Source organism: Papio anubis, chromosome 14 (genome assembly GCF_008728515.1).
Source record: "Papio anubis isolate 15944 chromosome 14, Panubis1.0, whole genome shotgun sequence".
Taxonomy (NCBI): domain Eukaryota; kingdom Metazoa; phylum Chordata; class Mammalia; order Primates; family Cercopithecidae; genus Papio; species Papio anubis.
Window position 1 is genome coordinate 22,274,223 of NC_044989.1, and position 72,089 is coordinate 22,346,311.

Consider the following 72,089-nt stretch of genomic DNA (forward strand, 5'->3'; position numbering starts at 1 on the left):
ACTAGTCATTAGAAGAAATAACAGTCTTAGATGATAGCCCTGAATCCCCCAAAGAATCAGATAAAGCAACTTGTGAGGTCAAGTACATGACCTTGATGCAGGTGCAGCTTAGAATAATTCAGTAACTGAAAAATGGAAAAGGTTGTGTGCACACACGGGCCTACTTATAAGTAGTAGAGATGTGAGTAGGAAAACCAGGAAAGTATGGAATTCTTCTATAATGAACAATCTTCAGTGTAATATAAACCACAAAAGTTCAAATAAATTTGGATGATAATATACAGCTCTTTTGGAGATGTTTCTTAGCCTCACTGTGATTAAAATCAATGAATATGCTTGTTGTTTTTATTTATTAGATTTTCTTTGTGATTTCTGTGAAAGATCAATTCAGAACATTTTCTCCCTCTTTGTTTTTGCATACGTTACAACTTGTGACTGTCAAATTTAACTCTCACCTAAACCATTAACAAAAGTTCTTCCCTGGTCTCTGTTTCCATACTTGCCCCTTAAAATATTTTAAATATTGCTTTCAGAGTCAAGGCCAACTTATCTATTAGGCCATAGGTGGGGCACTTAGGGTTCACAATACCTTTAGGGGCCCATGGAATGGTTTAATTTTCTTTGAAATCAGAATTTTTAAAAATGAACTCTTAGGTTAAAGAAAATATTTTAAGATATAATATTAATATATTCATATTTATACTAATGCAGTCATAAAATATAAATTTAAGTATATATTTTTTATGGAAGAAGAGGCCTATGAAAGCAAGAGTGCCTACGGCTGAAGAAAGTCATAATGTGCTCCTGTTAAGAATGGAATCTTTCTGAAATCAAGATCTTATCTGTGTTACTCCTCTATTCTGAGGACTTAGAATTTTATTTCCTGGTAGTGAATAAAGAAGAAAAATGCAACATCTCCTACAACACAGCCCCCACCTGGACTTCATCTCACTTCATCAGGATATCAGTTGTATTGATCGACTCCCCATTCTACTATCCTGAGTCACATACCCTTTTCTCTCTTCTAGATGTCCCTCTCAACAAATGCCACATCTCTCTTTCTGGATGTAATTATCACCATCCCCTCTCCATATTTACCAGCCAAAGTCCTGTCTCTCTGCATATTCCACCTGAAAATGCCATTTCCTCTGAGAAGCCTCCCCAGATTCCCTTCCAAAGCCTGCTCTTTATATCCATAGCACCCTTTTCACCACCTTCTTCACTTAGAGATTGTGGTGCCTAATCATTCCCTTACAGAATTTAAACATGAGTACATGTCATTGACCCCTGGTATGAGTCAAAGGTACATGTCCCCATCTGCTCTGGAGATGTTAGGGGAAAGGGGCATATTCCTTCACATATTTGCTCCCTTACTTAACTCAATACACTGCCTTATTACATTTGCTCATTATAAATGCTCAGTGTGCTTCTTGTAGTTAGGTACAACATAGGCAATATCTACAGTAGTTTTGTTATCATTACCCACTTACCACCGTTTTACTAAATGGAGAGGGAGGCAATACGCTGTGACGAGCACAATTTCCTCTCGTCTCTGATAGTTCCTATACTGCTCAGTGTTTGTTGTGGCAGCGCATTTTAGTAGGTGGAGCACTGGACTGAGAGTCCGGAGCCCATGTTTCTACCTTGGGTTCAGCCTGAAATTAGCAAAGCCATCCTGCCTATCACCTCATCCTTCTGGGTTTCTTTCCTGCTCTGTGGCAATAGGGGAAAGACAAGAACTAGTGTCATGACTTCCCAGCTTTGGCTTGCTCTGGTTTTATGACCCACTGATGCTAGTCCTAAATTTGATCAAATATAAATTGCAAAACCTGCTAATGGCCTCTGGGAGAAATAAGAAGAGAATACATTCCATATGCCTGCTGAGGACTTTCTCCATAGACAAGGTGGTAGTGATCTGAGCCTTCAGGATTACAGTCCATGAAACACCGTCGGGCTGCTTCATTTGACAAAGCTCTTCTTAGCTCTCTGTGTGCCTAAATGTTAAGTCATTTTTACTTTCAAGCAAAAGGAACAGGGGTCCCTAAGCTCCTAGGGTTCTCAGAGCAGTCTAAGAGGACATTGAATGAGATTTTGCCTATCAGACTTGCCTCCCAAAAGAAGGTGTCAAGCAAAAGAAATAGTTTTTTTATTTCTCACAAAAGAAAGACACAGGTTTTATCAAAATTCATGCACAATTCACAGAATGACTCCATAGCCCAGTGAGAGAAGCTGTGTGAGAGCTTCCTTTTGCTTGTTTTAAATCTGTATTTCAATTTGGATTTTTTAGATTTTCTTTGTTCAGTAACACCAAAAAAGAGACAGCTGAGGACCACAGGGAATAAGATATTTTGGAAAAATAGTCTCTACTAAGTTCCCCAGAGTAGAAATTTGTATAGTTAATCTTTCAGAGAACTCTCTAGTTCTTTGAGCCTGCATTGTTTTTGTTCACATTTTCTAGATATTCACTGCCAACCCAACCTCAACAACCTGACGTAAATCAGACCCCATGGGTTTGCTGTCCTCATGTTTCTAACAACAACAACAAAAATCCCAGCTGCCATCCATAGTCATGGGTTTCCAAGACTAAGGTTGAAGATGCCCTAATCCATTCATAATGTTCATTCCCACCCCGTTGAGAATAATAAACATTGGGTGACAAGTGAGGCCAACCCAAATTTGCTGACAGTCCTAAATTGTAACGAACGTGTAATTAGAGTCTCTTTAACCATTTTCAGCCTGAATACCAACTAGAAAATGGTTATTTCGCATCCACTATAGGTCAGACCTTTACCATGAACTTTACATTCATTATCCCATTTAACATATTAAGCCACCGTATAAAATAATTGTTAATTTCATCGTTTTAAGGATGGAAAAGATGAGGATCACAGAAATGACCTGTCTGTAAACATAGAAGTAGGAAGAGAAGGCACAGGGCCCGTCAATATCTCTGTCTTGATCCTATAGCATCCTAATCACAGGTATCTCTCTGCTGCCTCCTACACTAGACTATATATATACTCATATGTTATTCTCCTTTGTACTCATGCAGGGAGCACAGTCCCTGTAATGGAGCTGCTATTTTTTTTTTTTTTTTCAGTCTTTGCATGGTATAGAACTATCAGAGAGAGAGACAGATGAGAGCTGTGGTAGTCAAAGAGGGCTTTTTGACTGTGTAAGGAGAAGCGGTGATATGCCTAGGAGTATGGGTGGGTTTGGATTGGTGAATGAAGCTGCCCAGCATTATTGGCATTATGAATGGATTAGGGCATCTTCAACCTTAGTCTTGGAAACCCATGACTATGGATGGCAGCTAGGATTTTTGTTGTTGTTAGAAACATAAGGACAGCAGACTTATGGGGTCTGAGACAATATTCCCTGTCATAAGGGAATATTGTTTGGGCAGGGGAACTTGGGCACCAGGGAACTGAAGGTATGTAACATACTGTGCATGAATTGGGATAGTACTGTTAGTCAGTGTTGGATATAAGAAATGAGAAATTACTGACTGATGAGATTAACCTGGGCTCAGAAGTAACTACCTCTTTGAATGCCTAGGTTCTGGTCTTGCAATTTCTCAAGCTCGCCCAAGGGCAATAATTGGTCTCACCCACACACCTCCTCCCATTTTCTATTTCCATTACAGAGAGAAAGCTTAACTTTAAGGTGAGCTCTTTGTGGTTGACGTTCTGACAAGCAATGCACATTGCTGTTTACCAAACTTACCCCCACCGACCTGCCCTTATTCTTAGAAGGAAATAAGAAGGAAGCAGAGGCAGTTAGGAGGGGGCTGATTTCAGGCACAGTCGCTCATTTAGAAAAGTCATTTCAAATTGCACAAGGTGCTTCAGTTGCCCTATTTTCCTGAAATTAATTCTAAATTTTATGGGTACAATTTGTTTCCCTTAAGTCTCTAATTATGCTTTTAACATTCAATCTTTCAAACTCTAGCCATTAGTGACTTAATATGGTGTTATCAGGAGATAGAGTGGAGTTAGGAGTGTGGGTGGGAATTATAAGAGCAGAAGTTGCACCTGTACTTGTGGTGGTTGGAAATTGATGTCCCCTGGAGGAAAGCTAAAAGAAAAATCTAATAAGTCACCAAAATAGACTGAAGTCAAGTCTGAGGATTAGTATTTAAGGTATTAGGACAAGGGGCTAAAAAGGGCAGGAGAGGTAATCACAAAGTTCCATTTCATTGTACTGAACATGGGCTGATGGTATGAGATTCCAGGCCAAACAAGAAGAATGATAGGAAGTAAAAATATCATCATGCAAGGTATAAAATGCTAAGGTTGAAACATGACTTTCAGGACATAGAAAACTAAAGAAGGAGACAGGTAAGAAGTGGCTCAGAGTCATTCGCCAAAAAAAATTAAAAGTTGAATTATTGAATAGCTGGGAACAACCTGCAGGAAGAAGGAGATAGAAGATAGTCAGTAAAGCAGAATTATTGCGTATTGAGTCATCCATAAGCATTGACAGGGCAGCTGCAGTCCTTCTACTTCTTAATAGAGGAGGTTTACCAGATGGCATCTGTACCTCAACAACATCCCCTATCCCCCATAAAAACACACACATACCTACCATTTGTGCTGACACAATCTGCTCCATGGTTGTATGTGATTTAAACTCAAATGCTACAGGGTTTTAGGAACAGGGACCAAGGAGACCTAATGTAGTCATGGATGGCTTCATGAGGTGAACACACAGAAGAGCAAAAGGCCTAAATTGGACTATAGAAAATTCAAAGTGAGAGAAACTGAAGAGGAAGAAACACAGGCCATGACTTCTGGAGACTCACAGACTAAAGGCACTAGAATTGGGGAAGGCCAAAGTCCTTTCAAGAGGACCTTGGAATAGTGCCGCAATAAACATACGTGTGCATGTGTCTTTATAGCAGCATGATTTATAATCCTTTGGGTATATACCCAGTAATGGGATGGCTGGGTCATATGGTACATCTAGTTTGTGTATCCTGAGGAATCGCCATACTGTTTTCTATAATGGTTGAACTAGTTTAGACTTGGAATCAACCCAAATGTCCATCAGTGACAGACTGGATTAAGAAAATGTGGCACATATACACCATGGAATACTATGCAGCCATAAAAGGATGAGTTTGTGTCCTTTGTAGGACATGGATGCAGCCAGAAACCATCAATCTTAGCAAACTATCACAAGAACAGAAAAACCAAACACCGCATGTTCTCACTCATAGGTGGGAACTGGAACAATGAGATCACTTGACTCCGGGAAGAGGAACATCACACACTGGGGCCTATCATGGGGAGGGGAGAGGGGAGGGGGAGGATTGCATTGGGAGTTATACCTGATGTAAATGACGAAGTTGATGGGTGCTGACGAAGCTGATGGCTGTAGCACACCAACATGCGCAATTGGGCATACATATAAATAAACCTGCACATTATGCACATGTACCCTAGAACTCAAAGTATAATAATAATAATAATAATAAAGAATGAATAAAAAAAAAAAGAAAAAAGACAAAAAAAAAAAGAGGACCTTGGAGAGGAGGTGCAGGAGAAGCCCAGCCAGTACTCATAGAGATCCATCTCTTAAAGTCTGGGAAAAGAAATACAGGAGCTATTGTCCCTGTCCTCAACAAAGTCACCCACCCAGGAGGCAGAACAGGAAATAAGCAGCATTTGGTAGGAGAGAAGAGAAGCATACTCATGAAGCAACAAGGATTTATTTTGAACAAAATAACTCTACACTGAAATAAATTCTGACCGGGCACAGTGGCTCATGCCTGTAATCCCAACATTTTGGGAGGCCAAGGAAGGTGGATCATCTGAAGTCAGGAGTTCAAGACCAGTCTGGCCAACATGGTTAAACCCTGTCTCTACTAAAAATAAAAAATAAAAAAATTAGCTGGGCGTGGTGGTGCGTGCCTGTGATCACAGATACTGGGGAGGCTGAAGCAAGAGAATCACTTGAACCTGGAAGGCAGAGGTTGCAGTAAGCCGAGATTACGCCACTGCACTCCAGCCTGGGTGAGAAAGTGAACCTCCATCTCAAAAATAAATAAATAAATAAATAAATAAATCAAATTAAATTCTATAGAAGTTCAGAAAAGAAAAAAAAAAAATCATTGGATCTTAAGATGGCCAGTGAGAGCTCTTCACATGACAGAAGTTCCTAGCTGGAGTAGAAGGATGTATAGCTGTTGGAAATACAAGAAAATTAAAACTTTAAGTAAGGACAGCTCCCAAAAAAAGATACAAAGTCAGGGACAAGCATTGTATATATGGTTATAGTCAAGACCACACCAGGCAGAATTGCTTGGTGCCTATGGGGGTGATATGGGAGATACAACTGCAGCGAGGTGACAAAGTCAGATTGTGGTGGGCCTCAATTTCCACATGAAGAATTTTAGAAATCATGCAACCAAACCAGTAGATAAAATTAAAGATTTCTGCGCAGAAATTTGACATTAAGATGGTTTGTTTTGTTCTTTCAGCTTTCTGCATATGATTTTGATTACGACTTCTCCCCTTAAGATTCTGACTATTTGCATGATTGGGAGAGGTAACAGAAAAAGAAAGCTTTTTGAAAGTTTGGGACTTCTAAATGGAGTAAATTTTAGGGAATGTACATGTTATACATTTTAGGAAATCATGGAAAAACTGGTCAACCAGAACTCAGACACGAATATTCCCATCTTCTTAGGTTTGCCATGAAAAAGAGTTGTCTCTTTGCACAGGTGTGCTGCCTACAAAGCTGCATTATCCACAGAGGTGTATAAAAAATGGCGAACTCACCTGTGGTATAAGTTGAGCACATGTAGTTCCACTTTTTCCAGCATCTCTGGACATAGATTTCCCTCCAACAAGAGCAAGCACATAAAATTGCCATCCATAGCACTGTTAGGCACTAAAGGTGAGCAGCCATACATCCCCTTCTTAGTTTGGCACCTAACCACACTTCCTTCTTGACTCATCTTTCAAGTCTCAAAGGAGAAAAAACTTCCTTCTAAGAATGCCACAAATATGTATTCTAAATAAAACTTGAGAAGTTTATAACATGTCCATAACAAAAACAAATGAACAAAACAGTAAGCTTAACAAGTACACATTTATACACATTTTGCATCAATATCTGTGCAAATTTTAAGGAAATGGCATGAAATACCAAAATGGAAGAATAATCTTCCCATTTTGCCCCTTACTTATTCTCTCTCCCCTTGCATAGGAAATAAGTATAACTTGGGATTCACACTTCAAAAAAAAAAAAAAACTTCTTTAATTCAAAGATGAACTTGAGTATGACCTCAGAGAATTCAGAACTGATGCCACGTTAGTTCTTTAATAAACTGGACTCGGCAATAACTGATCTCAAGGAAAATTCAATCAAAACCAAAGTCTTATCTTTCTTCAGAAACAGGACAGTTGAGAATTGAATGTGATGTCCTGGAAAAATCGAAGAAGAAATAACATCAAACTAGTTTGTTCCTGAAAACAAGGCAACAAGAAATTGATGGCATTTTCACCTGTGGTTTTACTACAAAAGATCCTGGGCTTAGAAGCCATGTCACTTGACTCTCTTAAAATCCAAAACAGAGATAGAGACAGAACAAGGAATGATGCTGGTGACATTTCGGGGGTAATTCTGAAGTAGAATCCAAGAAGGTCTTGGAGCCAATAATTATTAATTATTTGAATAGGTTAATGCTTTTAACTCAAAATATTTAGTCTTTCTTAATTTCTCCTTCATTGGATGCAGTAAAGGAGAGGAAGGCATGGGAAATTAAGAAAAGAGACATACTTTGCAACTTCTTTTTAATATCCTGCTTAGTCATATCTGTTATGAAAAAGCAGAACTGGTTTGCATTGTATCTCTTTTCATGACTTTATATGTGGATAGTTAAAAAGCCAATTTCTAAGGAACTAGAAAGATCTTACACATTTGTGTGATTATATTACATTCCCAAATAAATTTTAAAAAAAACAAACAAAAAACTAGCTATAGTAATAAATCGTGATTTTTTCATAAAACAAATTAAAACAAGGCTCAATCTAGTCTAGCCCTATGATATCACTCTTTTTCAGCTTAGTGACATAATTTGTTGAGTAGGAGGAAGTATGGAATTTTGCAGAAACCGCATACATTTATCTGTGTTACAGATCATAAAATAGGTTATGCATATGAGTGACATCCATCTGTCATGTGAATCCTGGCAGAAAAAAATACTACATGCTAACAACATCAGGTTGCCAAAGGAAGAAGGACTGTAAAGTAAAACAAAGGTATCTGATAAATCACAGAACAAATGATTAAACATGTTCTTTCTTATGAAATTTGCATCACTGAACTAAAAAGATGTAGGAAACACCAAACTAGTTTAACCCACAACAAAGTTTTCATCTAAAGGAATAAGTTTTCTTTTTAATTATTTTATTTTATTTAACTGTTATTTTAATTTTGGGGTGCATGCGCAGGTTTGTTACACAGGTAAACGTGTGTCATGGGGGTATCTTGTGCAGATTATTTCATCACCCAGGTATTAAGGAATCAGTCTTCTGACTTGGACTTTCACAGATCAAGTCAAAGATTGTTTTAAATTCATCAGGTGAACAAAAGAAAACTAACATTATTATTGATTACTCAATAAAACACTAAATCAGTCCACTAAATTTGGCCAGTGTAGTAAGTTGTATTATAAGAACTATGGGGATGACTATTCTTTTTTTTTTTTTTTTTGAGACGGAGTCTGGCCCTGTCGTCCAGGCTGGAGTGCAGTGGCCAGATCTCAGCTCACTGCAAGCTCCGCCTCCCGGGTTTACGCCATTCTCCTGCCTCAGCCTCCCGAGTAGCTGGGACTACAGGCGCCCGCCACCTCGCCCGGCTAGTTTTTGTATTTTTTAGTAGAGACGGGGTTTCACCGTGTTAGCCAGGATGGTCTCGATCTCCTGACTATTCTTGAAGATGTAAGAAATGTGATTTCTACCCTTGAGAAAGTCTCATTTCAATGGGAGAGACAAGTAGATATATTCATATTCTACTGTGGCAAAGACTGTGACTAGTATATGTGAATGATGTTATGTAGAGTCAAAGGAAGGAAACTGACCCCATGATAGTGATCCAAAGATGAGACTTCAAACTAAGAGTCTGAATAATGAGTGGAATGGCCAGGTGCTCCTGACAGAGAGGCAGCAAGATCAAAATGGAGAGATGAAAATGGCATGGCATCTTGGGAAATCAAGCAGCCATCTTTTCATGGGTTTTTGCCCACAAAGTTTTGTAAAATCAAATATATCCAGTTAAGGACTCAGCAGGAAATAGAACAATAAAATTACGATAACCTGAGTAAAGTGTAATGACGGGTCTATTTATAAAGATGTATGCCGGGTATTGAGAAATGACAAGTGATAATGCAAGTATCCCAGAACTGAAGGGCTACAGGGGAGGAAGAAGTAGCTGAAATCCAGAAGTAGAGGCTGTTCAGCAGAACTGGAGACCTGAGACTAAATTTGACGGTGCAGTCACCCCACTGCGGCACTGCAGGGAGGAAACCAGGAGGACAAGTATTCCTAACCTCATTCTTCTCCCTCCCTCCTGTCAACCGACAGCACCCCCATCAGTTAAAACCAACCCAGAGCCAGAGGGCAAGGGAGCCAGTTGTGGTAGCCTCTTTTGGTCAGAAGCCCTCATCACAGAGCAGACTGGAGAAGGATGGAGTGCAGGTCTGAAGGATAATCTAAAATGCCTGCGACAGAGCTTAATAGACTGAGACAAGTCCCCTGAAAGTTCATCCAAATTATTTCGCCTCTGAAGTCTCTGTTCATAGCCTCCCTCTTCCGTGAAGCCTTTCCAGATCTCCTTAGAATCAGCTCCTACCGCTTTGTGATTCTCAGGCCTTCTTTTCTTTACATTTAACATTATTTTATTGTAACGTAGATCACAGTGAGTTGGGTGTGTATTTTTCTCCCTAGGTAGAATCTGAGATCTCCTAGGAAAAATGTCATGTGTCTGAGTCAACTTTATGTTTCTGGTACCCAGAATGGATAAATGATCACCCACTTTTTGTTACAGTATGTAAATAATTGCATCCATCATCTGAATAATTCACCCCATCGGGGAGCTAGGCTTGGTGTGAAACCTACTCTATACATTCTTACCACTTTCAGTGTGTTCAGATAACTTGCTCATGCATCTGAAAAGAAGAGATTACTTTATTATCCAGATGATACACAGAAGTAAAGTGCAATGTAATTACCCAGGAACCAACAGAACTGCCAAATGCTTGCAGTAGTACAGATAAGTACTAGTGAACATCCTACTTATTAACTCAATAAATACAAGTATTCCAACTATTCAGAGTGAGTTTTAATAAATATTTTCTAAGTGGCTATTCTACATCAGATGTCTGTGCTAAGCACTTTCACACCTGTAGTCTGATGAGATAGTCACAAGAACTACAAGGGGTTAGGAATTATTATCTCATTGTGTACACAAGAAAACTGAGTCTGAGAAAGACTAAAAGATATAACTGTTAGTTCATAACAATAAACACAATTTATTGTGTTCAATTGAGGCTGGCTTCTCGCCATGCCAGACTGAATTTTTTTCTTAAGCTGAGACGATTGTAAATGGGGAAATATATATATATATTATATATATATATGTGTGTGTATATATATATATGTGTGTGTACACACACACACACATAACACATACACACATATACACAAAATACAAATACCTATATGAACAACATATATAATACACACATATACACAAAATACAAATACATATATGAACAACATATATAAGAGAATATTTAAACTGCTGTCTCTTGCAGATATGTTTATTAAGTACACAACTATAAACAAGTTAAAATGTACTACTAATTGATTTTGGTTATGTAGAGAAAGGTAGAAAGAAAATATATTATGAAAGAAAGAAAATATTTTCCTAAAAAATAAATTTAATCACTATCACTATTCATATTCTGATGAAACACCTAAAACTTTGATTAACAAACACTTTGTAACAACTGTAATAGTAAACTTTAGGTTGCTGTGTTCTTGAACATTTTCTTGTTAATTTTACTATAAATCTATGAAATTGCAAGCCACTTGCTTAGAGTTCATGGTAATAAATTTTTATAAACTAGAAAATTGTTCAGTAGCTAAAGAAAAACATTAGAAAGCAAAATAAACTGTGGCAGAGAAAAATTTTTTAAAAATGTCCTGCTTTGTGACTTTGGGTGCCAACTTCATTAATTAATACAGACTTTAAATTCCTTTCAAGAATATGAGCTAGAGAACTAGAGCCACTGCTGGTGTAGATAGTAAAGACAGATCAAATGGGTTTCATTTAAAATATGGTGGCTTCAGATAAGACTAATTAGCAGGATGACAAAAAGCAGTCAATAAAATAAAAACAAATCTTGTTCTTTAAATGCTGGCAACAATTAATGGAATTAATTCAAAATTGTTTCTCCTGTCCATTAGTATATAAAAACTTAGCACTCGTTTTTTTGATGCTGCTGTTTTGGTATTATTTTCTTGTGTTTTGATAGTATATACCTTGTTCTGTGTGACCAGAAGTGCTGATGATGTCAGGGAAAGAGGAAATAGTGCAAGTGGGGAGTTGGGGAGACAAACATAGGAGAGGATGTGGAGAGAAGGCATAAGGGGCCAGACAGGTGGAATGTGCCAGGAATCCAGTACAATGAATGACAACAGCTTTTGTTTTTAATTCTTTTTTTTTTTTTTTTCCAGCAGGTTCATCTATTCTGCTTATTTGACTGACTCTTGCTGGCTATTTGTTGCTTTGGTTATATATTGCTACACAATAAACTATCTCAAAAAACTTAGTGGATCATAAGGAACAATTTTGTTCAGTTTCTGACATTTCTGCAGTCTGGGTGGAGTTCAGCAAGGACAGTCCGTGTCTGTTTCATGGGGCATCAGCTAGAGTGTCTTGGCGGAAGATGAAGACCCCACTGCTCAGATGACCTCACACATGCGGCCAGCAAATTGATGCTAACTATCACCTGGGAACTCAGCTGGGCTGGCTGGCAGGGGCCTCAGTTCTCCACAGCTGCTCCACATGGCTAGGTGGGGCTGCTCACCACATAGTGGTTTCAGGGTACTCGAATTCCTAATATGGAAGCTGGATTTCCCCCAGAACCCCAAGGTGGCAGTTTCCAGGTCTTAAGGCTTCAGCGTGAAACAGGCATACCATCATTTTTGCCACATTTTGTTCATTAAAGCAGGTCACAGCCCAGGTTTAAGGAAATGAGCCACAGACAGGTATGTATATCTGGAAATATGCCTCACTGGAGATCGTAGCATGAAAAGTAATGAATACCACACCCATCTATCAAAGAGAAGATTGATGCTTGACAAGATTAATAAGCTTTCAGATTTTAACAATGTTAAAACAACACTCTCTAAGAGAGGTTCAAGATTACTCTGAAAAATAAACACCTTTCAACTGAGTTAATGTCACCCCAGATTAATAACCTACTGAAGAACACAGAGTAATAACATCCTCATAATGCGAAAGAGAATAGCCTTTTGCTTCAGGTTTTTGAAAGAGGTTTTTTTATGAAGGGAAATTTACTGGCCAGAATTGTATAGAACCCTGCCTCAGTACCACATTTCCCTAGTTTATCTTAATCTGAGTTATTCACTCAGCAAAAAAAGACACTGCTGATCTCATGTGTGGTTGCGTGGCACATAGGGTGCAGTGATAGATTTTAAAAGGGAATCGTACACTAAACAAAGTCTGCAAATGTTGCTCTCATATGGATCTGAACTTTCTGAGAAAAGTTGTTTAAGGGAGAATTCTCAGCTTTGCTCTCTTTTATAAGCAATAAAGCCCTCCAGGATTTGTATTACAGAATTATGGGAGTGAAAACTGCCATGGTAGGAAGAAGAACAAGCAACCTTAATTAAATTTCTGCTACAGATATTTTCTATTCATCTTAGATAGCTCAGCACCACCACAACTTGCAAGCCTCAGTTTCTTCTTATTTGATAATGGATGAAAATCTAGATATAAAGATTAAGGTAAGATAAAATAATATAAAGCAAACGAGGACAAAATAAGAAATGTGAGGTGCATTGTATACTGTAAAGTATTATACCAAAGTATTGTTTCATAATGATGATATAGAAAGGTCTATTTTAAGCAACTCAATTACTTATTTTCTGGAAAATGCTTTGCCTGATACTCTCATACACTGGGATTGTAGATTCCTACTGTTGCAACTCACTGCAGGTGTTTTTGAGTACTCTATATAAAGAAAATATTTTAGAATTTTTACGGATGTTAAAGAAGTATCCAAAATACAAGCGCTAATTGTGGGTGAGGAACACCACTTGAGAGATGCTGAGAGTGAAGTATAGTGGTCTCCAGGCCACTTGACATTTTCATTAAGAAAGCTCTTGCCAGTGGTAATTACCTTACCCTCACCTGGTCATGCCTAAACATGAGAATGTGTCCTTTTTCATAAACAATGTTGATTTCTTCCTGAAATTATCAAGTCGCCAAACATTGACTAAACCATGTGCTTCATATTTTCTTGAGCACTCTGGGGAACATAAGAGAAGTATAAGCTATGTTTGGAGTTCTTGGGGAATTTAGGATCCATTACCATTTCAAAATAGCCTGTAATGCTGCAATGGGCTGGATAAGAGAGCTCGGGGCTTGGTGGGCACTACTAGAGCTTAGGAAAGGGAGAGACAAACCCTAGCTAGGGCAAGGAGCGAAGGCTTCTTGAAGATAGGGACTGAATTTCTGTATCCAAGCATGAAGTGGCTAACAGTAGTTTATTACTTTAATAGGTTCTTGAAGATTAAGATGCTCAAGAGAGAGGTACAAAGAAAGTGTTTAAGATGGAGAAACTAGATGAGGATGGAGGGAGAAACTAGAAGATTCCTGCTAAGAATTTAAGGAGATAAGGTAAGGAAATTCCAGTGACCAGGGCTTCTGAGACCCGGTCCAGGAGTTCAGGCTTTCATCTGAGAGGCAACATAAAGCAATTATTCTGTGCTTCAAAGTATGGAATTTCACTTTGTCAAAAAATTCTAGAGTGAAAAATTTCCTGTCTTTTTTTCCCCAATATTGTGAGTTCAAACTTTTATAGAATTTTGGTGTTAAATAGTAGAGTCATTTTTCAATGATGGAATTATTTGTCTTTGATTAATCGTGAGGATATTCCCTTTCTGATTGTGTCTCCTTTCATCTGTTTCTATTTCATACGTTTCTCAGATACTGAAAATCTACTCCTTTGAAACCATAATAAAAGACTGCTTTTATGCTGATGTTTTTTTTCACTTTAGCACAAAAAGGCATCATATCTGTGAAGATGCTGTAAGAATTTCAGCTGAAACTGAGGTAAGACCACCAGAAGTTTGGGAGCTTTCTACGATGGTTATTTGTGCCTTGAAACAAAATGCCTTAAGGATGCCTTCTCTAAGAATTTCAGTACAAAGGTAAACAATTACTGAGTCAGGTGATCACCAAGTAAATGAAAAAGTGTAAAGAGAATTATGTCTCATGCCAGGGTTTGCATGGATGTGAATTATGAAAATAGGGTGTAACTTCTGATTTTTTGTGTGTATTGTGAGAATCAAATCAGCTCTGCAAGACCAGGAAGTGAATAGCGCCTCGTGAATTCACACTCACATCGTGCTTATGGATGGAGAGAGGAAGCAAAGCTAATAGGTAAACCTGCACCAACAAGGCCTGGCTAAGTATCCAGATAAATACAAAGTCAGTGAAAAAGGCTGTACACCTATGCAGCCCTCTGAGGTACAGCCACATCAAACTTGCCTACGCCTCAGTATTCTACAGGCATGCTAATTTTAATACCAGCCTGGGTCTGCACTTAGCAAATCTCTAACCATTGCACACGGATTTAGAATTGTACCTGACATATCCTAAAATGATACTTTGATTTCTTCACTCTCAAACCATGCAATTTTGCTTTCTAGAACTTCAGCTGAGAATAAATGTATTTAACATTTGGCTTTGGCAGGAAGAAAATGTTTCAATATAGAAATATGTGTCTCTACCAATGCAATTGTTAATTCAAACTCTGCTGAGGCACCTGAAGAGAATGGGCATGTAGCACATAGTAGGTATTCAATTACGTTGTTATGCTGAAGTCTATAAATGGCCAGGACTCAAAATTGTATTTGTAATTTGAACAAATTATAAATGAATTAAGTGGTGCTCAAAACAACCAGAGACAGGAGAGAAATTAGGATAAAATAGAGATTAAGGAAAGTAGAGGCCCTAGGGAATGATCCATAGCAAAGAAAGTACATGTCATCCTGTTTTTTTTCTTAAATTGAATGCCTGAGTCAGGGCGTGGTGGCTCACACCTGTAATCCCAGCACTTTGGGAGACCAAGGCAGGCAGATCACGAGGTCAGGAGTTTGAGACCAGCCTGACCAACATGGTGAAACCTCATCTCTACTAGAAATACAAAAATTAGCCAGGCATGGTACATGCATCTGTAATCCCAGCTACTCAGGAGGCTGAGGCAGGAGAATCACTCAAACCCAGGAGTCAGAGGTTGCAGTGAGCTGATATCATGCTTGAGTGACAGAGCGAGAGTCCATCTCAAAAATTTTTTTTTTAATTGAATGCCTGAGTATAGGAGAGCTGCCTCTCTCCCACCCCTGATACAAATAAACCACAGACACATGGTCCCAGGATTTGAGTCTAGGAACAGATAGCAAAGAAAAAAGGATTAGATTTGAGTTCTTCCAAACATGACTCGTGTGACAATAGAAAAATTACTTTACTTGTTTAGACCACAGCCTGATCTGCTAAAGAAAGGTTTTGAAATAATGGTGTAGGTAATGCCCTGATTATATTTAATGACATTAGAGTTATTTCTAGGTAAGTGCATACAATACTAAACACAATGGTAAAAGTACTTATGGAGCCCATAAGCCTCTCCTATACTTATGAAGTCCAATTCCAGAGAGGGGAAACAGATAATAAAGGAAAATGAACAACATGCTGGGCAAGGATTAATGCTAAGAAGGGAAACGAAGCAGGCTGAAGACAGAGACAGTATACATGTCGCGGATGTCGCCAGACACAGGCTGGTCATCACAAGTCTCTCTGAGGAGGTGATATTTAAACAGAGAAGTGCAGGAAATGAGGAAGCAGACATGTAGATAATTCAGAGCAAATGATCCCAGCCTGGAGGAACAGAAAGTGCAAATTAAGCCCTAAGGCTGGAATGTGCCTGGAAGTTTGAGAAATCAGAAGGAATCCCATGTGGCTGTAGGGGTGAGCTGGCAGGTAGCTGGTTTACACAGGACACTGTGGCTGGTTCTACTGCTGACAAGGATCCTGCCTTTTAATCTGACTCATTAAATCTGACTCATTTAATCCGAAACCATTAAAAGACTTCTAGTAAACAGTAACAACTTCTAACTTAAGTTTTAGGAACACCACTCTGGATGTTTTCTAGAGAAAGGATTTCAAGGAAGTAAGCACATAAGAGGAAGACCAGTTGAGGAAGCTGTTGTAATATGTCAAGCGAAAGTGATGACGGTCTGGGCACACGTGTGAGTGATACAGGTGGTCAAAGGTGGTAAAATTCTGCATCTATTTTACAGGTATAGCTAACAGGATTTGCTGATGGGTTGATATGACACCCCAAAGAGTAAAGTTCTCTCCCTGCCTGATTTTACAAGATAAATTCTTGGCAGAAAGGGTGACAAGTGCAAACAAAATCCCAGAAAATGTGATCCTTGCAGCACTTGAGTCAATGGAACATCTGAGACACTGGGTTGGGTGTAAAGGGAGAAGAGTATGCCTTAGGAATCTAACTTAGCATCCTGCAGTGCATATGAGCCTCAATGGTTGGTGAGTCACACACAAATATCTTTACAAGTGTGTGTTAGATCATTCATCAATATTCTTTGTCTCCTTTATGTTAGCAAGTCTTAAAAATAAAGCTCACTCTTGTGTAGTGTATAACAGGCCACATGGCCATTTGGTGACCAACTTATAAAGGAAAATCAGTTTTGCCTAGGATGAATTTGGGAATCAAGAAAATCTGATTGGGAACTCAACCCCCTGGAGAAAAAAAAAAAAAAAAAAAAAAAAAAACTTTGCAATCTAAGGGAAATCACAAACTTGACTTCATACTTGGTTGCTTTGACTGTCAGTTGTATTCAGATAATTGGCAGTAGCACCATCTCACCGTAATTTTCTTTTCAGAATATGCCAGAATTTAAAGTGCTGTTTTAACATGTCACAATGGATATGCAGTGAGCTTTGACTATTGCAGCCACAGATTTGTATCTATGAGTTCTACATCTCATCTAGGGAAACCTGGTACTACTCATGGTGACTGTTAGTATAAACTACCCCAGAAAACTTAGCATCCTGCAGGCACACATACACACCTTGCTCATCAAGCTATGCAACTTTAGTTTGATTTATTCAGATATTTTAATATTATATATGCTATTTTTAAAACACTTTATTTTGTCCCTATCAGTTACTTAAGAATAAATTCAGTTGTAAGTTCATTCCTTCTTGGACAATACTTAAGCCCATCCTAAGAGTTTCCTCACTTCAGAAACATCTCTATTCATGATGCTTTCTTAAATTGATAAGAGTTTACTGACCACACATTGTTTGTTGATCTCTGCTTAAGGCTTTTCAAAAAGAATTTGACATTTAGGAGAAGGAGAAGAGACCAAGAACAAAAGATCAGAAAGAAATACTGAGATATAGGTGTAAGCAATTTTTCCTGTTCTTCTCCTATCACCTCTTACGCATGTTGTTTTCTGGCTAGCCTTGAATTTCCCGTCTTATTCAATCTGAAGAAGTAAACTCAAAGTGGTGACAAATCTTTGTCCAGGTTGGTCAGAAGTGAGTGAGACTGAATTTTCATGGGGTCTGATTTAAAGAACACAGGAGAGCCTCCATGCTGAGAAATTTCTCCTGATGCCTAATTCAGAGCCTGAAATTTTAGCATTGTGATTGCATCCCCTTTGTTATAGACTCTCTCTGGACTTTACTTTGAAATTCCAACTGCCCCTGAAAATATCAATAAACTAAATCAATATAGAGAAGTGCACTGGAGATCTTCCTGTGTGACTGGCAGTTTGTAGTAAAAGCACCAGCAACAGAAGAAAGAAGAACAACTTCCAGTCAAAGGTGGGAAATGAACCCAAGTAGGGCACATGATGGGGTAGGAGAAGATACCAAAAAGAAACCTCTGTCTAACCTAAAACGTGGCCTTCCAAGATGACTGAGGGCACAGGGTTGAAATAGGAGGAGGCTGCCAATTGAACACTGGATTTGGCAAGATAAAGGTAGTCAGTGACATTGTTAAGTACAGTGGCGGGAATGAAAGCCCAGATAGAATGGATTGAAGTGAGAATGGGACATTTCATTTTCCTAGTAAAATGAAATAAATGGGAAGAAGCCAACAGCAGGCGTCCTTTCATCAGTCTTCAATCACCGTTGCTTACACATGCCTGGGATCTTTGCACTGCACGACTACCAGAATTCAAAAAGATCTAACTACTTTGATTAAATACTGTGCCCAAGGACATAAAATGAAAAATTAGGACTAGAGGGTTAAAGGAAGAACTGGGAAAGATGATGTAAAGAACCATTCAAAAAGTTTAACTGTAAAACACAAAGAACAATTGAATGATTACTTGAAAAGTTTAAATGAAGGGGTGTGTGTGTGTGTGTGTATGTGTGTGTGTGTGATTATTTTCTATTCCCAATAAAAATAATACCTGGAATGTAAGGGACATCGAGTTTATTGTCTTGTTTGTTGATCCATGCTTAAGGCTTGCATTCCATGTATAAGCCTATTTTCACGTATTAGCTCATTTAAGACTTAAAACAACCCTACAAGGAAGGCACTATTATCCCCATTTTACAGAAGGAAAATGGAAGCACAGAAAGATTATCAACTTATCTTAGTCACAAAGAAAGAATGTGGGAAGAAACTGAGATTTTATTTCAGGTGGGTGACAGTTAATTGTTATGGTTTGCTAAGAAATTAGTGGGTCCCACAACCTTTTAAAATATTGTCTGTGTTAGTACTAAAACATTATGCTGTTATTTATATACGTATATGTCTATGTTTCTATTTCTTTATCTTATGTAATTCTTAAGTGTAGGAACTCACTGTCTTTTGTCCTTTCAAGAGCGTAAACAATGCCTGATATACGACAACAGCAACAACAACAAGGACATTGAATCTTTATCCAGAATTAACAATATACCAGACACCAGGGAAGTGCTTTCTTCAGTGTATCTTTTTTTTTTGTTTTAAAGGAAAGAAAGAAGAGATGTAGGGAGGGAGGAAAGAGTTGGAAACAAATGAAAGGAAAGCAAAGGGAAGGTAGGTTGCTTCTAACTATAAAGGCAACCTGCCATAAAGAAAAACAGAGGGTAAAGAGCCAGTGGAGGAACAGATATTTTATGAGAACATGAACTACATTTTATTTTTGCTCTGCTCAATGTTTCTAAAATTCAGTCTAAGATTTAATGTAAATCTATTTGAAAGGAGTTGCTAAATTTTAACTGGAAATACTTCTTTGTGCTAAATAATCTTTATAGCATTCTAAATTATAGCCAAGTAGCAATATCATTACAGAGCTGTTTAGCCATAGCAGTTTATGTGGAAAGTCAGAAGAAGGTGATGATGCATATCAAAATATATAATAAAGAACTTTTAAAAATCATGGGTATCTTTATTTACTCAAAATACTTTTTATTTAGCCATTTTAATGCATTCAAGATTAAAAGGGAGAATGAAACTAACCACTGGGAACTGCAAAATGTCCATGAAATGATAATAATATTCTGTACTCTCAAAGTACTTTTCATGAGAGAAGGTCAAAGCACTTTACAACCATTAACACATTCAACCTCACAGAAGCCTGTGGGATATGTAGGTGGTAGGCAGCTTGAATTCACTTTGTGAGAAACCAAAATGGAGATGAAAGCGTTAAGTAGAAATACTTAAGGCTGCACGTTGTAGTTGCACTCAGGTGCACTTGTTATCCTTGGAGGGCTCAGCCCAGGATTCCCACTGTGCATTGATGGGGCTTGAGAAGACTGCGTGCAGCCCCTTCCTTCTTGCCTTCCTTCCCCCGGCAACACAGTTCTTCTCACACAACATCCAGAGAAAATGCGTGCACATTGAAGAATCACAGAATGAAAGGAGTCTGACCTAACTCAGTTCCCCACCTATAGCGCACCCCTGAGAGGTGCTTGTATAGCCTCTGCTGGCCGATTTGCACTCAGTAGAAGCTCACATTCCTGAAAGAGCCCCTTCCAAAGTTGACCTCCTCTAAGTAGAAAGATGACGGCATGGAATTCATTCAGGGCTTGTTGACTGAGGGAAGATTGGGTAGACCTCAGGAGCCAAGGCCATTTCTACAATTCATGAGCACTTCTCAATGCTCTGATGCTAAACATACAATCCAGAGAGCAGGTGTACATGGTATTGCTGTCAAAGTGTACCCTTCCTTTGGGGGTTGCATTTAGGGGAAAAAAGCACTGAGAGCAGGAATAAGACCAAGGATAGTTCATGCTTGTGGACTGATGCTAAACATACAATCCAGAGAGCAGGTGTACATGGTATTGCTGTCAAAGTGTACTCTTCCTTTGGGGGTTGCATTTAGGGGGAAAAAGCACTGAGAGCAGGAATAAGACCAAGGATAGTTCATGCTTGTGGACTGATGCTAAACATACAGTCCAGGAAACAGGGTGTACATGGTATTTGCTGTCAAAGTGTACCTTTCCTTTGGGGGTTGCATTTAGGGGAAAAAAGCACTGAGAGCAGGAATGAGACCAAGGATAGTTCATGCTTGTGGCATTTCTCCAGATGGAACAACCTTAGGCATCCAACATACTCTATTGTCAGTTTGAGTGCTCCCACTCCACTAAGGAAGCCTTACCACCTCCTCATCCTCTCCAACCCCCTACACACTAGGGCCTATCAGTGCTTCAGAGGTCCTTCAGCACACTCTCGGTTCTTTACATATGAAACACCCATGGCATCTTTATGCTAAAGTCAGACAATATTTTTTGAGTGCTAGAAATATGCCAAGCCCTGAGGTGGGTGCTGAGGCATCTTCAGGTTCAAATTAATGGACTGCTCTAAAGGGAATTACTTATAATAATCCTTATGTTTTAAGAGATGTTGGAGCTTGGCCTGAAATCCAGGGTACATCTGCACATTAGAGTCCATTACTTCCTACAATCGCTGGAGAGAAAATGTTCATTCCCTTGTCACCTTGACACCTCCTCCACACAAGTATACTATGCCAGGTATACTTAGGAATCCAACCATATATAATGTATGATCCTTTGGAGTTGCTGATGCTGCTGAGAAACTGAAACATCAACTTACAAAGAATTAGCTAATAATTGAAGCTCTTATAGGAAGAGTCACAAAGCAGGTATAAGCAAGCAGTATCTGAGGACAGTGCAGAAAGGCAGGCTTGCAGAAGATCAGAAGGGGGAAGAATTCCTGAAAGAGGTGGGAGTTAAGCCAAATCTTCAACGATGGGTAACAACATGGAAAGAGGGCAGGGAATTTTGTGCTTTTATTTCTTGATGTAGCCTCATCACCAAGAAGAGGAGATTTGTTTGAGTGAATAAGTGAGTGAGTGAATGAGTGAAGATATCCCAGGAAAAGAGCCTGTCAGGTATAAGGTGAAAGTTGAAAGATACTGTCACTTTTCACAAAGAAGATTACTGTATCTCCAAGTCTATGATAGATTAAGTGATGCTCATATCAGCGGTGATGATAGGGAATAGGAGAGAAAAGCATAAAGATTTTTAAAATATCACACTTGAAAACAGATAGGTATGCAATAGCCACTATATAAATGTTAGCTGACTTGAACGAATTATCACTCTGGAAAACCTACACTTTAGATTTAGCTCTGGGGTGCTGTGATGACAAGCTGTCTGGCTTCTTTGCAAGCCACCCAGAATCAGAAAGAATCAGAAAGGAATGGGAGCACATTCGTCTGAATCAAGGCCTGACTCTAAACAGCTTGAAATGCCAGGCTTGGAGTTGGGACCTCAGCCTTGTGGCCAGTCACATTTCCCTGCCCATGCTAGAAAACACATCCACACTCTTGCCTGGCTATTGCTGGTAAGAAGTGACAAATTTACATTACATAAGGCCTGGGTATTTAACGTCGTACTAAGTGGGATCACAATGGGGAAAACTAATATATTATAAAACTAAAATAGCTTTTACTTCACTTCTGACTATGTGAAAGGAAGGGTCCAACATAGAGAATGGTGATCTGCTAATACAGAATATTTTTTTTCCCAGCCAATCTCTCCTATCCCATAATATATATTTCTTCTAATTTCAGCCTTCACCAAGACCCTAGGAGGTGATGATTTTAAAGATAATATTGATTTGTTTATTCCTTTTTAAGTGATGTTTTTATTCCATTTTTTAAATTAAGGAATAGCAAAGTACAAAATTTTAATTGCAGATACATGCAACAATATGGATAAACCTCAAAGATATTTAGCTGAGCAAAAGAAGCCAGGCAAAAAAAAAAAAAAAAAAAAAAGCCACATAGAATAGGATGCATTTATATGAAGTTCAAGAAGCAGAAAAAGTAATTCATGATGATTTGTTTTTAACTGAGGTTATCTAAACTTCCTTCTCCTTGAAGATGCCAGTAACTGTTTATTTGGTTTAATTTGCACTAGAATCATTCCTTGTTTAAATGAATACTTGACATGACCTCCAAAATCGTTCCATAAAGTGGTAAGAGAGAGAATGCATTATACTCAGGTTGATGTTCAGTTTCCTCTACTGCTTTTCTATCTTGAAAAACACAACATTAAAGAATCCTCCTTAGGGCAAGTCCATCATAATGTCTTGTACAAAGGCCTCATTTCACAGATGGGAGCATTAAGGGTAAGCAGAAGGTCACGGTGACAAAGCTCCCACCAAAATTCACATCTTCCAACTCATAATTCACATTCTCTCTTCAAAAGCCGAAACAAGCCTGTCCCTATACACAGATGTGTGTGCCTACACAAGTTTCAGTTGTTTGCAAAGTTTAGTCAGTATCTAATTTCTCACAGAACAGTTTAGCAAGGAGTCCAGAAAGGTAGGAGAATTATCTATTTTCTTTATGTGGATTTACTTCCAATCCCACCAATGTAATCTAAGGGAATTTTAAAACATGTGGCTGAAGAACACTGGAGCAGGTAGACTCAAAACTGAACTCCCATTTAATTTGGGTATTCCTACTTATAGTGATTTGTGTCTCCTGTAACTCAGGTTTAAAGCCCAATAAAATGGGAAAGATATTTATCCAGAATACACAGCCAATTTGATAGCTATTGCATGGAAAGTTATTGACACCACAGTAAAATTCCAGCCAGCACATTCATTTTTAAAAAGATTTTATTTTAAAGTAAGCATAAACCTTCCACTTACTTGACCAAATAGACCATCCTCTTAAGTAATGTGTTCCCGCCTCTACCATAAACCTTATTCTCAGCCCCCAGCCGGGTCTTGGGCTCATGCACACTTGGCGTGCTCATGATATGGAATGTCTTATAACAGTTCCCACCCTGCCATGTGTCAGCAGACACTACTTACACTTTTCAGTAACTGTGTATATGACGTCCTTTCTCACTCTGAAATATTCAAGGGCAGAATCCAAGTCTTAATTCTAAGTTTTAGTTTTCTTCTCTGTAAAATGGAGATAACATCAATCTCTTAAGAGTTGTGGAAAAGGTTATGTGCTTGGATTGAAGAACATTTCTCATAGTTCCTAGACTACATTCCATTTCAGTAAAAGGTACCATTCACTCATTATCTTGAATGCGTTTCATCAAATCTATCATTCACTGAAATGAGAATCACTGAATAATCAACACAAATCATTATCATAATCAACAACAAGAGTATTGCTACCATTACCTTCTTAGAAGGACAGAATATCAGAGACTTGGGCCTGTGGAAGAATCATAGAACGCTGAATGCTTTGGGGGTGCCTGACTCTATTCAATGCCCCACCCACAGTGTATGCTCTGAGAAATGCTTGTCTAGTCCCTGCCTGAATACCTGTGGTGACAAGAAGTTTATAATTCTCAAGATACCTACGTCCAAAGTTGATGTCCTCTAAGCAGACCTTCCCTGTACTGACATTTGCATCCTTTAGTTTAGGAGACACTTATTAAATGAATCAATAGTTATTACTCGAAAAACAAGGGTGACTGATGCTGAAGGGTCTCAGGCTCCCTGGAGCTAGAAACACCACTGATGTCAGATAAATGCTATGTGGAATTAGCAGGGACACTGCTTCCTCCTGGGCTTTGTTCAAGTGGCCCTCTCCTCTGCTTTTTCACTGCACACAATATTTTCCCAGGCCCTGCTTGCCACAAATTCTGCAGCCCTGTTTTTGAGCCTCGGTTAATAGTCTTTGAAAGTCTGTGAGATGACCAGAAATCCTGGCTTTGCTGGCTCCTGAAGCCACAAAAGAAACAAATATTACCACTTTGAAGTGGACCTCCTGGCTGTCATGAAAGAAAGAGTGGCTCCCACTTTCCAAGTGGAATGGATATGACAGTTATTTTTATAGATGGTTCTACGCATAGATTATACCAACTTATTTTGTTTGCAATAAAACTGAAATACTACTAATAATGACTTTTATCACTAACTCTGATCTTCCCTGGCTCATGGTTTAGTGAACATATATATTTTTTTCAAAAATCAATATTTAATAAAGTTATCAGTATCTGTGGCCTAAATTGAATCCCCCCAACCCTTCCCACACACACACTCCCACCTTCTTTGAGGATCTGAAGAGACTGCAGCTTTCTTCAGGCAGCTCACAGCTCTTCACTTTAGAGAGCGAGGTTTCCTTACAATACTTGGCTCCCCAAATGCTAATTTTTTGTTCTGAAAGAGTAGCCACTTCCAGCCAGGCGCCATGGCTCAAGCTTGTAATCCTGGCACTTTGGGAGGCCAAGGTGGGCGGATCACGAGGTCAGGAGTTCGAGACCAGCCTGGCCAACAGAGTGTGAAACCCTGTCTCTACTAAAAATACAAAAATTAGCTGGGTGTGGTGGCAGGCGCCTGTAGTCCCAGCTACTTGTGAGGCTGAGGCAGGAGAATCACTTGAACCTGGGAGGCGGAGGTTGCAGTGAGCAGAGATGATGCCACTGCACTCCATCCTAGGTGACAGAGCGAGACTCCGTCTCGAAAAAATAAATAAACAAAAGCAAAAATTAGCCACTTCCACAGCAGGGATGGAAAGATGTTTTGCTTGCTTGTCTGCCCTGTGCCCTGTTGTATGAATGACACCGCGCCCACCAGTTCTCCTTTTTTCATGATTCCTCAAAACTCCTGTCTTCCCTGCTAGCTATAAAGCAAAGATCAGAAACAAGACTCATTAGAGAGTCACTGCTATTTCTCACACTCTCAGTTACTACTGTCCACTTACACCAGAAATTCTTATAAAAATCCTAACTCCTGCCTTGAGTGTCTTTCAAGAAACATTTTCAGGAAGAAATGTGCAAAGAAACGAGATATTTAAATAACCATTCCAGATAGTATTTAACAATCTGCTCCATGAAGTCATCCTTGCTTTCAATGCCTTCCTTTACCAAAGCAGCACCTGTGAAGATGACAAAAGGTAGATCACACGGCAGAGCTAACTGCAAAATATGATCAGGTCCCCAGGGAAGAGGTATGATCCCCAAATTGTTTGAAAATTTTACAAAATTGTCATAGATTTCTAAGTTACGTCTATGGCATCTATTACACAGAGGGCACTCCAAGTCAAATGAGAACAATGATGAAAATAACAATGATAATGACAGTAGTTAACATGTGTTGTGCAACCTACCAGATGCTAGAGGTTATGCTAAAAACTTTGAATTATCTTCATTGTCATAACAGTACCCATATAAGGAGATATATTGTCATCCTCACTTTGCAGATGAGGAAACAGATGCTATAAGAAATTATTTGCCAAAATCATGTCTAGCTGAGAGATGGTAGAATTAGAATAAGGAGCCCGGGTTTGGTGGCTCACACCTGTAATTCCAGCACTTTGGGAGGCCAAGGTGGGTGGATCACCTGAGGTCAGGAGTTCAAGACCAGCCTGACCAACATAGTGAAAGCCCATCTCTACTACAAAATGCAAAAATTAGGTGGGTGTGGTGGCAGGCGCCTGTAATCCCAGCTACTTGGGAGACTGAGGCAGGGAGAATTGCTTGAACCCAGGAGGCGAAGTTTGCAGAGAGCCAAGATCACGCCATTGCACTCCAGCCAGGTGACAGAGCGAGACTCTGTCTCGGAAAAAAAAAAAAAAAAATTAGAATAAGGAGACTTACAGTGTGTTTATTAGCTTCCTAACATGGAAGGACCTCACATGTGAGTCCTAAGCTTTCCTCGTCAGCATCCTCCTTGGCCCCAAACCTCTGATCACATTGTCACATTGCCACTATGATTGTGAAAATATAAATAAATACAGAAAAATAAACCCCTTATAGAGCAATCCATTCTTACTGCATAACTGAACTAAGCTACTCCTTTCAGGTTGCTTGATTCTGGACTGTATTCTGATTCTGTTATACTTTCTAAGTTTTCATGTCCATATAACCTTACTAGCCCAGATAGAATAATATAAAAGAACAAATATGGCCGAGCATGGTGGCTCACGCCTGTAATCCCAGCACTTTGGGAGGCCGAGGCAGGTGGATCACCTGAAGTCAGGAGTTTGAGACCAGTCCGTCCAACAGGGTGAAACCCCATCTCTACTAAAAGTACAAAAATTAGCAGGGCATGGTGGCACACACCTGTAATCCCAGCTACTTGGAGGCTGAGGCAGGAGAATTTCTTGAACCTGGGAGGCAGAGGTTGCAGTGAGCAGAGATCAAGCCATTGCACTCCAGCCTGAGCAACAGAGCAAGACTCCATTTCAAAAAAAAAAAAAAAAGAAGAAGAAATGTGATTCAATGAAATAAAATTTTTTAATCTCCACCAATATTTCAATACAGAGCCTTTTACAGTTAAACAACCTATGTTGTTGCTAAACCTCATCATCTACTGTGTGATTTGTAAGTTATTTAACCTTTACAAGTTTAATTTTCACCATCCCTAAGATGCAGATAATACCTATCTCACTGAGAGCTCATGAGTTTCAAATTAAATAATATATAATATAACAATCAACAGAGTGATTGGCACATAGTAATTGCTCAACAAATAATAAAATATTTATCATTGTAATATCTCATCATTATGAAAGTATAAGAATTGTTTTTGGACAATTTATTCACAGATATTTACTCGCCATAAAATTAGAAAAGTGATCTCAAGATTAAGAAACCATACCATGTACCCAGTACTGAAATTTTCTTTTTAATTTCATAGTTGACTGTGACATTTTTATTTATAAGAATTTCTGAAGGAAAATCAACATTAATTTTACCCTCAAACATTAAATTGTTTAGTTACTATCTAACTGAACATAAATATTTCCTTCTTAGTTTAGGTAACATGAAATGTCATGTTTTGATTTTGTTATTAAAATCTCACCATAGTATCCCTCAAAAATGACTGTAATTTTCAGATAAGATTATGTTAAAATATGATCAAATTTGTGGAGATCCTACAAAATTTTGACTTTTAAAAACCATTTTAAACCATTTAGGGTAAGTGTAGCTCATTTTTGCAGGAAGCATAGTCTAAAAGGTTAAGCTTTATGTTGAAATCTCTTGTATTAAAATTCTATGTCTGCCATGTGAGAGGTGGGTAAAGTAAAAGAAAATGTGTACTTAATGGTCCCCAATTCACGTGCCAATAAAAGAATATCCTATATGCTTCAAGAAGCTGTGGTTAAGATTACAGATGACAATGTATAGAACACAGGCTGTTACATGATAAGTAAGGCACATTAAATGTAAGGTGATTGTGATGCTAACAGTGGTTTGTAATATTCGAATGGCAGAAGTGTACAGCTGCCAGTGTGACCATCAGTGAACCTGGCTGATGGTATAATTTGATTCTCAAAGGATTTATTCTGAAGTTTGCTATAATAAGGGGTGACTAGGGAAATACATATGGACCATGCCTTGGCCACATGCTTCTGATTACCTACAAAAGGGAAACAGAATTAATGCTAGTTAATGAACTTACGTTCATTCAGTGATTTTCAAACTTTTGTTTCCATATACTCTACTAGAGTTTGAGAAAACATATACACTATTTTGAACAGTTTTAAGTGGACATCCAAAGTTTTACATGATAAGAATGCATAGTTGCAAAGAATATAACTTCTGTCTAGCATATATTCTGACTGTGCTTTAAATACGTGCTGCTTCTCAAAACCTTGGAGCTGAAGAATTATCTCACTCAATTTATATACACAATCTTCTACATAAGTTAATTCGCCAACCAATTTTGGCATCTACTCAATCCATCAAATAAGAATTATTATTATTTTTTGTCAGAAAATGCCTACTTCAATTTTTCAGTTCAAATAAATTTGTTAATAAATGACTTCATGACAAGTATCTCTCTCCCAAATTCTAATTCAAATATAGATTGACAGATAGAAAAAGTACAGAGCACTGTCAAGAATATATCACCTAGATGAAACAGGGCCACATATTCTCACTTTGCTTCTACGGGACTTCTCTCTGAAGCAAGACATTTTCCTTTGGCCTTTTGTTTGGTGCCTCAGAAGTGTTTACCTCCCAGGGCAATGAACCACAGTGGGAGTCATGATAGGTGAGAAATTGATCTTTCTTTATTAACTAGAAGACAGAAATTTGTGAAAAGGAGGTGGGAAAGAAAAACGGCAGTGCAAAAGAACTTTTTCAAGAATCGATTTTAGGAAAGAGGACATTTGAATCTGAAAATTGATTTTCTTAAAGGTGTATATACTCTCACATAGTCCTGGACAGTTTTTATATATGTCCAAGTAAACACGCATACCAGTTGGAAGATAGCCACCTTATACAATCCTTTTCCAGTATGTGGGAAAAGGATCTGTATTTCAAAAGTCACTTCAACATTCACAGAGACTTTAAAAATCTTAAAATGTCAGTTCTGGGCATTTGGAGAACATCTTTAAGTCTGAAGTCTCAATCATCGTCTGCTTTGTGAAGGAGAAAATTGAGTCTCAAAGAGTTGAAAAGATGTGACCTCAATTGCCAAAGTAGTTCTTGATTGAAGGTTCAAGGTATATGGATCTAGAAATACCCATGAATAAAACTCTATATTCATTCATTTTCTACCTCTCTCTTCCCAAACATAATTGAGCTCCTCCTTGGATCCTGAAATTATGAAAGAAACTAATAATTTGGACATATATCATGCTATCAAAAGATGTAATGTGTGTGCAAAAAGTCTAGATCAAGAAAGGTCATAAAAATAGAAATGTGCGTGCCAGAAACAGTGCGGTGTCTATTCGGAGAAACCTAATGGAGTCTAGTTTCACTATTATGGGTAAAGGACGCAGCAGTGAATTTATTTCCAAGGCCACCACGTTCATTTTTATTTCTTTTTTTGAGACGGAGTCTCGCTCTGTCACCCAGGTTGGAGTGCACTGGTGCAATCTCGGCTCACTGCAAGCTCCGCCTCCCAGGTTCATGTCACTCTCCTGCCTCAGCCTCCCGAGTAGCTGGGATTCCACAGGTGCCCGCCACCACACCTGGCTTTTTTTGTGTTTTTAGTAGAGACGGGGTTTCACTGTGTTAGCCAGGATGGTCTGGATCTCCTGACCTCAGCCTCCCAAAGTGCTGGGATTAGAGGCGTGAGCCACCATGCCCAGCCAGCCACCACATTTCTCATTAAACATAGGCCAACAAATGAATCTCTTTCCAATATTGCCAAAGCTCCCCTACATGGAGCATAAATCTTTGGAGAATGAAAACTGAGCCAGCTTCTGCTTTACCAGCCACTGCCTGACTATGGATTGGGAATCCAAGAGCCTGATCCCATTTTTCTTCATCTCAGTAGGGAAAAGGGCTACCCATTGCCATACAGACAGCCCTCCAGTGATCAGCAGTGGAAGGTGAACAGGGTGCTCTAGAGGCAGAAAAAGGTGAACCCAGTGCTTTTGAAGATGCTACAAAAATAGGACAAATGTTAACAAAATAGAAAACGCTCCTTTAAACTCTTTAAAAAACAACTCCTAGAAAATCTATACTTTAATATCTACAAAGAGTATGGAATACACACAATGCCGCTGAAGAGTCTGACCTTTTCTTAGCACTAAAAAGGTGACATCTCACTCTTCTAAATTCTCATAGCATTTTGTGTCTGCCTCTCAATGACACAGATCCTTGTCTCCCTGAATTAAGGTTTGTACTTTTACAATGGGCTCTTTCCCTATATCTACTCTGTAAGTCTGTGAAGAAAAAATCTGGACCCAGTTCACTTTTGGATCCTCCTAAAACATGAGCACAGAATAAATGTTCATTTGACCTGCAACAAAAGGCCAAGAAATCAGTTGGTACAATGCACATAATACAATGTTTAGGATTTCTGTCACAGACCCTAACTTGGCCTCCAGACAAAGATTGAAGTATCTTATTAATATTTATCCCCTAATTTTCTCAGCCTATGCTGGTATAAACTTAATGCAAACTATAATGTCTATTTCCAAAGTTGCTTTCCTAAGCTGGTTGTTCCGTGATATCACATGCCTGTCAGGTTGTACTAAAACCCAACATCGGCTAATGAATTTCACTTGATTGCAGTGACAGCCTCAGAGCCAATTCCCAGAGATATGGTGACCAACTAAATCAGGAACTACATGTCTCCTTGTGGTTCAGAAGGGTGCTGACCTGGATTTTACCCAAAGCGAACTTGTGGAACAAACTGGGCTCTCTGAAATATTCTGATTTACAATAGAAGAACTGGCAGCTCTTTTTCCAGGACCTCACAACCAGGTTTTACTCCACTACCAACACCTAACTTGATTCTTTGTCTCTAATTTAATAAGAAGTTTTCTCTTCCAAATCACTTTCAAATCCTCCAGCTGTGCTTTCCCCTGTTGCATGATAGGTACATTGCCTTCTGATTGAATTATCACCCTATTTATCTATTTTTCTATATTAAAGTCTGGTTAGCTGTTCTCTTTCCAATGCCCTGGGGTTCAGCTTCTTCCTTGGCAGAGCCTACCATTACTTTCCCAGTAATAGCACTAGGTAGATTCATTACGTTTCAACATTAAACAAGCTGTAGAAAACTTGAGTTTCTTCTACAAAATAGAAATGAAATCTTGATATACCTATAAATACACAGTGTTTTTCAGTTTCATTCCTGTTTGTTACATTTTAATGCACATTAATATATGCAAAATAAGCTCTCAAAAGAAAAACTGTGGCTTAGTGAGTGTTAAGAATGACAAAGAACAAGACTAATTGAACCCCATGAGGGACCTGCAGATAATGTTAAATGATAAATTATCTGCCTCCTCTCCTTACTACTTAAGGAAAAGCTGGTGCACATGATGGGGGAAAAGTGGGGAAGCAGTGAGCCTGAGATAAAAAATTTCCAAAACGTTATCTGCACAGGAAGTTCCCTTACAGCAGCATTGATTGTATTTGCTCCTCACTGGACCAGCCAATAGATCCACTTTGATATGAACATCATTGTCACTGAACATCAGAGATGCACGGCCAACCTTCCCCAAGAAAAAAAGCATGAATTCCCCTGGCTTGGAAGGAACTGTCCAAGAGTCTCTCCATCTTTGGGTCTGATGCCAACTGTAAGGGATGATTGAGCAAGGGTCTCCATCATTACAGACCCTCATTTAAGCGTCTGTGGCCTCACGGGGCATTACAAGGATCTGTGCGCATTCCTTTGGCCTCTGGTCTCTAGGACAGTCTGTATTGCCAGCTCAGACTCTGGATGGTCCAAAACTCACAGAAGAAGAGAAGTAAGGAGATAGCCAAGTAATTACAACAAAAGATGTTGAAGGGGAATTATTTTATACTAAATTACTCTATCCTTGTAAATGAATGGGATTATTTCTGGGAAAGAAATAATAAAAGAGGGAGAGAGAGAGAGAATTATGTTTACCCAAGTGGAAAGTTTTATTTTCAGTCATAAGCTGAGGCTTCATATCCCATTAAGCAGCAAGGGGAAATAACTCTTTCAGTCTGCTCTTTTTCCTGTCAGTTTTTATTTAAATGAAATAGAAAAAAAATTAAACAGAGCCACAGGTCAAAGGATTCTAATGTTCAAAATCAGAACACTACTATGGATTTTTGAGTCCCCCCTGGAGAATAAATGTAGGTTCTATAGGAACCAGTTGACACAGCAGGGGCTTAAGCTGGGCCTCAACATCCTCTCTCAAGCTGACTGCTAAGGCTCTGGCCCTGGCTAGAATCAGCGCTGCCTCTCCTCATTCTTTCCTTGTAAAGAAGGTGAGACAATTTAATTCTTGATAGAAGACTCCACAGAGTGAGGAGAGTCTTCCCAAATGAGGCTAAAAGGCTAAGTGGTGGGGATAGGAGAGCTCCACAGTAAGTTAGACTCAATCAGGCATCTACCTACGTGGATCAGGCAGCTCCACCTCCCACCACAAACCTGCATCTGTGATGGGAAACACCAGAAAGCAGGGTTGAGAGAAATTTGGAAGCAGCCGTAACAGAAGCTAGAATAGGCAGAACACAAAGATTCTCTGAAGTGAAGGGCTTCTGGCAGCCTGGCACAATAGGATTTCAGTGTAAACGCGAGTCACCTCAGAACTCACCATCTCCCTCCCACCTGGTTCAGAAAGAACACCATCAAGGTCTATGCTTGTAGCATTTTCTTTCCCTCTGAGCCCTTAAGAATGGAAATCTGCAGTGAAATATTTCAATAGCAATGATCCAGAGAATATGCACTCCCAAAATGACTATAATACCATTGGCTTTAGTTCAATTTCCTAGGGGTTCCTGATCAATATCATGGTGAAAAAAACAAAACAAACAAAAAAAAAACTTAACACTCAGAGAGAAGAAAATTATATAAGTAATTCCACCAACTTATTTCCATGATGGTAGTATCAGCCCATAGAGACAGTGTATTTTCAAATAAATTTTGTGATCTTTTCCCTTAGGTTGTTACCCAGCTGAGCATATTAAACACCTTCTCAGAAACACAATAACTCCTTCTCTTTATCTCCTGTCTTTTCTCAAGGACTGTTTCTTCCCATTCTTTGATACGTTTTTCACATTGCTCCTACCTATTTTGTCAGGCACTTCCTCTGTGCTTTCAAACATTTCATGCATCATTGCTGCCTATGTCTTTTCCTCATATTTTCTGCCTACTAGGCCTTGAATCATTTTTTTTTTTTACTGCAATATTTCATGGCCTTCACATTTCATAAAAATTTGCAATATATTTCAGTTTTCTTTACAATTACACTATGCCTCACACTTTTAGGATGCTGAGTAGAGATCCTTTTCTGGAAAAGTCTCCCGTGAAAAGAAGGCAAGGAAAAAAATAGTAGGTCATCATCATAAAACCAGTGTGTATACCAGCATGATTCTAGAAGATCTCATACTGACCAAGGATATAAAGATGTGATGTTTTGGGTCAAAGATGAAGACAAACAGGTCTGCACAGATGCAGTTAACCTGCAAAGGAAAGAGTTTATCTTTCTCCAACATGATTAGCATTTTATTCCTTAGGATCAATCTCAAAGCCTATACTACCAACCAACAGTTAAATTCTTTTTAAAAGATGGTCTTCAAGGTTAGCAGACGTTGAGATAAAAATAAATTATAACTCAAGGAGAGGTGAAAATCAAGAGATCTTTAGCACAGAAGAAGGAGATGTGTTTTTAACTGAGTTTTGAAGCCATATGGAGAGCTGATGAGGTGGAGAAATGTAAGCAGGATTTTTTTTTCCAGATGGTGGGCACTTGAGTTGAAGAGCTGAATTTTGTAGAGGCCAAAGACCCAGGGAAAAAGGATTTTGAGGCTGCAGAAAATTGATTCTCAAGGTCGAAGGAAATGAAGTATTCAGTTGTGAATGAGAGACTAAAAAATGGAAGATCTAGGCAAAAAAAAAAGTGACATGTGGAGCCAGCTGGTAGTTTCCAAAAAATTTCTCAGTAGTGTGTGTGTAAAATTAAAAGGATATAAGGAAATCTCACTGATGCAACAACAAATTCCATGTGCTCTTTTGGAACAAAGAAAGGGTGATCTACAAACAGAAAACATACTTAAGTGGAAGCAGAGAGAATTAGTACTCCTCAAAATGTGATCCCTAAACTACCTGCATTTGAATCACCTGGAATATTTCTTTAAAATTCTGAATTCTAGGCCCTGATCCATTTCCTTTTAAAACCAAAATCTTTGTTGGGGCAGAATTTTTAAAAGTCCACCAGGTGATTCTTATGGTGGTGAATGTACAGACTGCCAATGACAAATGTCCTGCAGACAGACCCATGTACAAGTGACACACAGGAGTGCTGGTGGTGCTCTTCCAACTCGCCCTGGATTGTGAAGGACATTAAAATATATTTAATGATGGGAACAAAACTAAAATTCTAAAAAACAATTACTTGAATGAATACTATCACATAAATGAACTACAATGCTTCCATTAACAAGGCTGATTATATATGATTATTATATATGATTATATATATGATATATATAATAATTTCATATTCTATTTATTTGGTGGTTAAACAGATGATACTTTCTGATATTAAGGCTTTGGTTGTTTGTTTGTGGGGAATGAAAAATTGCTTTCGTCTACATTTCTAGGTTCTTGGGCTGGTCTACAATTTAAATTAACATAAGAACAATAAATTTATGTATGTACACATACTCAGGAGTCCCACAAAAATATGAGACTCAATGAAGTGGCCTGATGATCGAGGTTTATATAGTATCCCTAACCACAGACAGACATAGGGGATTGGGGCATCTAGGGTGGTGAAGACAAATTATGGGAGGTTGAGAGGACATAAAGTATGATAATAAATGTTGCCTTGTTTATGCAGATAAAAGTCTCTCAGGTGTCAAATGTCTCAGAGTGGCCTCTTTCTCTAGTTCAGATAGCTTAACTAATTAACAGTTCCTTTGTACATGTAAATTTCTCTTTACAAAATAGGAGTTGTATATTTTAGACAGTTTAGAAGGAGATGAAGAACTTCTCCTATGTTGGCTGGCTCTAAATTTCTTTTAGCTCAAAGTAACCAATAGGCCAAAACAGCGTTTATTGTGATGGTATGTCTTGAGCCCCAACAGTTTGTTTGAAGTTGATATTCTTTCTAAGAACAAGAGTGACCATGATATATTTATGTTTGGGTCACTGTGGATCTTATAGATTTTTATGTAATCACTGGGGACAAAATGTTTTACCGTTGATTACATGGATACTGGAAAAGCACAAGATTTGGAAGACTATATACTTACTCTATGACAGACCTGAAAATTCCCTTTTAAAGATTATTTTATGTGTTTTGTTTGCTTTTTGCTATTCTTAGTTTTTAGTTTTCTTGCCTCTTACAAAAGTGAACAAAGGGGGGCATTTAAAACTGTGAAAATTTTATAGTAAAAGTCTTTTAGGGAACTGTAGATTATAGATATTGTTTTGTATATTTCCAGGAAGTTTCTTTTTATTAAGATTTCCCCTAAAGTCTATTACTGAGCTGATATGCTGTTCATAAAGGCCATTCTAAGTCAAAGGGTAATGGTTGAAAATTCTTTTCACTGATTCATTGTAAAATGGAAAATGTAAAAATACTTCCTTTTCATGAAGACAAATTGCATTTTTAAATTCTCCTAATGAAGCAGCATTCATCAATGCTTGCTCATTTGTCTTTGCAGGGGGAGTTCTGGGGCACAGATAAGAAGATTAATGTCTCTGAACTTTTCAACACATTGAGTTTAGTCATGGTCCTTCCCTAGTGAGCAAAATTAAGTCAATATCATTACTAACATTCTGAGTAACATTTTTAGACTTACATTATGTTTCTATCTATTCTTTTTTATCAGACGCAGAGGGTATATCCTGATACCACAGCTTATGTTTGTAATTCACCAAGAATATGATTTTAATTTCTTTCATCCTGATGAAAAAAAACTGTGGCAAAAGGGGATGAGATAATAATATGCAAAGCTAATAAGGCTTGAGGGCTTTAAAGAATAAGAAAGAAGGCACATTCTTTGTTACCTTAAAAAATCATTCATTTACCAAACATTGACTACCCTAAGCTATGCACTGAAGGAGGCTCTGAAGAAACAAAGATAAATAATAAACTAGTCTTTCTGCAAGACTCAAAATTATTAGAGGGGGACAGCCAAGAAAACAACTGTATTATTTGTGTGAAGGAAACAGCACTATTCAATGGAAGGAATTAGAAAAGTACTTAAAGGGGAGAGTCATTTAGTTGGGAAATGGCAAATAAGGTTTAAGTATTGTACTGGGTTTAATAGTTCCCCCTCAAAAAAAATTCATATTCATCAGTAATTTGTGAATGTGACGTTATTTGTAAATAAGTCTTTGCAGATGTAATGAAGTTAAGATAAAGTCATTCTGAATTAGGGTGGGCCCTAATGCAACGACTGGTATCCTTATAAAAAAAAGGCAAGTTTGGACACAGAGACACACAGGGAGTGCCATGTGTTGATGGAAGTAGAGATTGCAGTGATGCATCTTCAACTAGGAAACTCCTTTGGAAGCCTTCAGAAACAGTATGTCATGCCTGACACCCTGACTGAAGACTTTTTGCCTTAAGTTTCTTTTTAGCCACCCAGTTTGCAATACTTTGCTCCCAGCCTGTCTAAGAAAATGAATTCAGATATATATGATAATGCCATATATATCATGCCATATTTGGGGCAAAAAGAATTATCTAGAAACTGAAATATTGAGATTAACATGGAAGGCATTATCAGGAAATGTGACTGGAAAGTCAACTTGATGCAGAAGATTTAAAAAAATCATGTGCAGGGCTGATATTCATCTAGTACAACCAAAACGGAGCACTGACTGTGATTCTTTTTGATTTATTGGTACCCATAAATTATAAATTGTTAAATATTTTTAGGTTTTCTTCTAATATATATGTCATAGTAAACAGTGTACACTTTAAATTGGAAGCAAATGAAAGCACTGGAAATAGTTTGTAATGAGGCAGCAAAAAACCAGAACTTCTTTTGTTTTGTTTTTTTCAGAAAAATTATTATAAATGGCCTATGTAGACAGGCAGAAAGGAGTGGATTAAAAAGCTATAGGCATTTGGGTTGGTTCTATATCTTTGCTATTGTAAATAGTGCTGTAGTAAACATACATGTGCATGTGTGTTTATAGTAGAATGATTTATAGTCCTTTGTGCGTATACCCAGTAATGGGATTGCTGGGTCAAATGCTAATCACCACACTGCTCACCAATAATAGACTGGATAAACAAAATGTGGCACATATATTCCATGGAATACTATGCAGCCATAAAAAAGAATGATTTCATGTCCTTTACAGGGACATGGATGAACCTGGAAGCCATCATTGTCAGCAAACTAACAGGAACAGAAAACCAAACACTGCATGTTCTCACTCATAAGTGGGAGTTGAACAATGAGAATACATGGACACAGGGAGGGGAACATCACACAATGGGGCCTGTCTGGGTGTAGGGGACAAGGGGAGGAAGAGCATCAGGACAAATACTTAATGCATGCAGGGCTTAAAACCTAGATGATGGGTTGATAGGTGCAATAAACCACTACGGCACATGTATACCTATGTAACAAACCTGCACTTTCTGCACAAGTATCCCAGAACTAAAAGTGAAAAAAAAAAAAAAGACTATAGGCAGAGAGACAAGACAGGAGGACATTACCATGGTTCTGGTGAAAGACTAAAGTAGATAATTAAGAACTACCACTTTCAGTAACAATGCGCGAGTTCGAATGAGACTAAACGTTCCACAAAAATTTTGGTCAAAATGAAAAAGAAACCAATACTGAAGTCATTGAAGAACAATGAAAAGTGGCAGAAATTGGAGAGAATTTGATCTCTAAAAGGAAATCTTTAAACTATTTGAGATTCACATTAAACCAACTTTTCCCCTCAGGGCTTCTCCTGTTCACATTACATGGTCAATAAAGCTCAAGCCAAAAGTGATGATCTTAATCTGGTGGAGAGTAAGGAAAGCGCTTCAAAAGAGATGGAAAACTGAGGGAAGCACTGAAAAAGTAAACAGTTACAAGGGGAGCCCCAAATTCTGCATTCAAATGCCACTCAAATCTTGATTGAATCCTGTTCTAGATATGCACGAGGTAAGAGCAGAAACCAAGTTTCAAATCAGAGGAATTTGAAGATTTGGAAAGATGAAAGAGCTGAGCAGAGCTTTTCAGCAGCTCCTCAGCTGGGGAGATAAACTTCAGAGATCAAGTCTTACCAAACTAGGGGTGATAGCTAAGCAACTGAGGCTTACTCTTAAAATCTAAGAAAAGCAATGCCATAAAAGTAAAATAATGTCCCAGGACTAAGGGCTACACTCTGAGCGTAGGTACAAAATTAAAGTCACAAAGTCTATATTTAAGCCTTCTTAGCATCAAGATGCCCTACCAGTAATTTAAATTCCTATTAAAATAAAACTCAAAAATATACAAATGTTAACAGAATCCAGAGTGTCCATATTTCAGACATAGTATCTAATGTACAATAAAAATTGCTATATATGCCACGAAGCAGGAAAAGGCAAAAGGTAATCTATATTTAAGAGAAAAAATTGCCAGCAGAAGACGACGTAAAAATGACCCACAAGTTAAAATTAGCGGAAAAGACATTAGTATATTAATGTTTAATAAAATATTTTCAGAAAAAAATGGTTTAATAGATGAAGAAATGAAGAATTTTAGAAATATCTAAAGAAAAACCAAATGAAAGTCCTAGCACTAAAAAAATACATTTGACATAAAAAATTCTGTGAATGGAGTTAGAAGTAGAATAGACATAGCAGGTATAGAAACAGTAAGTTTACTGATAAATCGATGCAAATTCTCCAATAAAAACCATTGACAGAAGAAAGAATTAAAACAATAAACAAAGTCTTGATAACCTGTAGACCAATATCAACAGCTCTAACATACATGTAATGAAAGTCTCAAAAGAAAAGAAAAGAGATAACAAGGCAGAAAAAATACATTAAAAATACTGGCTGAAATTTATCCAAATTTGAATAAAATGATCAACCAATAGATCCAAGAATCTCAGAAAACCACAAGCAGATAAACATGAGAAAAAACACACATCAGCATATTATTCTCAAACTCCTAAAGACCAAAAGTGATGAAAAAACTCATAATAGCAACCAAAGGAACAAAGATAAGAAAGATGGCTGATTTCCTATTAGAAAAAAATAGAAAAAGAAGCTGATGGAATAAAATATTTAACATGCTGATTGAATAAAACTTAGAATTCTATACCCAGTGAAAACATTCTTTAACATTACTTTAAAGGAAGAAATAAAGAAGGAATAAGGGCAGGAGACAAATAGAAAAAAGCATCAATATGACAGACTTAGATCCAAACATATTAATAAGTTCATTCCACCAAATAAGCGAATCTCTTATCCAGTCAAACTGGATAAGTTCCAGATCTAGTATATCTAAATATATTAAATGTAAAGATATACATAGGTGGAATGTAAAAGAGTAGAAAATACAAAGTTCAAACATCAAGCTGAATAAAGCTTGAATACCTCTAACGGTATCAGTCTTTAAGGTAAGAAGTATCACTGGAAATACAGAAAGTCACTTCATAAGAATTAAAGTGCGATTGGTCAAGAAAACACCACAATACTTACGATGATTAGTTTTATGTGTCAATGTGACTGGGCCACTGGATGCCTAAATATCGGTTGGACAGTCTTTCTGGGTGGATCCATGAGGGTATTTCAGTAAAAAATTAGCATTTGAATTGGTGAATTTGGTAAAGCAGATGGCCCTCCCCAGTGTGGGCAGGCATCATCCCTTTAAGGGTCTGAATAAAACAAAAAAGTAGAGTAAAGCTGAATTTGAGCTGGGAGATTGATCTCCTCCCTTGGCATTTTCGATCCTCAGGCTTTCAGACACGTTTGGCTCTCTGGTTCTTTGGCCTTCTAACTACACCTCCAGCTTTCCTGAGTTTCTAGCTTGCAGATGGCACATTGTGGGACTTCTCAGCCTCCATCATGGCATGAACCAATTCTTTATAAAAATCTCTTTTCTATATACATATACATACATATACATATAGAGAGAAATAGACGTGTGTGTGTGTGTGTGTGTGTGTATTTTCTATTGCTTCTATTTTTCTGAAACACCCTAATACAATACTGAATGAATGTAAATCTAGTGATGGATCTTCAAAATACATAAAGGAAAAATTTAAAAAGAAAATAAATAAATTCGAAAGAGAGAGAGAAGTGTAGAGATTTCAACCTCTTTTTTTCAGTAATTGATAGACAAAATGTCCAGTGAGAATAAAAAAAAAAATTGAGTAGCAATAACAGTCATCTTGATTTAACTATTTAGGCAATACTATTCTAACAACTTTGGTCACAATTAACATGAATATGGAAAGTTTAACAAAATGATTATACACTGGGCTATAAAACAAGTCTCATTACTTTTACAAGATGGAAATTACTCAGAGTATGTTCTCTAACAGCAGAATTAAGTTACAGTCAGCCCTCCATATCCATGGATTCTGCATCCATGGGTTCAACCAACTGTACATAGAAAATATTTTTTAGTAAAATAAAATATCACACTACAACAATAAAAAAACACAAATAAAAAACAATGTAACCATTTATATAGCATTTACATTGTATTAAGCATTATCAGTAATCTAGATATTATTTAAAGTATATGGGAGCTTGTGCATAAATTATACGCAAATACTGTTGTTTTATATGTACCTTGAGTAACTCTGGATTTTAGTATTTGTGGGCGGTCTTGGAAACAATCTCCCATGGGTACTGAAGGACAACTGTACAATCAATAACATCATCACCAAGGATTTTACAGGTCTAAAAATTATAAAAGTTAATATTATTAACAGCTTTATACTAATAAAATCAGCAACCTGAAATAAAAATAAATTCTCAAAAATAACAATTTACTAAATGGGCCTCAGGCAGAAATAAAAACTATGAGTAGGCCTACATTCTTCTAACAAATTAAATGTGTTATTAAAATCTTTCCCACAAAGAAAATTCCAGGCCTACATGGCCGCAGCAATAAAATATACCACTACATAAATTATAAATATTACCAAGCTTACCCATACTCTATCATAAAACAGAGGTGGAGAAGAACCTTCCTGATACAGTTTGGATCTCTGTAAAATCTCATGTTCAATTGTAATTCTCAGTGTTGGGGGTGAGGCCTGGTGGGAGGAGACTGGGGGTGGTTTCTCATTAATGGTTTAGCACTATCCCCTCAGTGCTATTCTCCTGATAGTGTGTGAGTGACTTACCAGGAGATCTGGTTGTTTTGAAAGTGTGTAGCACCTCCCCCTTCTCTCTCTTCCTCCAGCTCCAGCCATGTGAAATGTCTCACTCCAGTATTGTCTTCCTCCATGACTCTAAGTTTCCTGAGGCCTCCATAGAAACAGAAGTTGCTATATTTCCTGCACAGCCTGCAGAACAGTGAGCCATTGAACCTCTTTTGTTTATAAGTTACCCAGTCTCAGGTATTTCTTTACAGCAATTTGAGAACAAACTAATACACTTCCCAACTCACTTTATGAGGCCAACTTGAAGCTACTATTAAAACCTAACAGAGACATGACAAGAAAATTACAGATAAAACAAATACAAAAATATAGAAATTCAAGATAATTTGAATACAATTAGACATTTGATGATATTAAAGAATTTATATCGTATATTGCTGGTGTTATAGTGTTCTTTTGACTGTATTTCAAAATAATTCTTATGGTAATATGAATTATTTTGGAAATACGTACCAAAATAGTTTTGGGTAAAGTGGTATTAAGTTGAAATATAAATTTGATCTCTTTATTGATCAAAAATCGTCAAAGATCAGAAATTTAACAGTTCAACCTGATATAATGTCTGGAATTGGTTTCATTATAATCGAGTGAGGAGGGTAGAATGAATTTATGAGGGGAGGAAAAAAAAGAATGCTGAAATCAGAGTTGTTGAATGTGGATGCACTATTTTCCCTGTGACCCTTTTCATCACATAGGAACTGTGCAGTTTGCTCTGCTTATCACATCACCAGCATTACTCATGCTACCAGACACCTATCAGACCCCAGGGAAATGATGTAGCACACAGGAGTCATCCAGTTCACATAGAAAAGACAATGTTACTCTGGAAGATCAGTGCATGAAAATTCTGGATGCTTTAGTCTTAGCACTCTTCATACGATAGCCCATCCTTTGCACAACATGTAAGAGCCATTTCAATTCACCCATTCTCCCTCATGCATTCTATTCTGAAATTCTTAAGTAAAATGAAGTCTCTTTATAAATCACTGCACATTAGTAAATTGTTCTGAATTATACTTGAATTAGTCAATTTTGGAAGAATGTTACACACATTATCTTTCTTGTAAAATTTAAAAAGGCATCACAAAGTGCAATCTAGTCGTTGATTTATGGACTTGAATCTTTCAAAAGAGGGTTTCAGATTCACTTTGTGTCCCTGAGTTGCTCAATCTGGCATTTAGATAGGAAATACTGTCTAAATTTGTGGGAACTTAGTTCTTCATTTTTCTCTTGCTGGGACAGAGATTCATCATTAGAATATATAAGTATAATCTCTACTCTTAACTGAAAAATCCACATAGAAACACACACACGCATACACACACACACACACACAGAGAGAGAGAGAGAGAGAGAGAGAGAGAGAGAGAGAGAGAACTTGATACAACTTTCTCCAGCATTTCCTGCACTGAGTAGAGGGATGTTCTCCTTCATATGTGCTTCTTGTGTACGTAGTACTCAGCTTACTTGGCTTTTGTATCAGTCCAGGTACAATCAGGAAACAGAAACCAAACGGTAATTTAAATAGGGAAGCTTAATATAAATAATTAGTAAGCTATGGATAGAATAACTGTAATAATGTAAAAAGAACTCTCAAGGGTACTCTAGAGCTGATGGGAGTGTTCAAGGAAAGAGTAAATTGAAAGGCAGTTGCCTTCCTAATGCTGCAGTTCACACCTCCTTAAGGAAGGTGTAGACTACTGGATGGAGAAGCTGGCTGGTTTTCCTAGCCCAAACCTTGCCCACAGTTGCCGAGCAAGTAGGAACAAACCTCCAAGTGACTAGTGAGCAAACACCAGTGAGAAGATAGGCAGAGAAAGTTGGGGCATTCCTGCAGGCAGAAAGCCTGAAATGCCTGGTGTTCATGTCAAGAGAACTGTAAGAAAATGGTCACCAAGCCTAGGTGGGGGCTGTGAGTTTTTCAAGGTAGTGTGTGCCCATATGTGTGGTGGGGACAGAGCACCCTGGAGATTCCCACACACTCGCACCACAGACAATTCTGCAGCAAGAGCAGACAGAAGCAAACACAGCAACCAGAACCAGGAGGAGAAGTCCTTCCTCTTACAGTGTTCCTCAATGCCCTCTACTGACAAAATTTCACATTGTGCTCATCGTCAAGAAGAAATGTTTAGCCTCCAGTCCATTATCACAGAACAGGCACTGACAGGTAAATTTGGTAATAACTCCAATTCTGGGTAGTGGATCTTTGGGTTTCATATGTAAACATAGTCTCTCAAAAGTGAGCCAAGATTGAACAACAATGATTTCCATGATATTCTGAGTTCCATAAAAACAGTTTTAGATCCCAGTATCACCAGAGTGTTTAGGTAGTAGTTAACTATTCATAGTGGACTCTGAAGCTGGGCTTCCTTAGGGTAAGTCCTGGCTGGTCCATCTTTCAGCTGTGTAGACCTTAGGCTAATCATTTATCCTCTCTGTCCTTATTTACAAGTGGAGATAATAACCCCTTTTCTTGGAGTTGTTGCAATTATTAAATGACTTCATATGTATTAGAGCTTAGAACAATGCCTAGTCCGTAGTCAGGGGACAATAAATATTTGCTTTTAATAGTATTATTGATAACCTATGAGGTATATCTGTCACCTCCCTGGAAAGAGGCAACAGAAGTCGGGGAGCCAGTCCTCTAATCACATCAACTCACAGTGCCAGACGTTTCTTACATGGACTCCTATTGCCTTTATCATGTCTTGCCTTGCAACCACAGCAATTATATTTACATTGCTCTGTGCTTGAATTACATAGACTACCAACAATGTATTACATTCACTCAAAATTCTCACACTGCATTTATCCCCCATTGACTCTTCCAAAAATGTGCTTCTCTTTCTCCCTCCACCTCTATTGCAGAACCTGGAATGATTTTCCAAGCATGTATTCTTCAATTTGTAAGCAGACACATGGAAGCATACTCTATAAACAGCAAAGCAACTTGTTTAGGGGTCAAAAAATGATGCTCAGTTTTAAAGTTCTAAATTTGAATGTCCTCATTTTTTGAGAATGTTTCCTACTTCATTTATTTAAAACTTAATTTATGCAATAAGATTGCCAGGAACATATGCCAGTTAGACTTAAATGCTAAAATGAGAATCACTAGGTTCCCCCACCACGACCTTTGGGTACAGCTCTAGGCTTCCAGTTTTGAAATAATCACTGTTCTTTGGAAGGGGTGGGGGAAGGTGGGAGGTGGGCAATAAAATTAACACTGAGACACCTCTACTGTCTTCTTCCTTCTCCATTTCTGTTAATTTACTGAATGTGATAACTAAACTTTCCCTTCATTATCTTTTAAAATGATTACTGTTAGGTCAAGTCCAAAATCTTTTATGTCCAAGTCCAAAGGGCCCAGAGAGATGGTGAGCCAGGCTGAAGAAGGGCTGGTGCAGCACAAAGAAGTAAGAGGAGACTGGGGAGCTCCATGTGCATATCTCCATCATGAGAGTGATATAACACATTACAGTTATTATAATACTTCTATTTTCTTACCTATTCCAAATATTCACCTGCAGACAGGGACCATATCTTATTCATCCCATAACCCAAGTAAGTACTACATTTTTAGCGCACAGTATGTTCCTAATAAATGAATCACTTAGATGAGTGTCTGAAATTTGCAAAGTTGAAGGTTCATTACCTCATATTCCTAAATCCTTTTCAGGAAACAAAATCCATCCAGATACACAGTATAAACAGGATCTTTTGCAACCTGCAGCGTATGACCACCAAAGATGAAAGGCTCACAAGATTGATTTTTGGGTCAAGTGTTACAAGCCAAGAAAACCCAAATCTCCACATGGTGACTAAATAATCATTTATCCTTTCTGGGGATATCCAGTGACAAAGATATCCAAAGTCAAGGGTGAGAGTCTCTGTAATACTCAACAGTTTTCTTCACCCAACAAATCTCCTGCATGAAAGGCAAGTGAACCTCACTGAAGAAATTTTTAAGTAAACGATAAGAAGGGCCTCAGGAGAATTCAGATATAAGTGTTTGAAGATGTTAATCCTACTTGCATTAGAGCAAACCCAGCTACAAAGAAAAACAAAGAAACATCAAAGGATGAATACAAAATGCAAATACTCAAATGTGGTAAATCAATCATGACCTATGGTACAAAGCCCCAAATACAAGGTATCAGCAAAGACACTGACCAATTTTCCAAGCAGAGCCAGAAGAAAGGAAATGCATGATTCATAGTACCTGGAGAGATAGAAAACACATTAAATGGATAAATCAAAGAAAAATGTAGAAGGATTTCATGGAGCACCAAATAAAGAAAGTGACAAATCTGACTCCCCTGTGGCAGACAGACGATGGATGGTTTTTCTGCATTTTTATAGGTCATACTACACATAGTTACCGCACACCAAAAGGTTGAACAATGGAGTCAAAAGGAGTTCAGAATAGAGATACAACAGCCACATTGTATATTTGTAAATACAGCTTCTTCATGCATTCACTCATTCATTCATTCATTCATTCATTCGACAAGTCTTCTGAGATCAGACAAAATTGGGCACATTCAGGGTGGTATGGCTGTAGAAGATTCAAGTCTTTGTCGAGTATTTCCAGATGCCATACATTGCTCCAAAAACCAAGATAAATTAGCCAGTTTTCCTGCAAGTAAAATGCACATTGTTCATGCGAGTAGACAGATGTAAACAAATAAATTATTCTGCATTGTTTTAAGTGCTATGATGGAAGCAGTGTAATAAAAGCCAACTCAACCCCAGAAGGCAGAAAATAAGAATCATTGATTCTAAGAGTCAGTCTGAGTTTAGGGATGGTACATTGAAAGACATAAAATAAGTTCACACAATATTCAAATATAGTAGCAATCCTACAAATATAAATGGAATATATACCTATTTGCATACAATAATAAAATATTTTTAATTCAGATGAACAGTTTAAAGAGTTAACTTTAGAAGAAAATGAAACAGAAAGTTCCATAGAGAAGGGTAGAAAAATATATAAAAGGGCAGTCATACTCAAAAGCAAACATGTACAGCAGCATTAATATCAGGAAGAAAAATACAAAAGTATTAATGGCTGTAAAGTGAAACACTATATATTATTATAAGTATATCCACTACAAAGAAAACAATTTTTAGGTTTAATGATCTGTAGGGGCAGAAATTATAAAGCAAAATTATATAACCAAATAGAAATTGAAAAGAATATTAATCATAGAAAGAGATTCTAATTATTTCAGGAACAGATTGTTTATACAAACAAATAGAAATAATATAAGATTTTTGAAAAACAATGTTAACAAGCTTGATCTAATTTTTATAGAGATAATCCTTTATCTAACAAATAAATAGTATGTATTACTTCCCATTACATGGAACACTCCTAAGACTGATAATGCACTGCAATTTTTTTTTACCATATCTAAAGTTGTTTATAAGATGTTCCATTATTTTAAGGAATACCAAGAAAAAATAGTTACCACTGGTTAATAGCCATGAACTGCAATACATAGTCCAATTTCAGGGATTGGAAATCGGAAAAACAATTAATTTGTAATCAATAAAATATGATAATTAACTAACTCAGTAAATCTCAAGCATTTAGCAAGGTTTCTCACTATAGTAAAATTAAATAAAAATTAAATTAATGCACAATTATCACTAAGAATAAAATAACTATTAAAATGTATAAAATACATCTGTGATAGAGAATGCAAGTGCTCACCCCAATTCATGTTATCTCAATTTCCTGGACAAGAAGCTACATAATATTTCACAGTAACCATCTCCTCCCATGCAAGTAGGTATGACCATATGACAGAGTTTAGATAATGAAATGTGATTGGTTCTGATGTATGTAATTGTGGGCCAAGGCTCTTACGAAGTAAGTGTGCTTTCCCCATGTTCTCTTCCCTCCTTCTATGATAAATGAAAGGAACACAAGGTAGACAAATGATGGCAACTGAGTAAGCTGGAAGGATTCTGGACTTGATTTACCTGTGGATAATCCAATGTACCACCTTCCAAACAAGAAAATCCATTCGGACACACACATTAATAGGGAAAACGTCTCCAGGACATGTCCGAGACCTTCACAGAAGCCCCACCCATGATAGGCCCTGAGGCCTAGGAAGGAAAAATGGTTTCGGGGGCTGGTCCCAGGGCCCCCTGTCTATGCAGCCTCGGGACATGGTGCCCTGCATCCCAGCTGCTTCAGCTCTAGTCATGGCTAAAAGGGGTTAAGGTATACCTCAGACCATTGCTTCACAGGGTGCAAGCCCCAAGCCTTGGCAGCTTATACATGGTGTTGGGTTTGCGGGTGCACAGAAGTCAAGAATTGAGGTTGGGGCACCGCCTCCTAGATTTCAGAGGATGTATGGAAATGTCTGGGTGTCCCGGCCAAAGGTTGCTGCAAGGGCAGACCCCTCGTGGAAAACCTTTACTAGGGCAGTGGGTAAGGCAAATATAGAGTTGGAGTCCCCACAAAGAGTCCCAACTGGGGCACTCCTAGTGGACCTGTGAGAAGAGAGACACTGTCCTCCAGACCCCAGAATGGTAGATCCACTGACAGCATGCACCATGTGCCTGGAAAAGCCACAGACATTCAATGCCAACCTGTAAAAGCAGCCAGGAAGGGGGCTGTACCCAGCAAAGTCACAGGATCAGAGCTGCCTGAGGCTGTGGGAGCCCACCTCTTGCATCAGCATGACCTGGATGTGAGACATGGGGTCAAAGGAGATAATTTTGGCACTTTAAGGTTTAATGACAACCCTATTGGATTTCAGACTTGCATGGGATCTGAAGGCCCTTGGTTTTGGCCAATTTCTCCAATTTGGAATGGGTGTATTTACCCGATATCTGTACCCCCCATTGCATCCAGGAAGTAACCAACTTGCTTTTGATTTTATAGGCTCATAGGCAGAAAGGACTTGCCTTCTCTCAGATGAGACTTTGGACTTAGACTTTTCAGCTAATGATAGAATGAGTTAAGACTTTGGGGAACTGTTGGAGACATTATTGCATTTTTGAAATGTGAGAGGGGCCAGAGAAGGAATGACATGGTTTGGCTGTGTCCTCACCCAAATCTCATCTTGAGTTATAGTTCCCAAAATTCCCGTGTGTCACGGGAGGGTCCTGGTAGGAGGCAACTGAATCATGGGGGCAGTTACCCTCATGATATTCTTATAATAGCGAGTTCTCATAAAATCTGATGGTCTTATAAGGAGCTTTTCCCCCTTTGCTCAGCACTTCTCTCTCCTGCTGCCATGTGAAGAGGGACCTTTCTGCTCCCCCTTCCACTATGATTGTAAGTTTCCTGAGGCCTCCCCAGTCATGCAGAACTGTGAGTCAATTAAACCTATTTCTTTTATAAATTACCCAGTCTTGGGGTCTGTCTTTCTTTCTTTCTCTCTCTCTCTTTCTTTCTTTCTTTTTTTTAGACAGAGTCTCACTCTGTCACTCAGACTGGAGGGCAGTGGCACAATCTCGGCTCACTGCAACCTCTGCCTCTAGGTTCAAGAGATTCTCATGCCTCAGCCTCCTGAGTAATTGGGATTACAGACACATGCCACCACTCCAGGCTAATTTTCATATTTTTAGTAGAGACAGGGTTTCCCCATGTTGGCTGGGATGGTCTCGAACTCCTGACCTCAGGTGATCTGCCCACCTTGACCTCCTAAAGTCCTGGGATTAGAGGCATGAGCCACTGCACCGCTGGACATTTCTTAACAGCAATGTGAGAGACATTAAACTTAATAGAAAAATATGAGTGTTCTGACTGCTCCACCAACACCCTCCTTAGTTCTCCTCATTTCCTGAGACACAACAATATCAAATTAGGCCAATTAATGAGCCTAAAGTGGGCTCTAAGTATTCAAGTGAAAGGAAGAGTTGTATTTCTGTCACTAAATCAAAAGTTGAAATAATTAAGCTTAGTGGAGAAGGCATATTGAAAGCTGCGTCAGGGTGAACACTAGGCCTCCTACACCAAACAGCCAAGTTGTGAATGCAAAAGAAAAGTTTTTGAAGGAAATTAGAAGATCTACTTTAGTGAAATACAAATGTTAATGACAAATGATAGCCTTATTGATGATACGGAGGAAATTTTACTCGTCCATATAGATCAAACCAGCCGCAACACTCCCTTAATCCAAAGCCTAGTCCAGTAAAAGGCTCCATCTCATTCCAATTCTATGAAGGCTGAGAGGGGTGAGGTGGCTGCAGAAGAAAAGTTGGCAGCTAGCAGAGGTTAATTAATGAGGTTTAAAGAAATAAGTCATCTCCATAACAAAAAGTACAAGGTGAAGATGTAAGAGTTGATGTAGAAGCTGCAGCAAATTATCCACAAGCTGAGATAATTGATGAAATTGGCTACACTAGACAACACATTTGCAGGGCAGACAAATCAGCCTTCTCTTGAATGCCATCTAGGACTTACATTGCTAAGAGGAAAAGTCAATGCTTGGCTTCAAAGCTTCAAAGCACAGGCTGACTCTTTATGGGCTAATGGAGCTGGCAACTCTTAGTTGAAGCCAGTGCCCATTTACCATTGTGAAAATTCTAGAGCCCTTAAGAATTATGCTAAAGCTGGCCAGATGCAGTAGCTCATGCCTGTAATCCCAGCACTTTGAAAGGCCAAGGCAGGTGGATCACCTGAGGTTGAGAGTTCGAGACCAGGCTGACCAATATGGAGAAACCCCATCTCTACCAAAAACACAAAAGTAGCCAGTGCAGTGGTGCATATCTGTTATCCCAGTCTACTTGGGAGACTAAGGCAGGAGAAACACTTGAACCCAGGAGGTGGAAGTTGCGATGAGCTGAAATCATGCCATTGTACTCCAGCCTGGGCCATGAGAGTGAAACATCATCTCAAAAAAAAAAAAAAAAAAAAAAAGAATTATGCTAAAATTATACTACCTGTGCTCTGTAAATGAAACAATGAAGTGTAGATGACCACACACCTGTTTACAGGATAGTTTACTGAAGATTTTAAGCCCACTGTTGAGACCTACTACTCATGTAAAAAGATTTTTTAAAGTATTACTGTTCATTTTCAATATACTTGGTCACTCAAGAGGTCAAAGTTGTACAAGGATATTAATATTGTTTTCATGCCTCCTAACACAGCATCTGTTCTGTATTCCATAGATCAAGGAGTAATTTCAACTTTAAAGTCTTATTGCTTAAGAAATACATTTCAAAAGGCTATATCTTCCATAGATATGATTCCTCTGATGGATCTTGGCAAAATAAATTGAAAACATTCTGGAAAGGATTCACCATTGTATATGTCATTAAGAACATTAATGATTCCCAAGAGAAGGTCAAAATATCAACATTCATATGATTGTGGAAGAAGTTGATTCCATCCTTCATGGATGACTTTGAGAGGTTCAAGACTTCATTGGAGAAAGTAACAACATATGTAGCAAATATAGTAACAGAAATAGAATTGGAAGTAGAGGCCAAAAATGTGCCTGCATTGCTGCAACCTCATAAGAAAATTTGAATGATTAGCCAGGCATGGTAGCACGTGCCCATAGCCCCAGCTACTCAGAAGGCTGAAGCAGGAGGATCACTTGAGCCCAGTAGTTTGAGGATGCAAAGAGCTATACTCACGCCACTGCACTCCAGCCTGCATGGCAGAGTAAGATCTTATGGCTGAAAAAAGAAAAAAAAATTAACAGATGAGTAATTGCCTCTATGGATAATCTAAAAAAGTGGTTTGTTGAGATTAAATTTGCTCCTGATAAAGATGCGGTAAACATTGAAATGACAACAAAGGATTTCGAATATTATATAGCCTTAGTTGACCAAACAGCAGCAGTTTGAGAGGATTGACTCTGCTTTTGAAAGAAGTTCTACTGTGGGTTAAATGCTGTAAAATAGTCTCATATGCTACAGAGGCTATTCTGTTACTATATTTTTATGAAAGAAAGAGTCCATCGATGCAACATACTTCACTGTTGTCTTATTTTAAAAATTGCCACAGCTACTCCAATCTTTAGCAACCACCACTTTGATCAGCCAGCAACTATCAACATCAAGGCAAGACCCTCCACCAGCAAAAAGATAATTCACTGAAATATCGGGTGATCATTAGCAATTTCTGGCAATAAAGTATTTTTAATTAAGGTATATGCAATTTTTTTGTTTTTTTGACATACTGCCATTGTACATTTAATAGACTACAGTATAAACAACTTTTATATAAATTGGAAAATAAAAAAATTTGTGTGGAGGACATAAGCAGCCTTATAGTAAGACAATATAAAGTTATAATGATCAAGACTGTCTAAAAGAAAATAAATACATATATAAATAAAACAGAATAGAGAGCCTGGAAATAATACAGCCACACAATATAGCCAACTGATTTTGACAAAGGTGCATAGACAATGGGAAAAGATAATCTTTTCAACAGATTGTGCTGTTACATTTGAGTGTTCATTTGCAGAAAAAAAGTCTTACACCTTCACAAAAATTAACTCATATGCTAAAATGTAAAGTGCAAAACTAAAGCTTCGAGAAAAAGTAGAAAATCTATATGACCATGGGTTTGGTGACATTTTTTAGACACAACACCAAAAATATGATCTATCAAAGAAAAATTTGATACATTAGGTTTTATTATAATTTTTAAAATTATTCTCTGCAAAAGATATGGCTCATCAAATGAAAAAACAAAGCAGAGATTAGGAGAAAATACTTACAAAACACATAACCGAAAATGAACTTGTGCCTAAAATATACAGAGAACTCTTAAAATAACATTAAGAAAAAAATTAAATTGAAAAATGGACAATATCTAAATAGACACCTTGCCAAGTAATATATATGGATGGTAAATAAGCATATGAAAACAAGAATCGAATTTCCTAGTTTTGCAAGTGAATATTCAGTTTTCCCAACAGAGTTTATATTTTTCCATCTTACACCCCTGATTACTCAGTAGCATTTATTAAAGGTACTTTCTGTTTCCTGTTGCATATTGTTGGCACCCTTGTCAGCGATCAGTTGAACAAATATGTGTGGGTTTATTCTGGGCTCTATTCTGTTCCATTGGACTATGTTTTATTTTTAAGGCAGTACCATATGGTTTTGATTACTATAGCATTGTAATACAGTGTGAAATCAGGAAATGTGATGTCTTCAGTTTTGTTCTTTCTCAAAATTGCATTGGCTATTTGGATTCTTTGTGGCTTTATACAAATTTTAGAATTTTCTTTTATTTCTGTAAAAAATGTCATTGGAATTTTGATAGGGATTACTTTGAATCATTTTGGGTAGTATGTACATTACTATATTAATTCTTCCAGTTCACAAACACTGGATTTTATTTATATCTACTTCAATTTTTTCACTAATGTTTTATAGTTTTCACTATATAAATCTTTCACCACTTTTGTTAAATGTATTCCTAAGTATTTTATTATTTTTGATGCTATTATTAATGGAATGGTTTTCTTACTTTCTTTTTTACAAAGTTTGTGTTAGTGTACAGCAAGTTTAACTTATCTTTATGTATTTTATATCCTGAAACTTTACTGAATTCATTTATTAGTTCTGACAATTTTTTGGTAGCATCTTTAGGGTTTTCTATGTATAAGATTATGTCATCTGCAAACAGAGACAGTTTACCTTCTTCCTTTTGAACTTGAATGCGCTCCCTCTCTCTCTCTTTCTCTCTCTCTCTGTTTTCCCCTAATTGCTCTGATTAGGACTTCCAGTACCATGTTGAATAAAAGTGGCAAGAGTGGGCATACTTGTCTTGTTTGTGATCTCAGAGGAAAAGCTCTCAAAAGAATAAAATTAGAACTTTGTCTTGCATCATATGTAAATATTAATATAAAATTGATTAAACACTTAAAGGTAAGATCTGAAACTATAAAACTCCTGGAACACAAGGAAGGGGAAAAGCTCCTTGACATTGGTTTGGCAATGATTTTTTGGCTATGACACCAAAAGCACAAACAACAAAAGCAAAAATAAACAGGTGGAAAAAAATGTCAAATTTAAAAAGCTTCTGCAGAGCAAAGGAAACAATCAATGAGATGAAAAGGCATCCTATGGAATGAAAGAAAATATTTGCAAACCCTATATCTGATAAGGGATTAACCTCAAAAATACATAAAGAAATCACACAACTCAGTGGCAAAAAATAAAAATAAAAATAAAAATGGGCAAAGTCCTAAGTGGATATTTTTCCAAAGAAGAAGTAAAAATGGCCAAAGGTATATAAAAAGGTACTCAATACCACTAATCGTCAGAACAACATGCAAATCAAAACCACAATGAGATATCACCTCATACCTGTCAGGATGGCTATTATCAATAAGGCAAGAGACAAATGGTAATGAAGGATGTAGGAAAAATTAACCCTTGTATGGTATTGATAGGAAGGTAAATTGCTACAGTCATTATGGAAATCAGTATGGGGGCTCCTCAAAAAAATTAAAAATAGAATTGCCATATGATCCAGAAATCCCACTTCTGGGTATATGTCCACAGGAAATTAAATCACTATCTTGAGATATATCTGTACTCTCATGTTCACTGCAGTGTTATTTACAATTGACAAATTATGAAAACAACATGTGTCAATCAAAAGATTAATGGATAAATAAAAAGTAGTGTGTTTGTGTGTGTGTGTATGCACACACACAGACACAATAGAATACTATTTAACTATAAAAAAAAGAAAGATATTCCATCATTTGTGACAACATGGACAAATATGGAAGACATTATACTAAGTGAAATAAGCCAGACACAAAAAAATAAATACTGTATAATCTCACTTATATGTGGCATTGATAAAAGTCAAACTCATAGAAGCAGAGAGTAGAATAGTGGTTACCAGAGGCTGGTGGTGGTTGGAATGAGGAGGTGTTGGTCAAAGGCTACAAACTTTCAGTTGTAAGATTAAGAAGTTCTGGAAATCAAAGGTACAGCATGGATGGTGATAGATATCTTAATAAATTTGATCACAATAATCATTACAACATTATATGTATGTCAAATCATCTCACTGTACACATTGACTATATACAGTATTTCTCAATTCAGTATTTTAAAAATAAATATTAAATTTAGAAAATACAAATGAAATGCCTCTTTTTCAGCAAGGTTGAAATTGGGAATGTCCTTTTGAATCAGAAGAAAATAGGCCATAGACTCATCCCCCAGCACAAATGGGCATTCTATGAAATGGTACTGGCCCTAGGAGGATTTCCTCAACCACTCTCCTACTCTTGGCCTTGAACCTACCTCTGGGTTGGATCTTACTATTGTAGCTGCTCACTATACCCTCCTGCATGCTTAGAATAATGCTTTGGGGGGAGCACTGGTAAAACACAGTATTTATTTTTTTACCTCCTTTAAGAGGACTTGGAGGTAAGTTGCATTCATTCACTCAAGTTTCACTCTTGCTGTCTAATAGAAGCTTACGTTTTGCTATATCAGCATTTGTTACAGCCAATATTTAAGGATAAAGTTTAGAAAATATATCATTTCCTGGCCCATCATCAAACTAATACAGCTTAACCTTGCAGCTACCAACTTTTGTGTCAAGCTGGATATCTTTATTTGATATCTAAGGTGCAAGACCAACAATATATTAAGAGATCTATAGACATGAAGGCAAAGCTCTTGTATTTTTTTTATCCAAACACCTCAATTTATTTTATAAATTTGTTCATTTTTCCTGTTATGTTTTATATAATATATGGACTAAACAAAATAAAATAACAGTACAAAAGAGGAAAAAAAAAAAGAAAATACAAATGAAAATTTTAAGTATAAAGTCTTGCAATAATGAGGTATAAAATATACCCAAGATCATTTTCATTAGGAAATGCAAATTAAAACATTCATACACATACTTTGCATGCCTATTAGAATGGCTAAAATCCAAACATCTGACAATACTAATTGCTGGTGAGAACGTGAAGCAAAAGGAAGTCTCATTCATCGTCTGTGGGAGTGAAAGATTGCTGGTGGGAGCAGAAGATTGGCAATTACTTACAAAGCTAAACATAATCTTACCACACAATCCAGCAAGTGTGCTTCTGTAAATCTACCAATTAATTTGAAAAGGATGTCCACATACAAATATGCACACAAATGTTTAGAATATCTTTATTAATAGTAGCCCAAACTGGAAGCAACAAAATGTCCTTCAATAGATGAATGCATAAACAAATTGTGGCACATGTGTGTAATGGAATACCATCATGTAACGTAAAGGAATGACCTATAAGCCAGGCAAAGACATGGATGAATCTTACTCATATTGCTAGGTGAAAAAAGCCAGTCTGAAAAGGCTACATACATATGGAATCATATAATTATGTCATTCTGGTAAAAGGCAAAATTATGGACAGTTAAAAGATCAGTGTTTACCAGGGGTTTGAAAGAAGGTTTGAAAAAGTCAAGGACCATATTAGGGCAGTAAAACTATTCTATATATTGCAACGGTGGATATATGATGGAATACATATATTAAAACCCCAGAACTTTATAGTGCAATACTGAATCTTACTGTACACAAATTAAAAAATAATAAAAGACGCCAAGGGCTCCCAGGATGGAGTGCAGACGGTAACAAAGAATCTAACTGTCGCCTGGCGCGGTGGCTCACGCCTGTAATCCCAGGACTGTGGGAGGCCGAGGTGGGTGGATCACGAGGTCAGGATATCGAGACCATCCTGGCTAACACGATGAAACCCCGTCTCTACTAAAAATACAAAAAATTAGCTGGGCGTGGTGGCGGGCGCCTGTAGTCCCAGCTACTCAGGAGGCTGAGGCAGGAGAATGGTGTGAATCTGGGAGGCCGAGCTTGCAGTGAGCCGAGATCGTGCCACTGCACTCCAGCCTGGGCGACAGAGCGAGACTCCATCTCAAAAAAAAAAAAAAAAAAAAAAAAAAAAAAAAAAAAAAAAAAAAAAAATCTAATTGTATTGCAGACATATCAGATGACTTCAGTGATGTAGTGGGGAGATGGTGCTGATATAAATAACTTTGTAAATGAATGGAATCTAAAATTAAAGGATGAAAGGCAATATAAACTGTACATAACCATTGTTTTCTAATAGATAAAGTTATTTCCCATGGGAATACATGTTAACAACTCTTTTACTGCTATATATGTACGCTGAAATTGAACCTTGAAGTAAATAGATGGTACCAGGCAGGTTTCTCCCATTGTTGAAGTCAGAGGTTAAAGATAGGAGCAAGGCGGAGGACGACAGAATTATCACATGGTACTGGATTAGAATTGGAGACATCTATATAAATTCCCTTTTAGCTCAATATAGACACAGATAGGCACATATACAAATATTTATAGATAGTTGTATATACATGGGCTAGTATACACACATTTTTTTCTTTTGATCTATCAACTGAATGGGACTAGAAGCAACAGCACTCCAACAGCAGCCCGCATAATAGCACCTTGAATTTGGTTTCCAATACTGCTCTCTAATAGAAGGATCCAGGACTCCTTGGAGAAATGAACGATTCTGGGACTGGAACAGGAAATATGCAAGATAAGCCTGTAGGAGGTTGTGGTGCCAGAAAGTAAAGAAGTGCTAAACACATATACAATGATGTGAGTTTGTGAAAGGGACAACAGTCAACTGAAAGAACTCCCAATATTCAAAGTTAGAACAATTTGAGCATCAAAAAAGAATAGTATTAGATTTTAAACCAATAATATGAATACCCATGAGTACATATTGTTATAAAAATCAGTGAATACGTAAATGAATGTGGGAGAATAAACAAATAATCCATGTAGAAATGTTCCAAATAATTAATGTAGATCCTCTTCCTTCAAAAAGGCAGATCACAACCTCTCACTTCTTAAGCAGGGGTTGCACAGTGACTTCTTGCAAATGAGTACAGTATTTTGTTGATTCTCAAAAGATCACCAATAAATCTTTTAATCCATCAAGGCCAAATGGTGTAGAAAGGGAAAGCATTCACTTATCAGTCATAGCAGTGATCCAGAACGAGGATATCAAGAAGGATATTTATAGGCTTTAGGGCTTGGGCTCAAAGGACTTAGGTGGTTCTTTCAAGTTGCAAAGCTCCTTGATTTTGAGAGAAGTCTGTGACAAAATTACAGGAGGTATAGAAAGGCAATGATCTTGAAGTGAGTAATGATAAGTAAACTGTTGTTTGACGACCCAGTTTTTTACCCAGGTGAGCAATCTAATATTTTGTAGGACAACCATTTTCCCAGATGACCAAGCTCTTTATCCAGACCTATTGGTGTTCAAGAATTTCCTGAAGCAAATAATGAGAATATTGATTGGATTATACCTTCATCTTCCAGGGTGAGAATTTTTTGGAAGAAATAACGTAAACATGTTGACATAGGTGGTCTCAGTTCTCAGTCATACTATTTAAGCTATGAGGACACAGTTCTCAGTATGTGTTTTTCATAATTAAGTTTGTGTATTTGTTTTTAAATAGGCAGCTCACAAAAGAAGAAACACTGAAATCCAACAAATATATAAATGAATACTTACCTTCCTTAGTAATCAGGAACAATTATCCAGATATTATCTAATACCAATTAAATTAGGAAGGTCAAAATTCTTACACTACTAAGATTTGACAAAGACAAAACTGACCTCTCATTTACTGTTGGTGGACGAATAAAATGGTAAACTATTTTAAAGGGCAACTTGTCAATATCGGAGTATATTGAGGTATGTAATCTGTGACTCAGCAATGTCGAATTTTAAATATATGCTCAAGAGAAACTCTTGTACATATTCACCACGGGAGGTATGCATGAAAACATTCATTGAAGCAGTGTCCTTAGTTATGAGAATGAATAATAAATTATTGTGCATTCGCTCAATTTATACAGCAATAAAAACTATATTAATGTATATGAAAATAGATAGATTTTAAAAATATAATACAGTTGACCCTTGAACAACACAGGTTTGAACTGCATGGGTCCACTTATATGCAAATTTTCTCTGCCTCTGACACCTCTGAGACAACAAGATAACGCTTTCCTCTTCCTCCTTGTCCTCATCAGCCTACTCAAGGTGAAGGCAAAGAAGAAAGCCTTTAGAATGATCCACTTCCACTTAATAAATAGTAAACATTTTTTCTTCCTTATAGTTTTCTTAACAATGTTTCTTTTCTCTAGCTTACTTTATTGTGAGAATACTGTATATATACATATAATATACAACACATTTTAATCGACTGTTTATGTTATCGGTAAGGTTTCTGGAAAACAGTAAGTTATTAGTAGTTAAGTTTTGGGGAAGTCAAGTCAGATATCCAGATGATTTTCAACTCTGTGGGGATAGGTCTCCCTAACCCCTGAGTTGTTCAAGGGTCAGTTGTACTGAGTAAAGAACTAACTTCTGGAATAATACATATACTATGACATCACTAATATATAGTTTTAAAACAACATTACAGAGGAATGCTTTACTTATGAATATATAAGTGACAAAATGATAAAAATATGAACAAGAAGGGCACACATCATATTTGGGATAGTGTTCACCTCTGAGAAGAGAGGTTAGAAAATGCAATTGCAAAGAGGAACAAAGAGGACTTCACTGTCTTCCATAATGTTATATAACTTTTGATACAGTTTGGATATTTGTTCTGGCCCAAATCTCATGTTGAAGTTTAACCCCCAGTGTTTTAGGTGGGGCCTGGTGGGAGGTGTTTGGATTGGAGGGGGCAGATTTCTCATGAATGGCTTGGGCCATCCCCTTGGTGATAAGTGAGCTCTCTCCCTGAGTTCACACAAAATCTGGTCATTTAAAAGTGTATGCCACCTCCCTCACCAACTCTCCCTCTAGCTCCTGCTTTTACCATATAATGCACATGCTCCACCTTCACTTTCCTGCCATGGTTGAGGTTCCCCAGAAGTTGAGCATATGCCAGCACCCTGCTTCCTGTAAAGCCCACAGAACTGTGAACCAAATAAACCTCTTTCTTTAGATATTACCCATCCTCGGGTATTTCTTTATAGCAATGTAAGAATGGTGTAATACATCTTTCATTTTTTAAAGGAAGTAAAATGACATCTGAAGCAGAAACAATAAAATGTTCTTACTTCATTCTGGCTGGCAGGTACTTGTGTATTTGATATGTTATTATGTATATTTTCCCATAGTTTTAAAATTTATCAGCTTTCATTAAGTGGGTGCTGAGATCTATATTTTGCTTATGGATGGCAATACTTCCTGAACTACTTGTGGAAAACACCGTTCTTTTCATTGAATTGCCTTTGAACCATTGTCAAGAGCCAGTTGTCCATGTACATACAGGGACATACACAAACATATGTCTGTGTGTGAAATATATATAGCCAGTTGTCCAACTTCTGAACACTTTGTTCCATTTTATTTATTTGATTTGTTTCTCTGTACTATCACCAATGCCACACTGTCCCAATTACTATAGCTTTATAATAAATATTAAAATTAGGCAGTGTGATATTTCCAGTTTTATTTTTATTTTTCAAAATTGCTTTGGCTATTCTAGATCCTTTGCATTTTCATATACAATGCTTCCATTTTTGAATTGGTTTGTAAATTCCTTCAAAAAGTCCTAAGATTTTGACACATATTATGTTGAATCCATTTATTAGTTTGGAGAGAATTGATACCTTGATACCTTAGTAATACTGAGCCTTCCAAACCATTAACAAACCATAAGTTGCCATTTATTTAGGACTTGTCTTCTGAGTATTTCACAGTTTTTAACATGCAGAACTTGCACATATTTTGATAGCTTTATGTATAACTCATGCTTTTGATGATATTATAAATTTTTAATTTTAAGGTGTTTATTGCTAGAATATAGAAATACACAGTTGGTCCTCGGTATCTTCAGGGGATTGGTTCCAGGACCCCCTACAGATAGCAAAATCCATGTGTACTCTAGTCCTGCAGTTAGCCCTGCAAAACTCACATATGTGAATAGTATGAAAAGTGAGCCCTCTCTGTCAGCAGGTTTTGCATCCAGTGAAGTTTGTATTTCCACTCACACTTTGTCGTGGATGCAGAACCTAAGGATATGGAGAGCCTACTGCATTTATTGGAAAAAATCTGTATGTTTCCTTATTAAATGAACCCATACAGTTCAAACCCATGTTGTTCAAGGGTCAACTATAATTTTTTTAAATATTATTTTTATATCCCAAAACCTTGCTCAAGGCACTTATTAGTTCTGGTAGCTTTTTTGTAGAATCTAGGATTTTCTATGTAAGCCATTATATCAGCTGTAAATAGAGTTTAATTACTTCCTTTACAATCTCGAAGCCTTTTATTTATTCTTCTTGCCTTTTTCCACTAGATAGGACCTCCAGTATGATGATGATTAGGAACTGATGAGAGTAAACATCCTTGGCGTTTTCCCGACCTTAGGGAAAGCATTCAGCCTCTCACTTTAAGTGTGTTGTTAGCTAAGGAGATTTCATAGATTCTTTTACCAGGTTGAGGGAGTTTCCTTCCGTAACTAGATTGCTGAGAGTTCTATCACAAGTGAAGTTTTATCACATTTTTTGTTTTCAAGTGCTTTTTCTTCATCTCTTGAGATCATATGGCTTTCTTATTTAATATATTAAAATGGCGAATTTCATTGACTGATATTAAAATGTTACACCAACCTTGAATTATGAGATAAACTCCATTTGGTCATTGTATTATCCTTTCCATATAGTGCTAGATTTGATTTGGTAATATTTTGATGAGGATTTTTGTAAGTGTTTTCATGAGGCATGTTAGTCTGTATTTTATTTTCTTATAGTGTCTTTATCTGTTTATGTGTTCAGTACAATGCTGGCCTCAAAAAAATGAATTAGAAAATATTCCCTGCATTTCTATTTTCTGGAAATTGATGGTTTAAAAGCAATTTATCAAGAGCATCAAGTATCTAGAATAATCTAGGCAAATATTTTTATTCTGAATTCTTTAAAAAGTATTTCCAAACAAAAGTAACTATATACTGAACATGAAAAAGGATTAAAATAAATGAACTCAATTATTTCAAAATAGAGAATGTTAAAGGAATTCCGCATACATGTGATATTATCTCATATGGGATACAAACATACTGAAATATTGAGAAAATTTGTAACATTAGAAAGACACACAATTTTAAAAGAAACTGTAAAACTAACTGTTGAATACTGCTGCAGAGTAGTTAAAGAAAGCTAAAGTTCTAGTGGCCCTTAGTTCTTTGCAGCACACATGTAAAATAAGTGATATATCTTTCAATCACATGCAAACTCACTCCAGGTTAACTGAGTTATTCAGAGGAGGTTACGTGTCTGATATTTGCTTTTGCAGACATATATGCTTTTTGCAGACATCCCTTTTGAGACTGCTGGAGAAGGATGTCCAAACTTCAGTTGACAAAACCAACAGTTATGTGATTACCAAAAAAACTATCATTTTGTTTTTATTACAGTAGATGCTATAAAGATTCTAATATGTAAGTAACGGCTGTTTATGCATCAGATGCATTATGTGATTTGTTTCAGTTTGATTCAGGTAGAAAACTCTTTGACTTGTGAGAAAAATAAAAATAACAATATTTTAAAACACAAAACATTCTTCTTTTTTTTTTTTTTTTTTTTTTGAGACTGAGTCTCGCTCTGTCACCCAGGCTGGAGTGCAGTGAAGCAATTTTGGCTCTCTGCAAGCTCCGCTCCTGGATTCACACCATTCTCCTGCCTCAGCCTCCCTAGTAGCTGGGACTACAGGCGCCTGCCACCATGCCTGGCTAATTTTTTGGTATTTTTAGTAGAGACGGGGTTTCACTGTGTTAGCCAAGATGATCTTGATCTCCCAACCTCATGATCCACCCGCATCAGCCTCCCAAAGTGCTGGGATTACAGACATGAGCCACCGCACCCGGCCCACAAAACGTTATTCTTTATAGAATACTTTTACAGAAATGATTTTATTTCGACTGTTACTTTTCTAGTAGCTGTAAGTTGTTTCTGGTGGTTCAGTAAGGGGCTGGCAGAAACTAAACTATTGAGTTCAGGGGCACAAAGAGAAAATGAAGGAACAAGGCATAAAACTGAAACGATTTCTTAATTAGCATTCAAGTTTTGCTGACTGTCAAATTAAGCCTGAGAAATATTTATGGTTTTGAAGCACTAGAAAAACTTAACCAGTAAGAGTTTCTTTGATCTAGATATCTAGATAGGAAACAAAATTGTATTAATTGTATCTATAACTTAGAAAGTATGCTCAACAAAAATACGAGTCTAAAAATATATGCCTATATCATCCAGATTTAGTCCCACACCTGGCATGTAATAAGGGCCCAAATAATGTTATTTCTTCTTAGCAGTAATAGATAATATAAAGAATTTTTGTTCATTCATATTAGATTTGATATCATTTCCAAGAAGAACCTTTTTTAAACTTTTATATATAAACTATAGAACTCTCAAGTCAAACCATATTACTCCAAACAAAGTAAATCAGCTTAACCCATTCGTATTCCACACTTACAGTTGTCATTGTTCTTTCTTCTAGGGGTATCACATTCCATTCCTTGCTAATTTTCTTCTTTATTTTTTTAGTCTGATTAATATATTTTCATTTTATTAGGTCTAATAGATAGCTGATCTAATTTGAAACTTATAAATTATACAGTTATATGTGAATTGATTAAAGCATATAACTCTAATAGACTGGCAGTCTTTTCAGAGATTAGAAGTGCTGCTTAGTTCCCTTTCTATGGATGATTAATTTTCAGTGGTTATCAACTCTCAAAATGAAAATTAAGCAATACATATTTGCTTTGTGGATGACCAGTTTTATTAAAGTAGTAGAGTTGATGCAATTAATTATCAATACCCCATTAAGAAAGCCAAAGTTAAGAACCAGGCAGGTATCTATTGTCAGTGGTAAAATTTAGTTACTGTTGTAAAAAAAAAAAGAATACTATCAGAGAGTTCATGATTTATGCAACAATCCAGAATCATGAACAAATGATTCCTAGAGTTCTTACTTTTTACATCTTTTAAGAAAAAATTGGTTTATATCAATACCACTTAAAGTAGAGTGACTTGAAGTAGAGTAGACTTGAAGTAAAGTGGAATGAATGATAAATGTTTCATTTGACTGAACAAAATTTTTTTTGTCTACATTGGTACTCAGAGGCTACTTCCTGTCTTTGGTGCTGACCTCTGCTCAGGACAAGAGAAAATTGTCTACTAAGTTTAAACATTTAGCCGTTATGCTTTCTTGGACATCATTTCTGAACAAAATAGTGCAATTAGTGCTCTGACAACTAAGAATTAAGAGTGGGCACTTGAGCTTTCCTTCTTGGGTTCTAGAAATTCTGGGAACCAGAGATTCTGTGACAGCCTCCTATCAAGAAAGCTACTTCATAAGCTGCAGTCTGGTCTTTCTGGTGATGCTTCTCAGAAGAGCAGAGAAATCGGTCCAGATAGGTCATCTTGAGAGGCTCCCTTTTGCAATGTGGAACTCTTGTCATACTATCATTCATAATAGCATTAATTAAAATTATGGATAAAATGTAAGATTTGTGACATTTGTGTGTGTGGAGGGTTTGAGGGCCTATTGTTGAGGTTACCGATCACTTATATTTCAAGGCAATGGAATTTGATCTTATCTCCTGTGACTGCTGGCTGAGGGTATGACCCTGGGTAGAGTTAGTAAAACAAAAAGATGTAACCAAAAGGAGATCATCTGAAACCTTGAGAGCCTGAGGAGGACGTAGGAGGATCCTGAGTGCTAGGGAGTCCTAAGTCTTGGGCTTCTGGAAGTAAAGGACGCAATGACAAAGAAAAATGCCACAAATCTACAATTCACCCCTTCATTCTTGCTTATGACAAACATAAATGTACTCATAGATTTTGACGATGACTGAAAAATCTATCTACAGTCTCCCAAACCAACCAAGATTCAGTTCTCAAAATTATGCCCAATTTTAGTATCATTAATATATCAGCTTAGTAATTCTCCAAAATCAAAAGCACATAATGGTAACATATTCTTTCTCCTTCTTATAATATTCACCATTTTCTTTTGAAACAAATACTCCAATGAGTAAACATACAAAGAATGTGCATCCTCTGCTATCCAGGCTCCACTTGAGCCCAGCCACTCTTTGTAGCCCCAGCCTATATACGCAGGGGCCTGCTACATTGGGCAACTTACAGTATTTCATACTTTTTATTGTGTTGGCACATGCTATTTTCAAGAAGTTCTAACCACCTCTCTTCTGCCTTGAAAAGTCCTATTTTCCTCCAAAGTGCAGTTTAAATGTCAAATGTTCTCTGAATATTTCTGTCCCCTCCCACAAGCAGCTTTAGTCGCCAGGTGATGGGTCGCTAATGACTTAGACTCTAAGATTGGCAGAGACCCTGCCCTCAGCTGGCTGCATTAAGAACATCGCTTGGGTACTGATTGTTTGGCAGATACTACACAGAGAGCTTTAAATGTACTGTTTTATTTAATATTTCCATCAAAATTATTATTAAAATCCCATTTCACAAGTCAGAAAACAAAGGCTCAATAGTTTACAGAAAATGCCCATGATCACAAAATTTATAGGAGGTTAAACCCAGGTAGCCTAATTCCAAAGGCTATGCACGTCATTGACAAATATCATTGTCTCTCAGGCTGTGAGAAAACACACATAAACTAAGGTTTATTAAAAGGGTTCTGAAACAAGAAACAGATATTTTCTTATTGACATGTTACCTTCTTGTTTGTCTGATGCCCCAAAATCTCTTATTTTGGTTCAACCTCTCCAGACAGTTAGTCTCCGGGACTCTGTTGGGTTGGGGGACATAATCTCCAAGTTGTGAGAGGTAAGAAAAGAAATGTGGGTGTGGAGGGAGGAAGCAAAGTGTTGAGAGAGAGAGAGAAATACCACTTTAAGTCCTTGTTAGGTAGTAGCCCAAAGTAATTTAAAACAAAGGGAATCCTTATTGTATCAGAGAAATGTGTATATTATAAAATTAGAAACAGGATAGAGTTATTGAAAAATAGTTCATTAAAAAACAATAAACTTGAAATGACTATAGATGGGAAAACCAAAAGTTTTCCTGGGGGATAAAGATGAGCATTTTGATTTTACAAGAACAATGTTCTTATCTGTATAAGCCACAAAGTCAGAATTCAAAGTATCAGAAACTTGAACAGCAAAATATGTTTTGGGGGTGAGGAAGATGCATTGAGTGTTAGAAAGATCTCTGTCTTTTGCTAAAACACTGTCACATAAGTGAACAAAACAAATGCTTTCTGCAGAGAAAACATGCACACATGCAAAAAAACAAAAACAAACAAAAATCCTGTGATCTAGTCCCCCTGAAGCCTGGAGGGTAGGGGAAGCAGGGACAGTGAACCTAGTACCCTTATCTCTGGCGTCACTGCAATTCTGAGAGTTTGCCACCTACTGTCCAGTCTCAGAGATCACAATGATGTTTCTAGTCAGCTTGACTTCTGTTGATTCTCGTTCTAGATATATCCAGGTATATTTTAACTTCAATTAGAAATGTCCCTGAGTCTCAAAACAGCACAGAATTTAGGCAAATTCTGTAAGAACTTGAATATTCATTCTGTTGGCATGTACCTATTATGAACCAAGTATCAAGACTGTGCAAAATCACCAAAACGAATGCTAGCAAAAACTTAACTTTGCTATTGGTTACCTTATTTCATATTGTAACACAAGCTCTGTGTTAAACAAGATTTTTACTTTTACTCAGATGATGAATGGTTTTAGTGTAGCATTTTGCCTTTTTCTTTAAAAGTATGAGTACCAGACCAAAGTATTACATTCACATTTAATTAATTGTGCAGTTCTAGAGACTACTAACATACAGAGGCCTTTTAATTAGCAGGTACAGTGCACAAAAGTTATGAAAAGTTTTAACTGTGCTGCACAGCATGAATGTTTCAGGTACTGGTTTAGATTTAAAACACATTAGTGAAAAAACGAACAGGAGTCATGAGATATAGACTTAAGTCTCTGGTCTGTTGCTAACCAGTTGTGAAACTTTGGCCCTCTTACTCAAACTCTTCTTTTCTCACTTTGTCAGAGGTATTCCAATAAGAGCAACTTCGTTTTGAACAGGGGCTGGGTGAAATAAGGCTGAGACCTACTGGGCTGCATTCCCAGGAGGTTAGGGATTCTAAGTCACAGGATTAGATAGAAGGTTGGCACAAGGTACGGGTCACAAAGACCTTCCTAATAAAACAGCCTGCAATAAAGAAAGAGGCCAAAACCCACCAAAACCAAGATGGTGCTGACAGTAACCTCTGTTCGTCCTCCCTGCTCATTACACACTAATTATATAAGCTAAAAGACACTCCCACCAGCACCAAGACGTTTTACGGATGCCATGGCAACATCAGCAAGTTACCCTATATGTTCTAAAAAGAGGAGGACCCTTCAGTTCTGGGAATGGCCCACCCCTTTCCCAGAAAACTCATGAATAATCCACCCCTTATTTAGCATATAATCAATGAATAACCATAAAAATAGTAAACCAGCAGCCCTCAGGAGTGCTTTACTTATAGAGTAGCCATTCTTTTATTCTTTTACTTTCTTAAGAAACTTGCTTTCACTTTACTCTATGGACTCGCCTTGAATTCTTTCTTGCACAAGATTCAAGAACCCTCTCTTGGGATGTGAATCGGGACCCCTTTCTGGTAATAACTTCTGGAAAGGAATGAGGAAAGATAGATCAAAAGGGATTTAGAAAGAAATTCTAAAACTCTGCACTTCTGCTTCTTAAGACATGTGAAGGGACTGAGATGTCATCCTACTTGAAAAAAAAAAAGTCAAGTACACATATGCAGCAATGGTGACAGGTAGGTGAGGAATACACTGGTGTGAAGTGGGAGGCAGGAAGCCCTGCCTGTGTGGAGAAAGAGAACAAGATCAGATATAGAAGTGAGACAACGGGAGATCTTGAAAGTAATGGAGAAGAGCTTATTCTTGAAAAGTTGGCAACCAGGAATCCTTATCCTGGCCCAACATATGCTGTAAGTCAAGGTAAATTACTATATTGAGGACATTGGGTAATAAATTAATACAGTATAAATATTATTTAAGAAATGTTAATAATACAGATTTTCTTTTTCATTTTATTGTTATAGTTTCTGCCAGACCTTAGAAAGTAAGTTCCTTAATTAATGACCATTCATTTATCTAAAATTTTTAATCTCATATCTTCATAATTAAGTAATAAAAGATACCAAGTAATTCAAAAGAAAAATCTACGTGTTATATATATTAAAATTGTTTTGTGTTTTTTACATATACATATATATATATATAAATATGCGTACATGCATATTCTGCTTTGCCAGTGTATCAAACAGGTACCACATTTATCTCACTTCTTACCATTCACCAAATATTCCTTTCTCATTTACTATTTCAGAGTTAGCTTTCTAGTAACAACTGAAAGGATGGCAATACAATATAGACGAGAGTCTCTGTCCCTGGTGTGTTTTTGTTTCAGCTGGGAAGCAAGACCCCTTCATTAAAATATACCTGACAATGCCAGTCTGTGAGTGACAAAAGACAGAGCCTCCATCCATGCAGTGGTTCAGAGCAGAGCTGCAGACCCAAATCTGGATACCTCCACACACTAGGGATGTGGCTTTGGATAAGTAACTCAACTGCTGTGTGCCTCTATTGTTTCTTCCTTTTCTCATCTTTTCTGGTATAGGTTTCTTCTGAGGTTTAAATGAACTGACATATGTAATGTGCTTGCTACACCACCTGGCAAACAGTAAGCCCTCTGTATTAGATATTATTCTTATAGGAATCAAGAGGAGAGAGAGATTACCACTTGCTGACCAGAACAGGTCAGATTCTGTTACTTTTCTCTTTAAACGTCTTCCTTTTTTCTATAAATTGCTTTTGAAACCCTGAGCTCCAAACATACCAGATGCCTCTTCGCATACACACGCACATATGCATGCACGTACACTCTATCACATTTCGCAGGCTATGTTCTTTGGATGCCAGCTCAACCACATCTGCCGACTTCTGCTAACTCCTTCTCCTTTGTGAAGCCTTCCCAATTATTCCAGGTGGAATTATTTGCTTAACTCCCCTGTATTTCCTTTTTCTTTTTTTTTTTTTTTAGTGCCAGGCATGTAATGGATGTTTATTTTATTTAATCTTTGAGGCAATAATTTATTTATTTTTTTAATTTATGTTTTATTATTATTATACTTTAAGTTCTAGGGTACATGTGCATAACGTGCAGGTTTGTTACATATGTATACTCATGCCATGGTGGTGTGCTGCACCCATCAACTCGTCAGCACCCATCAACTCGTCATTTACATCAGGTATAACTCCCAATGCAATCCCTCCCCTCTCCCCCGTCCCCATGATAGGCCCCGGTGTGTGATGTCCCCCTTCCCAAGTCCAAGTGATCTCATTGTTCAGTTCCCACCTATGAGTGAGAACATGCGGTGTTTGGTTTTCCGTTCTTGTGATAGTTTGCTAAGAATGATGGTTTCCAGCTGCATCCATGTCCCTACAAAGGACACAAACTCATCCTTTTTTATGGCTGCATAGTATTCCATGGTGTATATGTGCCACATTTTCTTAATCCAGCCTGTCACTGATGGACATTTGGGTTGATTCCAAGTCTTTGCTATTGTGAATAGTGCCGCAATAAACATACGTGTGCATGTGTCTTTATAGCAGCATGATTTATAATCCTTTGGGTATATCCCCAGTAATGGGATGGCTGGGTCATATGGTACATCTAGTTCTAGATCCTTGAGGAATCGCCATACTGTTTTCCATAATGGTTGAACATAGGCATAGGCAAAGACTTCATGTCTAAAACACCAAAAGAAACGGCAGCAAAAGCCAAAATTGACAAATGGGATCTAATTAAACTAAAAAGCTTCTGCACAGCAAAAGAAACTACCATCAGAGTGAACAGGCAACCTACAGAATGGGAGAAAATTTTTGCAATCTACTCATCTGACAAAGGGCTAATATCCAGAACCTACAAAGAATTCAAACAAATTTACAAGAAAAAAACAAACAACCCCATCAAAAAGTGGGCAAAGGATATGAACAGACATTTCTCAAAAGAAGACATTCATACAGCCAACAGACACATGAAAAAATGCTCATCATCACTGGCCATCAGAGAAATGCAAATCAAAACCACAATGAGATACCATCTCACACCAGTTAGAATGGCAATCATTAAAAAGTCAGGAAACAACAGGTGCTGGAGAGGATGTGGAGAAATAGGAACACTTTTACACTGTTGGTGGGATTGTAAACTAGTTCAACTCCCCTGTATTTCTAACGGTCTTTCTTATTCCATGTTGCTTCTCAGCTACATGACTCTCGGTAAAACACTTACGTAACCCTATTTGTATTTCAGTATCCTTATTAGTAAAATGAAAAAACACCTAACCCTATTAGGCTATTGTGAGTATTGACACATGAAAAGTGCTCATGAAAGTGCCTGGTATATAGCAGAGCTCAGTAAATGTAGCATTGTTTTTAATAATATTAAAACATGTACATGCTATGTTATAATTATGTGTTTTTTTCTTTTCTTCTCACTAGAGAGTATATTATTGGCATGCAGGGAAGGGAACACATCTAGTTATTCTCCTCTTTATATCTTCAGCACCAAGGATAATGCCTAGAACATGCAAGGACCAAATAAACGTAAGACAGTTAATTCATTTTATACCACTAACACAGTGTGTAATGCAGAATAAGTTCTCAAACATGCTTTCAGAAAAGAACTTGAATGAGAACTTTTGCCAATCTATAATTTAAGCATGTCCACTCATGTTCATTCTCCATAATCATTTTGAGTATTTCATGAGAAAAAGAAAAGTTTGTTTCAGTTTATTTAGGAAATAGTAAAATTATTATCACAATACATCATACTGAGTCAAAATACAGGTTATTTTCCAAAGGGACAACCTTAGTATAATAAGAAAAGAATGTACAACTAGTGAGATCATGGGAAAAGTGTACAAGTGTGTGTGGGTGTGTTTCAAGAAGTTAAGAAGTGAGGAAAGAAAAAAATAAATAGGAAAATAGGAGATGGGTAGTAAAAATAGAAGCTAAATGATAATAATTGGAAGATATGTATTCATTAATACAATAAAAGTAATAGTTTCAATGCTCAATGAAAGATAAATGTTGCCAGAATGGATTAATAAAACAAACTGAGTTAAACATTGTTTACAAAAGATACAGCTTACATGTAAATATATAAAAGCTAAAAATAAAGGAATCAAAGAAGGCATAAACAAAGAGAAAACTGATTTACCTAGATTAATATCTGTCACAAGACTTCAAGGTAAGAAGCACTACCAGAAATTTATGAAAAGGCTATTTTATAGTAATAAAATAATTCACTTACCAAGAAAAGATTGGAATTCTAAATATTATATACTTAGCTTCAAATGTAAATACAAAACTTACAAAACTAAGAGATGGAGTAGAAAAATCCACAATCGTAGCAGAGAATTCTAACCCACTTCTTTTAGAAGCTTGTAGAACAAGCAGACAAAATGCCAGTAAATTCTAAATGATCTGAACAACTTGAATTCCAAATGAAACCTAATCAATATACATAATTTGCGAGAAAGAGAGAGAGAAAACATCGCACCCACTACAGGAGAATATATATTCTACTTAGTACAATTAAACATTTGCCAAAATTAGTGTTGTCCTGGGACATAACATAGTTTCAACAAATATCAAAGGATTGAATCAGTCAGAATATGTTCTCTCACGCTATGTAATTAAGCTAGAAATCAATAACGAAATGGTAAGTAGAAGCCTCCAAATGTTGGAAATTGAGCAATTCAGTTCAAAACAATGTTTAGATCAAAGAAGAAATCAAAATGAAAATTAGAAAATATTTGAAACTAACTTAAATAGCACAGCATATCAAAACTTTGAGCTGGGAAAAACTGCATTTGAGTCTGCATTTGACCTACACAATGAAGACCGTCAGTTTCTCTGCATTGTCCAGGCGGTGTGGGGACAGAGCAACTGTGGTCTGAAAGGACTTCTCAGAGGAAGAGAGCTTGGTATTCCAACTAAATGTTTGCCTAAAAGGGAAACGTTTTAGTGTCTAAAAGGGATGCAACTAAATGTTTGCCTAAAAGGAACCTCATGGTTATAAATACATATATTAGAACAGCCGAAAAGAGAGGCATCAGTGCCGTAACAATCCATCTTATAATAGTGAATAATGTTCAAAGAAAGTCGAAAGAAGGAAGTAACAAATATGGGAAAAGAAATTAATGAAATGGCAAACTACTGTATAACAGTAAATTAACACATCTAAAGTCCAGTATCGGAAATAAAAACAGGGATAGGATGTTACTACATCTCCTTCAAATGAAAGAATACATACATACATGGAAAAACTTTTAACATGTTCATGGTTTGGAAGACTCGATATTATTAAGATGTGAATACTCCTCAATTTTAGCCATAGATTTTGTGCTATTCCAATCAAAGTCTCTGCAGGAGTCTGTATGGCAGTGTGTGG

At 37.3% G+C, this 72,089-nt stretch overlaps 1 long non-coding RNA gene across 1 annotated transcript; it reads left to right on the plus strand.

The window, feature by feature from the left end:
• The first annotated feature begins 10,769 nt into the window (after window positions 1-10,769).
• Window positions 10,770-17,118, plus strand: LOC110741035. Its single transcript, XR_002516555.2, has 4 exons — window positions 10,770-12,284; window positions 13,824-13,941; window positions 14,322-14,376; window positions 16,623-17,118. It is a non-coding gene; the product is annotated as an uncharacterized LOC110741035 (long non-coding RNA).
• Window positions 17,119-72,089: the final 54,971 nt, after the last annotated feature.